Source organism: Chelonia mydas, chromosome 1, assembly GCF_015237465.2.
Source record: "Chelonia mydas isolate rCheMyd1 chromosome 1, rCheMyd1.pri.v2, whole genome shotgun sequence".
Taxonomy (NCBI): Eukaryota; Metazoa; Chordata; order Testudines; family Cheloniidae; genus Chelonia; species Chelonia mydas.
The window spans coordinates 207432703-207504234 of NC_057849.1; the positions used below are offsets into that span (position 1 = coordinate 207432703).

General features: G+C 46.7%; 1 protein-coding gene across 4 annotated transcripts; it reads left to right on the forward strand.

Moving 5' to 3' along the window:
• The first annotated feature begins 17802 nt into the window (after positions 1-17802).
• On the forward strand, positions 17803-44090 carry CASP2 (caspase 2). Of its 4 annotated transcripts, none has more exons than XM_043543706.1 (11): positions 17803-18134; positions 18706-18856; positions 21641-21808; positions 22757-22838; positions 28263-28357; positions 29051-29227; positions 31509-31637; positions 31887-31977; positions 40701-40850; positions 41038-41147; positions 41812-44090. In XM_043543706.1, the coding sequence occupies exons 2-11, from the start codon at positions 18707-18709 to the stop codon at positions 41944-41946; spliced, it is 1287 nt and encodes a 428-aa protein (XP_043399641.1). In that variant the 5' UTR covers positions 17803-18134; position 18706; the 3' UTR covers positions 41947-44090. The 4 variants fall into 4 exon arrangements, with proteins under 4 accessions (XP_043399641.1, XP_027684583.1, XP_043399686.1 ...); XM_027828782.3 differs by having other exon boundaries at positions 17804-18045; XM_037911345.2 differs by lacking the exon at positions 17803-18134 and adding an exon at positions 18188-18594.
• Positions 44091-71532: the final 27442 nt, after the last annotated feature.

Consider the following 71532-nt stretch of genomic DNA (forward strand, 5'->3'; position numbering starts at 1 on the left):
CAATATGGTCTTCGGGAGAGGGAGGAAGGCGGGCATGGGAGGTGGGCTTACCTCAGGGGGCCTGCACTGCAGTTGTAGGTTGGTTTGATGGAATTGGGAGGACCCTTGTAGTGTGACGGTGCCCACAATGAGGGGCCAGGGAAATGATCTCCTCCTGGCCAGTGTCAGATTCTTCAGTGGGTAAGGGTAGTGTTGACTGGGGTATTGGCAGCATACAGCCCAGTACTAAGCGATTCTGGATGCTGGAATGTGCTCGATGCCGGGGTCCTGGTACCAGTAATGGGGATTGCGGTTCTTCCCCAACCATCAGGTCTCCAGGGTACTAGAGCTCATGCAATACCATGGGCTCATTTGGTACCACAGAGGAGTGTCCGTGGTACATTGTCAGTACCAATAGTTGGGCAGAGCACTCCCTAAATGAGAGTTTTGTTCTGCCCAGTACAGAAAGTTTGTTGGTACCACTATTTTAGAGATGGTACGGTAATTGTCTTTCCCTGGGTATTGAGGCCACAGGTCTCCAGAGTACCAGAGCACGTGTGTTACCATGGGCTCACATGGTACCACAGAGCAGTGCCCGTAGTATGTTGTCAGTATCAATGGTTGGGAAGGTGAAAAATGCTTCCTAGATGGGAGTTTTGTTGCATTTGGTACCAAAGGGTTTCTCTGTGCTGCTCTTTCAGAGATGGTACGGTAATTGTCCCCTCTCCTTAGTGGGCGGTACTGTTGCCTCAGAGCCTGACTGCGGAAGGCTTCTCGGTCAGTGCTGGGGAGGCAGAGCTCACAGCAGGGGGTGCCGGTGGTGCAGAGCTTGGAGGCCCCTTCTCGGTGCCGTACTTCAGAGCTGCTGGTGTTGTCCGACCGAGGTGGCTGCTCTGGGGAGCCCCACTGGCTGGCCAGCTACTCGGAAAAGATAGTTACTCACCTTTGTAACTGTTGTTCTTCGAGATGTGTTGCTCATATCCATTCCTATTAGGTGTGTGCATGCTGCATGCACAGCCATTGGAGAATTTTTACCTGAGCAACACCCAGTGGGTTGGCTGTGGAGCCCCCTGGAGTGGGGCCTTCATGGCGCTGGATATATACCCCAGCCAACCCAGCGCCCCCTTAGTTCCTTCTTGCCGGCTACTCCGACAGAGGGGAAGGAGGGCGGGTTTGAAATGGATATGAGCAACACATCTCGAAGAATAACTGTTACAAAGGTGAGTAACCGCCTTTTCTTCATATCGATTCCAATTAGGTGACTCCCAAGCCTTACGTAGGCGGTGGGGTTGGAGTGAAGTACCATAGATTGTAGGACTGCTCTACCTAATGCCGCATATTCTCTGGCTTGCTGGACGATGGCATAGTGAGACGCAAAAGTATGTACTGAAGACCAAGTAGCAGCTCTACAGATCTCCTGGATTGGAACCTGGGCCAGGAAAGCTGCCGAGGAGGCCTGAGCCCTTGTAGAGTGAGCGGTGAGGGGCGGGGTTGGAACACCGGCCAGATCATAGTAAGCACGGATACAGGACGTGATCCAAGAGGAGATCCGCTGGGAGGAGACTGGGAGGCCCTTCATCCGGTCCGCCACCGCGATGAAGAGCTGGGTCGTTTTCCTGAATGGCTTCGTATGCTCAATGTAGATGGCAAGGGCCCTACAAACATCGAGGGAGTGTAGCCGCTGTTCCTGACGAGTAGCATGCGGTTTTAGATAAAAAATCGTGAGGAAATTGTCCTGGTTGATATGAAAGGTTGATACCACCTTGGAAAGAAAGGCTGGGTGGGGTTGTAGCTGCATCTTGTCCTTATGGAAGATCGTGTATGGTGGTTCCGAGGTAAGAGCTTTGACCTCGGATACACGCCTCACCGACATGATAGTGACGAAGAACGCTGTTTTCCAAGAGAGGTATAAGAGGGAACAGGTGGCCAACAGCTCGAACAGGGCCCCCATAAGCCTGGAGAGGACCAGGTTAAGGTCCCACCTGGGGACTGGCTGCCGTACCTGCGGGTAGAGACAGTCCAGGCCCTTAAGGAACCTACCGATCATAGGGTTGGCGAAGACAGATCGGCCATTTGCTCCCGGGTGGAAAGCTGAAATGGCCACTAGGTGGACCCTGATGGATGATATCGTTAGGCCCTGCTGTTTCAGGCTCAGGAGATAGTCCAAAATGAGAGGCATGGACGCTTGGATGGGGGGGCATGCCATGATGAGTGTACCAGCATGAGAATCGCTTCCATTTAGCCATTTATGTGGCCCAAGTGGAAGCTTTCCTGCTACCCAACAAAACCTGCTGCACCAAATGAGAACAGAGGAGCTCTGAGTGGCTCAGCCGTGCAGCATCCATGCTGTGAAGTGGCGGGATTGTAGGTCGGGATGACAGAGGCGACTGTGATCCTGAGTGATCAGGTCCGGAAAAAGAGGCCGTGGAACTGGGGCGTCCACCAAGATCTCCAACAGTGTGGTGTACCAATGTTGCCTGGGCCAGGCCGGGGCGACCAGAATCAGCCGTGTTCTATCCCTGTGCACCTTGAGCAGGACCTTGTGTACAAGGGGAAACGGTGGGAAGGCATAAAACAATCGGCTCGTCCATGGGAGTAGGAAGGTGTCTGTGAGAGCCCGGAGAGCGGCCTCGAAGGGAGCAAAACGCCGGGCACTTCTGACTGCTGCATGAGGCAAACAGGTCAACCTGAGGAACCCCCCCACTTTAGGAAGATGGAGTGGATGACATCGGGACGGAGCGACCACTCATGGGATTGGAAGGACCTTCTGAGGTGGTCCGCCAATGTGTTCTGGACCCCTGGGAGAAAAGACGCTACCAGGTGAATGGAGTAGGCTATGCAGAACTCCCACAGTCGAGTGGCCTCCTGACAGAGGAGGGAGGAACGGGCCCCCCTTGCTTGTTGATGTAGAACATGGCCGTGCTGTTGTCTGTGAGGACCGCCACACAACGACCATGCAACCATTCCCGAAAGGCCTGAAACACAAGATGCATCGCCATCAGCTCCGGCACACTGATATGAAGAGAGCTCGGACGGGGCCCACAGACCCTGCATCTGGATGTTCCCAAGATGTGTGCCCCATCCCAGGGCTGACACGTCCGTGACGAGGGACAAGGAGGGCTGAGGGGTGTGGAAGGGGACCCCTTCACATACTGCCCTGGGGTCTAGCCACCAGTGGAGAGAGACCAGGACCTTTTCCGGGACTGTGACCACCAGGTTCAGGCTGTCTCTACCTGCACGAAAGACTGATGCCAGCCAGGCTTGAAGCGGACGGAGCTGTAATCTGGCATGCCTGGTCACGTATGTGCAGGAAGCCATGTGCCCTACAAGACTCAAGCACATTCTTGCCGTCGAGGTTGGGAAGCTTTGAAGGCTCTGGTTGAGGCCCGACAAAGCTTGGAAACTAGTGTCTGGCGGGAGGCTCCATGAAGATGCCACTCCAGCGGGCTCCACAGCCGACCCACCTGGTGTTCCTAGGGTAAAAATTCTCTGACTGCTGTGCACGCAGCGCGTGCACACCTAATTGGAATCGATATGAGCAAGCACTCGAAGAAGAACCCATGTGTTTGGATGGCCACACTGGGGAACCCCTCTGGCTAGCCAGCTGCTTGGAGGAGCCTCGGGGGGGAGTCTGCTGATGGTTTGTTTGTTTTTCTTCTTCTCCTCTCCTCTTCACAACTCGACCCCTTTTGAAGTGAAGGCTCTGGGGATGATCCAGGGTCAGCACCCACCAGAGTCCCCTGCAGACTGAAGTGTTTTTTTCCATAGGGAGGAGTTTTAACTTCAGCTCCCAGCTTCTGTGAGGCTGCGGTTTTAGCTGTGGCAGGTAAAGCACTTCTGTGAGGTTCTCCCAGGCACAGTGAGAGTGTCTAGCCAATTCACAGGAATTGACTCCTGGCAGGAGAGGCACCGCTTGGAGCAGAGGGAGCCAGGCATGCCCCTAGGCAGCAGGTTGTCATCCTCTAGCAGTGAGGAACGCAGAAGAAGGTCGTCTTTACTTTTTTTTTTTTTGTTAAAAAAAAAAAAGAGTCTACTAGATATCTGAGAATGCCCCCAGACAGGGCAGGAAAATTGAAGTTCTGTTCCTTTCTCTCTCTCTCCTTTTTTTTTTAACCCCAAGGAATAGACTAGACTAGAATAGAATAAAATAAAATAAAGAAGCACTAGCCTAACTACTTTTAAGGAGAACAAAGGTAACAAAACAAACACTAATTATACTAATGCAGGGCTGGCCCACAACATTTTGGCACCTGAGGCGGGGAGCTCAAATGGCGCCCCCATGCACCCTCATTTGGGCCAAAATTTGGAAAGGCTCAATTCTGCCTTATTCCTGTTCTACTCCTCTCATGGTACTGCTCTGCTACCTACCCCAATAAAATGCCTTGTTCACAAATTTTAAGTACCACTTAACTTTCAAACGCCTGAACAGCAAATGTAACTTTTCTTGTCTGTGCAGTAAACACTGGCATTTTTATCTGTTTGAATAATCAAAGTGGTGCTTTCCGTGCCTTCTTGGTTGCAAAGAGCTGAACAGCTTCCTGCTGAAGGTCCACAGTCTGGGCCAGCTCATGCTCTATTGAGATGGTTGCAAGGCCGACCAGCCTCTCCTGTGTCATTGTGGAGTGTAGATGTGTTTTTATTAACTTCAGCTTGGAGAAGCTGCGTTCTCCACTGGCAACTGTTACAGGAAGTGTTAGAAGTATGCGCAGAGCAACAAAAGCATTGGAAAGGGGGTGGTCATCTTATTTGTGCACATATATTCCAGAACAGCCTTTGGAGTTGATCCTGCTGAATTGTATATTGAAAGGGCTTTCAAGTTCATCACCTAAATCACTCACATCAATATTGTGCATGTCATCATGAGCCAACACTGTCACTAGTGCCCTGCATTGCTGGTGTAGGTCTTCTTCAGCTATAGTGAGGAGTTTTGGAATATCATACAACATCCCAAATATACTGCTGTGTTCCTTGGGCTGCATGAAACGTTCAGCTGACTGTATTGCACAATCTAGCACCTGATTAAAGAATTCAACTTAGAATTATTGTTTGGGGTCTCTTATGGGATTATCCCGTGCCTCACAATCAAAATGTCTTCTTCTTCGGTGACTCCTGTATTCTTGAATGGATGGGAAAACAGCTTCAGTGTGAAGTTCCTCTGCCAACTTCTGTGTACTCTTCAGAACATATTGAAATCCCTCATCTGACCGGTAAGACTGTACACATGACTTCGCTTTGCCCAGTTGTTCCATTGCTACAGATATATCAAGGTCAACACCTTGGAGTCTCTTGCTTACAACATTTATTTCAAACAGTATGTCATGCCACAACACTAAGCCACACAGAAATTTGAAGTTATGTATGTTTCTGGTGATTCCATTTCCCTCTGCCACTGTTCTCCCATGAACAGTTCCTGTCATAGCATTATCTTCCATAATGGCAACTATGGCATCATCTATCTTACCAATCTGGTGTTTGATAGGCTTTATTGCCTCCACTCAACATTCCCATCGTGTGGCACTCAGTGGTTTCAGTGTCAGAGAGGATGTTCCCAGATGTTGCTTCAAAATTTGCCATTGATGAGTTGATGCAAAGAAAAATACATAGATGCTTTGAATTACATTGAAAAAATTCAGCAGCCTCACGAGAAGCTGATGCTGCATCACTGACCACCAAGTTCAATGAATGAGAACTGCATGAATGGGACAAAAAAAGAAACACATTTATCATACCAGCTCCCGTAGTATCATCAATGTTAATAAATTCTAGAAAATGCTCTCTGACAGTCACCATTGCAGGGACATTTTCACTAAGTTCTGTTACAGAACACACCGTTAAAGTCATTTGTTCCGTATGGCTGTTGTCAGGTATGCAGTCCAGATTAACAGAGTAATATCTTGCTGACTTCAGATTTGCCACAATCTTCTGTTTGACTTTTGTTGCCAGTAACTGTATGATCTCATTTTGAATTGTTTTCCCAAGGCAGTAGTGTGTGTACATTTCTTGGGTGGTGATGCTTCTTAGATGCTCCTGGAGTACAGCATCAGACTCAGCCATCAGCTCCACAATTTTAAGGAAGTTCCCATTGTTTGGCACATACAGCTGATCTGAAGTGCCATGCAGTGCTAGGTTTTATGTAGCAAGCATTCTCACAATGGCAATGAGCCTTTTCAGAACCCTTTTGCCAGTAAAGAGACACTGATGCAATCTTCTCTTGATGCTGATCATCTACGGTGGCCTTTAACCTTAGTCTCATCTCAAGCTCTTTCCACCTATGGAATGCTCTCTGGTGATTTGCTGCCTTCTCATAGCATGCCAGATTTCTCGCCAGATTTTTCCAGTCCTTTGTTCCTGTAGAATCCAACGTGGCTGGAACATTAGACTGGAAGAGTTTGCAACAAAAACAGTATGCAGCATTCTGGGTTTTTGAGTACATAAGCCATGGCCTCTCCATTTTGTCACCATTGGGGATTTCACGCCAGTAACGTGTTGGAGGGAAACTTCTATTTTCATTGTCTTTGGGGAACATGAAGTTTTTCACTTGCTGTGGTGCATGCAGTACAAGGAAGTCCCTCAGGCTACTGCTCAAGTGGGTCCACAGTCCTGGATCATCTAGACTTAAGGAACTAAACTCAGCAGCAGCTGTTTCTTGTGCCTCCACCACACTCTCCTCCGATCTACACTTTTCAGGAATGTGCATGGTTACATCCATTTGAGATGGAGATATGGATGCTGCGGTAACTGCCAGGTCACCTGCACTCTGACTAACTGGAAGATCAGGCACCTCCTCACCACTCACATCCTCAGTGGGGCCGGAAGGCTCAGCATGAACATTTGTTTCTATGTATCTCAGGAGAGCTCCTTCCTGCTTAGCTAGAAAAGCTTCCCTTTGCTTTCTTTCTTTTTCTGAATGCTGTCCCAGAGGGGCATTTTCTTCTTTCACTCACGACTGCTGTTCTGTGCCAGTTATAGTGGCTCTCAACACTCAGCTGAAGGGGACAAATAAGCAGGCTGGTAGAAGGGCCTGAGTGAGGGAAGATATCAGCGTCTTAAGGGCCTAACTGGCTCCTACTTCAGTTGTCTGCCTGTTCTCCCCAAGTGGGTTCAGGGAAGCAACAGGAAGCTCCCTGAGAAGCTGGTGTTAATCAGTCCAGGCTCCTGGGGGTGCTAGAGAGGTACACTCCTCCTCCTTTATCTCCCTGCAGCTCCTGCTGCTTTCTGTTATTCCCTCTCACCTTTTCTCCTGCCTGCCTGTTACGTTTCTTGTGCCCGCCTTCCTCCAGCACAGCACTCCACCATCTCTGTGCATCTAGAGCAGAGAGAATACATATGCACCAGCAGCAGACACATTTTCTACACTCTGGGTCCTAGTGGCGCCCCCCACAGTCTGGCACCTGAGGCAGCCGCCTGAGTTCACCTCACGGTAAGGCCAGCCCTGTGCTAATGACACAGATAAGGAAGGGATGACTGCACAAGGCGGTACAGAAGGAAGTGAGGGGGGTTCGCCCGTACAATGCTAAATAGCCTGGAGGCAGACCATGAGGGAGAGAGGGCACATGCGCGGGCTCAACGGCTACTGCTAGCAAAAATCTCTGATTAGGGGTACACATACACCTACAGTGGAGCACCCATAGGGATACTACTTGAAGAACATGGAATTCATAAGATGGCAAAATGAAAAACCAGACTGACTACATATGATGGGGTTCCTGGGGTGCAACCTGGACTGTGGGACCACTGAGCCCTCTGTCCCACCAATCTAGGGTATCCCTCTTGCACTGTGATGTTGTTTTTAAGCCACAAGCCTTGGGCAGGTACTGCACTTACAGACATCCACAGGCAGGGACACACCCAACTGAGTTATATGAATGGTTGGCCAGCCACTCATGAACCAACAATAGGGAGGCTCCAGCCAATTCCCCAGCCTTGCACCCCACAACTGTACTGTCTTGCCCTGATTAGAAGCCTGAACAACACTAGACTTTAGGAACAAAGTGCATTCTATGCTGCACAGGTTTACTGTTGTAACAGGAAGGTCTCACATTACCTAGTGAATAAGCAACACCTCCCACAGCACCTAACTTTTTCTGAGAGGCTTCCCACCCAATTACTAAATGTAAACCTGCTTCACTTACAAGGGCTGAAAATATCAGGTAGTATGGTCACAAAAGCAAGGCACTTCTGAATTCAGTAGGAATTTTGCATGTGCACAGAACACAGACAGGACTGGTTCCTGCATGGTTACAGAACTGCAGTAAAGTGGAACAATTTTCAGCTTGTGTGACTGGAGGATATTTGGATCCATATTATAATACTGTCCTACATAAATGAGGAAAAGTTGAGTTGCCTTTATTATTCTTTTGTTCCACTCTTCGTTTCTATGGGGAATTTGCCAATACAATATTACCGTCTTCCTTTTAAACAAACAAAACTAAAGAAAAAATGGTAATGGTTGTTGAAAATAGCAATTCCAGTCCTAGTTAGTGCTGGGGAGATGCCAGCATTTGTTGCTCAATTTTATCCTACTTTTTCTAGAGCAAGTTACACTGGATCAGCATATTTGATTTGGGAGAAATGAAGTAACAGCAGCCACAATTGAGCTTCAGCACTCCTGAATTTTGGGAGTGTTCAAATCTGGAAGGCAGGTGCTAAGATTCCCTTTCTGAATACTAGATAAATCTGGAAAGGAAAAGCCAATTTCTGCTTCCATGGCTCAGATGTGGAAATCCTCCTACGTGCCTGGTACTGTATCTAAAGCTGCCCAGGTCCTCTAGTAGAGCTTTCCCCCCCTTACTTATCATTTTAACTTCTGGTGGGATCCACATACCTCCCTTGCTAGGCTTCAGATAGAGAGGTGCACTGTCCATTTAGTCCACCCAATTCCTTCTTTGGGGGCTGCCAGGTGAGGTCACACCAGCATCCCTAATCCAGTCTGGGGAACTCTTCTGAGGGTGATATCTGGGTCAAAGCCTTCTACTCCTTGTTTATACTTGTTCCCCCTTCTAACAGCCAGCTCTCCATTCACAGCAAGCTGCAGTGCCACGGAATGCTGGGAAATGTAGTTCCTTCCCTGCTCCAGGGACTCTATAGGCAGGGAGCTGGCCAAAGCCCCTTGGGTTCTCAGCTCCCATACTGGATCCCTGCTGCTCTGAGGTTCACGCTCAGGGCCTCCGCACCTGCCGTGCTGCGAGAGGGGAGGAAGTGAGTGTTATGGGGCCCCTTCTGAACTTGGGCCTGGCGCTATGGAGCCATTGGTGAAATGGTATATCCGGTACTGTGTGTAGGCTGTCAAATGCCTTTTGAACATCAATTAAATTGATGAGAGAGCCTGCCATTCTGTACATTCTTCTATAATGGTCCTTAATACGACTATCTGATCTACACAGGATCTCTTGGGCTTGAATCCAGCCTGTTCTTGTGTAAACTTTGCATCCACTGCCTAGATTCATAGATTTCAAGACCAGAAGGGATCCTGTGATCATCTAATCTAATCTGACCTCCTGTATAACACAGGCCATAGAACTTTACTCCTGCGGGAATTCTGCGCCAAAAAATTGAAGTCTACACACAATATTTTAAAATTCTGCAAATTTTATTTGACAAAATAACACAAAATAACACCCAGTTTCAATTATTTTGGTAATTTATTTCAAAATACCTGTCAGCAAGTATGTCTGTCACAATATAGACATATACAAAAATTCCCCCAGGAGTAGAGAGTTAAACCCCTATGACAACCCAGTTCCTGTATCTCTGCCTCCTACGCACACACCCCAGGGCTCAGCCGGGGGGCCAGACACTCATACTCACTACCCCCCCAGAGGCACGCTGCAACTCCCCGCAGCCCAAACACTCACCCCCACCCCCGAGGTCAGCCTTGAGGCACCCCGGCCCAGACAATCACATCCCCTACCTCCAAAAGGCTAGCTGCGGAGCCCGCCTGGCCCAGACACTTACACCCCGTCTCTCCCAGAGCCCAGCCACACCCTCCCAGCCCAGACACTCACACCCTCTACTCCCCAGAGCCCAAGGATCTGGAGGGAGAAATAGCCTGATGCTGGTTCCCAGGGTTGCAGAGTTTTCTGTGCACCGCAGCCTCCTTCCCAGTGGCGTAGCCAGGTGGAAAAAACAGGGGGAGCGGAGATTAAAAAAAAGGCGCCACCCCCTGGTATTCACCTGGCGGCGCTCCAGTCTTCGGCACTGAAGGACCCCCCCGCCCCCCCAATGCCGCCGAAGACGAGAGCGAGTGAAGGACCCGACACAGAAGCGCTTCTGAAGACTCGGAGCGCCACCGGGTGAGTACCAGGGGGTGGCGCCTTTTTTTATCTCCACTCCCCCTGACCTGCCGCCAAAGACCCAGAGTGCCACTGGGTGAGTAAAAATTTAAAAGGCGCCAAGTAATTAAAAAGGCGCCACTTCTGCACAGTGCGGGAGCAGCCGCTGCCCCGCTCCCCCCATAGCTACGCTACTGCTCCTTCCTTCAGGGCATGCTGGGAACTTCAGCTGCTGGGAACCCTCCAGTTCCTTTCCCCTCCCCCTGGCCTTGTCTTCTATTTGTGAGCTGGGCTCTGCTGGGTCCAGCGGCCTCTAGTGGTGGCCAATATTTCTGCAGTCCATTTCAGGGTGGGAGAGGGGAGGAGGAAAGGAAGTTCTGCACACACATTAATTTCTGCAAAATTCTGCATTGCACAGTGATGCAGAATTCCCGCAGGAGTAGAACTTGCTCAAAATAATTCCTAGAGCATATTTTTTAGAAAAACATTTGATCTTCATGTAAAAATTTCAGCTGGAGAATGCGCCATGACCCTGGTAAATTGTGCCAATGGTTAATTACCTTCACTGTTAAAAATATACACCTTATTTTCAGTCTGAATTTATCTAGCTTCAACTTTCAGCCATTGGATCATGTTATACCTTTCTGTGCTAGACTGAACAGTCCATTATTAAATATATGTTCATCATGGAGGTACTTACAGACTGTAATCAAGTCACCTCTTAACCTTCTGTTTATTAAACTAAATAGACAGAGTCAAGGAACACTATAAGACATGTTTACCAATCCTGCCTCTTTTATCCTGTGTAGTACCAGACTGCAGAAGGCTTTCCCCATAACAAAGTGGAGTTAACTCCTCTCCAGTCAATAAGATCACTCATTTGTAGTCTCACAATCATTCCATGTTACTACTGGTCAGGGGTGTCTCCTTTTCTCAGACTTTAGGGTTGTGGTAAGTGATTTCAGCATTTCTGTTGTGATTTGATCACCTCCTGCCATTTTGTTGTTTTTCAGCTTCTTAATTACAGCCTGTACTCCTGACATCTCTATTGGACCAATGCTAATGTCAAGTTGATCAAGTTTGCTTGTTTCATTGAAATCTGCTGCTGAGGTGGGGCTGGCTCTGTTGAGGACTTCTTTGAAATGCTCTGCCAATCTGGTTCTCTGTTCTACCTCAGTTGATGTGGAGGCACATAATGTGTTTGGTGTCCTCTATGCTGCCAGACAGCTTGAGAACTAACTCAGTTGTAAACTTTTTCCATCTTTGCTTTTTAAATTTTTGAAATTTCCACACTGGATTTTAGTTACTCGGTAAATGGCTGTGTGTACTCCTTTGTTTCCAGTTCTGTATTATTGATTTCTTTACAACTTTCTGTTTAAAGCTGATCTTTTTCTATTTTAATTTCAGTTTAGCAATGCAAAGATTGTGGTGACTGCCGACATCTCGTGCTTGATAGGCCTTTGCCTATCGAACAGATGACCTGAAGCTTGAGCTGACGTAGATGTGGTGTGACACTCCACCATCCCTGCCCAGCACCCCCCCCCACACAGCCACACCACTGCTGCCCAATGCACTTCCCCACAGCCCACCACCACAACTACACATCACCTCACTCAGACCCGCCACTGCCCAGCATCCCAACACACAGACCTCCCCCACCGCCCCCCAACAGACCCCCCACTGGCCAGCAGCCCCCCCCCACACCTCCAGAGACCCTCCCCCTCTCACACCCTGCCCCCTGGCCACACTCACTGGCCCTGCTGGAAGGTGACGGCGTCTGCCAGGCTGAGGTGGCAGCGCGGCTGGGGCCGGCCCAGTGCCAGGGCGGGGAATCACTCCAGCCTTTCGGGAGTGGCGCGATTAGCCAGGCCAGGGTCTGCTCCTGCCCTGGCCGGACTCCCTCAGGACCCACTTGCCTGGAGATAGGATGACCATACGTCCCCGTTTGGCCAGGACAGTTCCCTTTTTAAGCTTTGTCCTGGCCATCCTGACTTTTTTTGACAAAAATGGGCATTTATCCTGTTTGCTCTTGCCAACTGATCAATTTGTTCTTACAAATGCCCAGTTTACAAAAAAAGTCCGGTGTGTCCCCCAGCAGGGCGTGGAGGAATGTGTGTGTTGGGGGTGGGGCGACGTGAGGTGTCAGGCAGCAGGGCTTGGGGGGTCAGCCCCAGGTAGAATGGAACTGGGTGGGGGGGTGGTTAGGAGCCAGCCCCAGCCTCTGGCAGCGGTGTGGGAAAGGTGTTAGCCTCAGTTCCTAGCAGTGGTGTGGGGAACTGGGGCGAGGGAGGGATCAGCCCCTGTCCTGCAAGCGGCATGTGGAGCTTGGCGGGGGGGTGGGGGTGGTCAGCCCCTGGCTGTGGCATGGGAAGCTGTGGCGGATTTAGAGTTAGTGGGGTCCTGTGCTCAGCTTCATTTTTGGGGCCCCCTCCTTAGGACTGAGCCAAGAAAAAGAACATTCTCTCTTATCTCCCTCCCGTCCCCGTTTTTCATTCTTTTTTTCTTCTTCCTCCTCCTATAAGTAATAGCAAGTAAATGAAAATAAAGTGAGGTACCTTGATTATTTTTGTAGTCTAACTTATTTTTCCACAGACCACTTGAAAATCGCTGGGAGTCTCGGCGGACCACTTAATGATCTTTTCAAATATTGTTTGTACCATTAGCTAACTATTGTAAAGCGCTTTGGATAAGAGTGCTTTATAAAAAAAATGTAAAAAAAACGTTGAGGTGCAGGGTCTGGCCAGGACTTAGGGTGTGGGAGGGGGCTCGGGGTGCAGGGTCTGGGCGGGAGTTAGGGTGCAGGAGCAAGCTGGGGGTTGGGGTGCAGGGTCTGGCCAGGAGTTATGTTAGGAGTTAGGATTCAGAAGGGAGCTCAGGCTTGGGGCAGGAGGTTTGGGTGTGGAGCACTTACCTGGGGCAGCTCCTGTTTGGTGCGAGGGGTGCAGGTGGGAATGTGGGGGGGTGCAGGAGCTCCCGTTTGGTGCTCAGGGTGGGGATGTGGAGGGGGCGGTGCAGCTGTCAGGGCATGGGGGGGCTGGGTATGTGTGGGAGGTGCAGGAGTCAGGGCTGGAGTCGTGACAGTGTGCGATGGGGGGATGCAGAAGTCAGGGCAGGGTGCTGGGGTCGTGGGGGGGCTCTGTGCTCCCAGCCCCTCCCCTGAGAGGCTCAGGGCGGGGGGGGGTATGTGTAGGGGGAATGCGGGGGCCCTACCCTGATTCCACCCCCTTCCCCAAGGCCCCGCCCCTTCTTCGCCTCCTTCTCCGAGTGCACTGTAGCCCTGCTCCTCCCGCTCCCTCCAGGGGTGCCAGCAAACAGCTGTTCAGCAGCGGGGGAAGCGTTGGGAGCGAGGAGAGGGAACATGGCATACTAGGGGAGGAGGCAGAGGTGGAAACTTGGCTGCCGGTGGGTATGGGACAGAGGCGGGGGGCGGAGAAGAGCTGACGGGGCTGCAGCCCAAGCAGAGCAGGCTGGGGCCCCTTTGGACTGTGTCTCAGAGATTTAGTACTGGGTATACTACGGCACCAATGGCACTGCCACATCAGGCCCACACTCGGAGCCCACAAATATGTTTGGTGCTGGGGCCCACAAAAGGTTAATCAGGCCCTGCCTACACAGACAAACATTACGGAATATTCTCATCTTATGGAACCGCAGCTAAAGCTGACATCATCATCAAGGCCAGGCATAAAGATGCACTCTGCTCTGTAAGAGTGAACAACCAGACAACACAGTGATTCAATATGGACACTGGCGTAAAACAAGGCTGCACTTTATAGAATCATAGAACTGGAAGGGACCTTGAGAGGTCATCTAGTCCAATCCCTTGCACTCATGACAGGACTAAGTATCTAGACCATCCCTGACAGGTGTTTGTCTAACCTGCTCTTAAAAATCTCCAATGATGGAGATTCCACAACCTCCCTGGGCAATTTATTTCAGTGCTTAACCACCCTGACAGCTAGGAATTTTTTCCTAATGTCCAACCTAAACCTCCCTTGCTGCAATTTAAGCCCATTGCTTCTTGTCCTATCCTCAGAGGTTAATAAGAACAATTTTTCTCCCTTCTTCTTGTAACAACCTTTTATGTACTTGAAAAGTATTATCATGTCCCCTCCCAGTCTTCTCTTTTCCAGACTAAACAAACCCAATTTTTTCAATCTTCCTTCATAAGGCATGTTTTCTAGACCAGTGGTTCTCAAACTTTTTTTTTCGCGGACCACTTGAAAACTGCTGAGGGTCTTTCCAAATGTTGTTTGTACCGTTAGCTAACTATTGTAAAGCGTTTTGGATAGAAGCGCTATATAATAAAAACTTAATAATAATAAACTTTTTTTGTTCTACAAATAAGAACACACAACTCACATTTTAATATCAGTAGTCTTACCTTTCTAATGCAATGGATGTGCCCTCTCTCCCCCGCCGGGGCTGGGAAGGAAGGGGGTCTCCCCTGCCACGGCAGCCACTGAGCTGGGCTGGGAAGGAGGGGGGTTTCTCCCCTGCTACAGCAGCCACAGAGCTGAGACTGGGAAGGAGGGCCGTCTCTCCCGGCAGCCGCAGACCCGGAGCTGGGGAAAGTCACCTCTTTCTCTGGCCGCTGCAACCCTGCACATCCCAAATTCCTCCCACCCCCTCTTCTCACCCCACTTCCCCTCCCACCTATCCCTTATTCCCCCAAGACCACCACCTCACCTTACATGTGGGTCTTCTCCAGGGTCCAGGCACTTAATTAGTGGAGCCATGCCTGCACGGTTCCACTAATTAGGTGGATGGTCCTTCATTCTGTTGTGTGCGGCCGCCCAGGCATGCACCTTAGAGGGAACTAACCTCTGTTCTAGACCTTTAATAATTTTTGTTGCTCTTCTCCGGACTTTCTCCAATTTGTCCACATCTTTCCTGAAATGTGGTGCCCAGAACTGGACACAATACTCCAATTGAGGCCTAATCAGCATGAAGTACAGCGGAAGAATTACTTCTCATGTCTTGCTTACAATACTCTTGCTAATACATCCCAGACTGATGTTAGCTTTTTTTCAACAGTATTACACTGTGGACTCATATTTAACTTGTGGTCCACTATGACCCCCCCAGATCTCTCCCCGCAGTGCTCCTTCCTGGGCATTCATTTCCCATTTTGTACGTGTGCAACTCATTGTTCCTTCCTAAGTGAAGTACTTTGCATTTATCCTTATTGAATTTCATCCTATTTACTTCAGTCCATTTCTCCAGTTTGTCCAGATCATTTTGAATTATAATCCTATCCTCCAAAGCACTTGCAACCCCTCCAAGCTTGGCATCATCCACAAACTTTATAAGTGTACTCTCTATGCCATTATCTAAATAACTGATATATCTGCTGTTGTTTGGCATTGCCATAGACTGGAGAGTGAAGAAGTGTACGAGCAACACAAACTCTGGTATAGCATGGACAGATGACAAATGCCTAGAACTTTGCTGACAATATTGTGCTACTGAGTGATACCTTCCAAAAAGCTACAAATTAAGACAACTTGGTAAAAACAGGAGGCCAAATAGGGCTCAGAATCAGTCATGCTAAAAGAAACTCCTTGAAACCCTGACATCAGGCAACATCATCATATTAGAAGGCAAAAATATCAAGAAAGTATAACAGTTCACATACCCTATAAGTCAATGGCCACCTCAAGAAGAAAGGGACACCAAAGATAGAAGGCATCCACAGCATTTGCTAAGCTTGACAAAGCATGGAAATCAAAAAGATACACAATACCAGAACAAAACTGAGAATTGTCAACTTGAACATTAACTCAGTGGTAACCTATGGCTATGAGAGCTGGAGATTCACCAAAACAACAGACAGAAAACTAGACATGTTAAAAAATAAGTGCCTGTGAAAGATTTTGGGCATTGGCTGGAGAGACTTTCACCAACAAACAGATTTGGAAAATCTTCACCAGGATCAGAAGAAAGTGCTGGACACATTTAGAGCAAGTACACAGGGACTCCCACATGAAGCCATCAAGTGCGAACCAACTGGTGTGAGGAAATGAGGATGTCCAAGATAAACCTTAAGAAAAACCCGTAGCAGGGAGGACAGAACAGTTGATGTCAGCACCACAGAGCAAACAGAAGCAGCAGTAAATTTCAGAGTGGAGCAGAAGAGATTACTTTCCATCCTAAGCACCAACACTGGCATAAGAGTAATATATATATATTAAAAAAATTGCCAACCACTAGCATCAAAAATTATGAGTCAAGCTCCAAAAAAAATAAAATAAAATAAAATAAAAAAAACATGATTGACTTAAAAATGAGCTATTTTTAAAATGACTTTGGGTTCTTTCTAATTTGTCTTCTGGTGTCAGAGTCTTTGTGGGACACAATTTCAAGTTTTTCTTTGCAATCAGGAAGGCTGAAACCTTCTTTTCCCCCACATAATCCCAGGACTCCAGGAACTGAGGCTTTCAGAAAAGCAACAACTATCCCAAGACTGCTGATAAAATCATGCAAATTGGCAGCCCTACCCCAACTATGGGAGCAAAGCAGAGTGGAGGGAGTGGCAGGGTGGGGATCCTGTCTGCCTGGGTGCATTTTAGGGTTGCTAGGTGCCTTGTTTTCAACTGGAAAGCCTGGACAAAATGGGACTGGTACCATGTCGGGTTACCATGAATGGGAGAGGAGGGAGAGGGTGTCAGCATCTCATGGGCCGACAGGCTCCGCATCAGAGGCTGTAGCTCACATCCCAGCCCCAGAACAGAGGGCCCCCAGCTGGTGGTGGAGCGGGGGGAGATGGAGAAGATCCAGTAACCTGGAAAGGGGAAGGACAGAAGTGCAGTGAGCAAGGAGCCACAGGGGATGGGGAGAGAGAGAGAGAGAGAGGAGCAAACAGGGGGAGAGACCTTGAGAGAAGAGATAGGGTGCGAAGCTGGGCTCCAGGGGAGAGGCGGGGCAGGGGATCCAATTAGAAATTTGGCAAGCGTAGTCCCAGACCGCCCCCCCCCCAAGTAGCAGCCCGAGAGCAGGGGTCAACAACGTGTCCATAGATGGACACAAGTGTCCATGGTAAAAATGCTGAGGTCTGTGGTAATTTTTCAAAAAATTGAATGACTGAATGACATATCCTCTTCCCCCCACAATGTCCGTCACTAAGTACGGTAATTTTGTCAGGCACCCATCGGGCAACATGGTGGTACCGACCCCTGCCCGAGAGGAGCGACCGGGGGCGGGGAGCGGCGGGGGAGCGTGGTCAAGGGGTGGAGAGAAGCCAGCGGCGCAGGGCCCGCAGCGGCGGCGCAAGTCGAGCGGGCCCGGCCCCATGGCGCCGCTGTCAGCCCGGTACTGCCCGGAATAGGGGTCGGGCTGCCCTGCCACGTGGGCAGTAAACACCAAGGGGGCTCGCGGGGCGCCTCCGCCGCCGCCACGGCAAAGCTGTCCCCGCAGACCCGTCACGGAGACCCCCGCTCTGCCCCCACCTCTCCCGAGACCGGCACACGCGCACAGCTGCCTTGCCCGCCCAGACCACGCCCCTCTCCTTTCCATGAAGGAACCTAAGCGCATGCGCGTAACCTCCACAAGGCTGAAAATCCCTCGGCTGCAGGCCCCATGCACATCCACGGGAGGGGGAGGGAGATGAGAGGACTACGCATGCGCATATGGACAGTGCCCAATTTTGTGTAGGTCCTAGGGGCCGTTGAGGCTATCCCGGAGGGAGGGGTTTCCATTACAGGAGCCTGGCTCACGTGATCCAGAGGAGCGGGTGCCTTGTTTGAATCCGCAGCGCAGAGAAGCGGGTGCGCGCTGTAGCGCGCGGGAAGAGCAGGTGAGTGATCCGTGCAACGGACCCAGCACGAGGGGACGGAAGTGGAGCAGCCTCAGCGCCTCTCACGTGGGGAGGGGAGAGAACGGTCAGTAAGTCACCCCCGGCGGGAACAGCCTAGGAGCACGGGGGACAGGGCCTGGGCCACCCGTGCAGCAGGTCTGGGCGGGGGAGCAGAGGCAGCCCGGCTAGTAGCGGGTGCGTCAGGGCCAATGTGCCCTGGGAGAGCATTGGCAATGCCCCGCCCTGGCGGGCAATGCCCCGCCTAGGGAGAGGGATGCCAGCCACGTAGGGGAGCAGAGCCCTCTGGGGATGGGCAGGGGACGCGAGTGGCAGCCTGTAGTGCCCCATGGGGCAGGGAGGAGACATCCTGGGGACATTGAGGCAGATTACTAAGAGTTAGCTGGGCTATACCAGCACCTCGGCAGAAACGCTCAGGAGGTGAAATCGCACTCAGCTAGTTGCCCCTGCCCAGTGATGGCATATGGTGGGGTGGGACTGCTGGCTGGGCTGTCTCGGTGCCAGCTGGATGAACGAGGGTGTTCTTTCTAGGTTTGTTATTAATGCTGTCTCCCCCCCCCCCCCCCCCCCGCTGTGTGCGGGGAACTGTTGACCCTCATGCTGGGGCTTGTGTGTTTTCTTTCCCCTTTTCTCCTCTGACAGGATGCTGGGTACATGTGGCATGCAACGGTGTCACCAAGAGGTGCTAAAGAAGAACCGGGTGTCACTGGCAAAGCAGCTGGTGTTGAAGGAGTTGCTGGAGCATCTGATAGAGAAGGACGTTATCACCATAGAAATGATGGAAACTATACAGGTATTCCTCACACTCCTGTTTGGCCTAAGCAGTTTGTATAATTTTGTCTTCTGTGAAATAGTGACATCAACAAACCTGTGTTCATATTAATTTCAGGTTTGCAGTCTGACCTGGTCTGTGCCCTCCCCTCCCCTGCCCCCAGTACTTTGAAAACTCTGGCTATGTTTTCTCTGTTAAGGAAAAGCATTGTGTCCTAAAATAGTTTAACTAATATGTTAAACTTGAGTTAGCATGTAGCATAGGCAAGAACAAGTCCATATTTAAATAGGTGTTAGTTGGTTGAGGTCACCTGTCGGACACCCTGTCAGTGATGAGAGGCAGCTGTGTAGAAGCTTAACCAAACAAAAGAAGAGAGAGAACGGAATGCTATTTGCATCCACTTGCCATGTAAATAGCACTAATGTCAGCAGTGGGTGGAGCATAAGTCCTCTCAGGTTTTTCTGTGAGGGCATGGGGTCAGAGCCTCTATTTTTAATAGGTCCTGATGAAAGCAGTGGTTTTGACAAAAATAAGTAAAACAAAAGTGGATCTTCATGGAGCATGAATCTCATAAATTGAAAAGGTGAACAAACTCAAGAAAGGTTTGCAGGTTATTTTTAAAACACAGGTCTGATAGTCATTGGTGTGATATCATTGTAATCATATCTCTGTTATAGATGTACAGTGTTATCTTTGCAAGTGACTTCACCTCAACTCAGTTTCCCTAGGATAACATCTGCCTTCAAAAGGGTGCTATAATGCTGAAATACATTCATGTCTTTAATTATACGTTACGTGCTTGTACAGTGGGGCCAATCCTGATTGTGACCATTAATTGCTTCTCCAATAAAATTATTAAAAAAAACAATGTTGTGTAAACTGCTTTAAGAAGGTTGGATAGCAAGTGGTCTAATGATTGCAGATAGGTACTAAGAAGAGCAAGGTGCTATTATTATCCTAGCTAGAGCAGTAGGGACTGATCAGTTGGGACATTCATCTCTTATAAGTAGGGCTGTCAAGCGATTAAAAATAATCGTAATTAATCACACTGGTAAACAGTAACAGAATACCATTTAAATATTGTTGGATGTTTTCTAAATTTTCAAATATATTTTAATCATAACACAATACAAATTATACAGTGCTCCCTTTATTTTTGATTACAAATATTTGCACTGTAAAAAACCAAAAGAAATAGTATTTTTCAATTCACCTAATACAAATACTGTAGTGCAATCTCTTTATCATGAAAGTGGAACTTGCAAATGTAGAATAATGTACAAAAAAATAACTGCATTCAAAAATAAAACAATGTAAAACTTTAGAGCGTACAAGTCCAATTAGTCCTATTTCTTGTTCAGCCAGTCGCTCAGACAAACAAGATCATTTACATTTGCAGGAGATAATGCTGCCCGCTTCTTGTTTACAGTGTCACCTGAAAGTGAGAAAAGGCGTTCTCATGTCACTATTGTAGCCAGCGTTGCAAGATATTTACATGCCAGGTGTGCTAAAGATTCATATGTCCCTTAATGCTTCAACCACCATTCAAGAGGATATGCTTCCATGCTGATGATAGGTTCTACTTGATATCAATCCAAAGCATTGCGGACTGATGCATGTTCGTTTTCATCATCTGAGTCAGGTGCCACCAGCAGACGATTGATTTTCTGTTTTGGTGGTTCGGGTTCTGTAGTTTCTGCATCAGAGTGTTGCTCTTTTAAGACTTGTGAAACCATGCTCCGCACCTCATCTCTCTCAGATTTTGGAAGATACTTCAGATTCTTAAACCTTTGGTCAAGTACTGTTGCTATCTTTAGAAATCTCACATTCGTACCGTCTTTGCATTTTGTCAAGTCTGCAGTGAAAGTGTTCTTAAAATGAACATGTGCTGAGTCATCATCTGAGACTACTGTAACATGAAATGTGGCAGAATGCAGGTAAAATAGAGCCGGAGACATACGATTTTCCCCAAAGGAGGTCAGTCACAAATTTAATTAATGCATTATTTTTTTTAACGAGCATCTTCAGCATGTTCTCTGGAATGGTGGCTGAAGCATGAAGGGGCATATGAATGTTGAGGCTGAGGTGCACGTATGTGTGTAGCTAATTTACCTGAACAGTGTAAAAAATGTAGTGAAGTGCACAGAGTCCTTTTGGGCATCATTCATAAGGTATGTGGCATAGACCATTCTGATGAACTCCAGCTATAAATTTCCATGACATGGAAGTTTTTTCTTTTTTAAACCCTAAGAAATTTCATCCAAAAAACTGTTAATGCTCATACAAATTTTTAATGTTCCTTATTACATTTGTCTTTAATTATGCAATCTTATATTATTTCTCAAATACTATGTCATAGTTCTTTTTTCCTACCAGTTTAGATACTTGTAACATTTTTCATATTTAATAAGGAAACATTATGCTTATACTAACACATTTTCTGATGGATTTGTATATAAATATATGGGACCTGGAACTGAGTGGTTGGGATATGATGGAAATTGTGTTTAAAATGCAGAGTGTGGAATAAAGGAAGAACAGGATAGATACTGTACAGGGAAGTGGGGGTAAGAATCATGTAGAGGAAAAATATGAAAGATACACAGCCTAGAGGGCATGATGATGGAGCATGTGAGCAGGGGGTTGGACTAGATGACCTCCTGAGGTCCCTTCCAACCCTGATATTCTATGATTCTGTGATCTCAGATGAGGGAAGAGGATTTGAAACTCACTTTGAGGTGTAATTAAAATTAATTCTGGAGGGGTTTTTTGTTCTGGTTTTAATTTTCTTATCTGTGGATCCAGGCTAAGGCTGGGAGCTTCAGCCAAAATGTAGAGTTACTCAATCTGCTGCCCAAGAGGGGCCCCACAGCCTTCTCAGCCTTCTGTGAAGCTCTGCGAGAAACCAAACAGCAGCACCTAGAGGAAATGCTCTTGAACGCCATACCCAGCCTGAGCAATGGGATTTCAAGGGTAAGAGAGGGCTACAAAATTGGAAGAATGGAACTTATTTGGGAATAGATGTCATCATGAAGGGCGAGTGTACCTTGAATGTAAACAAAAGAAATTTTTGGCTTTTGGGGGTGAGAAGAGATTGGGGGAGAACCTGAGTGTAATAAGTGATAAGCAAAGGGTTGTGGGGATAATGTACTGTGAATTGGGCTCATATACTGTGAAGAAGCATAAAGGCCTGAAAAGGTTTGTGGTGCTTTTTTACATTAAAGTTTGGGTATTGTCTAAGGGTGGAAGATTCTCTGACTAGAGAGCTGGTGAAAGTGAGTTGTTAAGAGGGGAAGGGATTTTGTTCTTGCTTTTTTATTTACAGTGGCTAATGTTTGAATAAAGGAAGCCTTTGTTAAAGATTCAGTACCATTACCATATTAACTATGGTGATAAGATCTCTCAATAAGCACTTTATACCTGGAAAAGACCAGATTTTACAATCCTGATTGTTAAAAACAATCAGAAAAATCCTTTTGGTAAAAATACAACTCTTCCCAGGCATTTTTTATACCTCATAAAGAGGCAAGGGCAGGGGGAAGCACCAGCACAATTTAAAAAAAACCCTTTGAAAGTAGCCTAAAAGAGGGGAATGGTGGGGGAGGAGGAGGTTGAGTGGGGCATCTAGCTGAGAATAAAGATGAATCCAGAGAGGGTACCCTGAATGTGAGGAGGGGGAACTCTACAGGGGGATTCAGATGGGATTAGGTGAGCATGGAGAGGAAGAGATCTTGAGTTTAAAGAAAACATAGCCTAATCCTCTTGAGCCACGCATTCCTTGTGACTGAGATCTGGATCAGAGTTGGTGATCTAAAGGTTTAAAGTTTTATATTCAATTCCTCAATCCCTACAGTTCTGTACTGGACAGATTAACAGGAATCTTCGACTGGTGACTTCATGGATTTCTATAATCTCTTGCAGCTGGGCCAAGGTTACGAGTCAAGTGTTCCGTTCCCAGTTCGTGAATCCTGCTTCTCACCAAAGAGACCACGCCGGATTCGTGGTGAGTAATCCAAGGCATGGTGAAGGTTGAATTGGCCATTTCTTCAAGGGGCAAAATGGACTACTACTTGCTCTCCTTCCCTGAAATACTGCACACCATTTTGCTTAGCCCAGAAATCTGGAAGTTCCAATGGTAACACACACTTTTCACCAAGAATGTCTTGAGACGTGGGATATTAGAAATATACTTTCAGTTAGATTAGCTTTTTTGAGTTTGTTGCTGGAGGAAGAACTTTGTTGAGAAACGACTGTGAGCCTAGTGGAAGAGATAGCAAATCAGTTTCTAATTAGCTTTCATCATGGTTCATACGATCATAGAAGTAACTCCATTATGTAAGCAAAATGTGTGAACTGTAAAATTCTGAGTTTTAAAATTCTTCTTTTTAAGTTTAAGATGTATGAGAAGAGAGGGACAGAATATAGAGAATGAGAGCCTGAGTTATTTAGTTAGCACTAGAGATTATGAGAGGATTATATTGTTATCTTAACAGCACCCACAAGTATGGTGAGTGCTTTTACAAAACAAAAGAGAGGCACAGCCACACAGACCCAATGAGTTTACAATCTAATTTTAGATGTGATTTGACATCTGGGGTTAGCAAACAGTAGGGGGAGGAAGGAAGGATTACGTCAGTAAAGTAAAAGTTACAAATCTATGGCACGTGCATGTTTTACTGATTCGGTTCTGTGGATCATGTAATAATGAGTTTTATGTTCTAATAAAAAAAGACAAGGCAGCAAATGAAAATTTTAAATAATTACTAAGACAAACAGAGTTAAATCACCAAAAAAACTTGTGATACTAACAAGAAATGTGATCCCTTTAGTCCCCTTGCTCTAGTCCCCACCCTCTCTCTTTCTTTATTATCTACATATGCCCCATCCCGACTGGATCTCTGTTACTCTTCCATTCTGGGACTTCTCATCCAACCTAAGTGTTCTTGGCTCCACTGGATCTTTGTCCCAGCCAGCATAGGAGAGAGAGACAGAAAAGGGACAATGATGGGAGTAAAAGTTGGGGAAACAAGTCACACGTCCACCCAAATTAGGCCTAATCAATTTTTTGCCTTTATTCAACAATTTCAGACAGAATTATTGTCACTTATAATGTCTGGATATTACCTTTTATGCCAAACAAATAATAACAGACAAGACAGAATTAGTAAATGGCCCAAATTACCACATTTTGGGGCACTGGGAAGGTCTTCCACCTTCCATGATAGACATTGCTTTCTCTGATCCCTTGCTACCATTCTTCAGTTTCTGGTCCAGTGTTTTTCCACTTTAGGTCCATGTTCACTATACATTTCTACATTACAGATTAACCTTTATCCAGTCGGCTTTTAGCACTGCTCCTCTTTGGATTTTAAGTAACCCAGGCATTACTCATGTGTAAGCTTCAATTACCCAACTTCTACGTTTTTCCTGCTGGTTTTGCAGTTTTTGGATCATGTCCTGGGCCTCTTCAGAAAAAGGGGGGGTTTATTTATCATTACATGTTTGTGTATCTCTTACTTACATCTTTCAACACACACATAATGTGATATTGCTTATAGGAAAAAAAGGTAAAGAAGATTAGCAATCCTATGTAAAGGAAGAATTGGCAAAATCACACTTATGCTAGCAAGGACTTGGTCTAATCATTTACCTCATCTGTGTTCATTCACTATATAGAATTACAAACTATTAAAAATATAGGTATCAATACTCTTAATCTTATCATTAACAATTCTTCATTTTGTATTTCATTGTTACGCATCAGTATGTGATTCTGTGCTCCCCTTAATCTATTGGGAAGGGGGAGTTATGAAAAACATGATGATTCTTTATTGTCAACATTTCTTAACTTAACACTTTTTTTTTTTTAATTTAAAGTCCAGTTTTGTTTGTGAATCATTGCAAAGAAACTTCATTAGAATTTTTTCTGTGAGTGCAGTTTTAGTGCCTGGATATGTAGTTGCTTTTAATGGTACCCCAACAGACAGGTTCCCTGCTTTCACTTCTGGTGCCCAGCTCCACCTTAGCATGGACCAGTGGCAGGTCCAGGCTACCCCTCCCCTGGCCACGCAGTGTGACAGGTTGGACCCCTTAGGATGCCACTTGATGTGCTGGGATACCACTGAGCCCGCCTGTTATGCCAGCCTGAGGCCCTTTTTACCTGGCCTGCTGAGCCAGGCCATTAAGCCTCCTCCAGCAAACAGACAGGCAGGGCCACACCCCACTGCAGAACAAAACAGACACTGAGATCAGATCTGGGAAGGCTCAGCTTAAGGGACTTGCCCAAGCACTCAGGTGTCTACCTCCCTTCGAGTGCAGACCCAAAGGTATATTAGGAAATCCGCCGCCTCTCTCAATGTGGAGGAAAGTATGCACGTCTCTTCTCTTCTCTTCTCCCCCCCCACCCCGCCCCATTAGAAATTACAGAAACTGGGTTTAATAAGAAACAAAATAAATTTTATTAACTATAAAAGGCAGGTTTTGAGTGGTTAAAGCGATAGCAAACAGAACAAAGTAGATTATTAAGGAAATAAAACCAAACACTTAAACTAAGTTTGTTTCACTAAAGAAATTGGTTACAAATAGTAATTTCTCACCCTAGATATTGTTGCAGGCAGATTACAGAAAGTTTTGAAAGGCAGATGCTCTGGTCTCCATCTTGAAACCTCGGTTAGTATTACTCACAAGCTAGATACCCTTCCAACTTGGGCTCGATATTTCTCCCTCCAGTTCAGTTCTTGCTTTCAGGTCTTTTGCAGTGTTTCTTAGGCTGGGGAGGTAGAGGAGACGCCTAATGATGTCACTCCCTGCCTTATATAGCTCTTGTGTAAGGCGGGAACTCTGTCTTCTAGTGGAAAACCACTGGCATCCCAAAAGGGGAGGAGTATCCAGTACCAGGTGATTCAGACCCATGACTCTGCATGGCTGTGGCAGGCATTGCCTGTAGGCCGTCTCCAGCATCCACAAGAAGACTAATCTCTTTCACAGTCCATTGTCTCTGCTAATGGCCCATTAGCCCTGTCTGGCTTTTCCATTGTTATACTGGCTGGCTGGGGGTGACACCCAAAGTCACACATTTGAAATACAGATACATAGTTAATATTCCTAACTTCAGATGCAGAAATGATACAGGCATACAAATTGGATAATCACATTCAGTAAATCATAACCTTTCCAGTGATATGTCACATGAGCCATCTTGCATAGAGTATATATCAGTTTATGTCCTATTAAGATCATAAACATATCTTCATAAAGAATATGGAGTGAAACATCATGGGCAGGTCTGGGGCTGAGTGGGTGCCCCCATAGACTGACTGTGTGGATGTTCCAGGGCTGGAGCACCCACAGAGAAAAATTAGCAGGTGCTGCTCAGCAGCACCCACTGGCAGCCAAGCTTCCCCCTCCCCCAGCTCCTCTCACCTGCCGGCAGCCCCATTGACCAACTCCTCCCCCTCCCTCCCAGCGCCTCCCACCTGCCACAAACAGCTGTTTTGCGGCGTGTCGGAAGGTCTGGGAGGGAGAAGTGGGGATGGGGCGTGTTCTGGGGAAGAGGTGGGGCAGGGAAGGCAGAGTGTGGGCAGGGACTTGGGGAAGGGGTCGGGGGGGTCAAGCACTCCCTGGCGAGTGGCAAGTCCCGGCTGGGCGGGTTCCCCAAGTGCCTGCGTGGTGCTAAATAGGCTGCTGTATAGCCGCACAGCTTACAGGGAATTTAGCACATCATCTCTTTTTTTTTGTTCCCTGGCTTAAATGTAAGAATTAAGAACTTTTAATTAAAAAAAAAATAAAAAAATAAAAACTTCCTTTACATGTCTGAAATTCTAATTGACACACTGCCATCCTGTGTATATCATACGGAATGTCAAAACAAACTACCACAGTTTTGCCTTAAAAGGTGCAGATTTTTTCAATGATTATAAAAAGTAAGTTTAAAAAAACCCCCAAACTGGAATTGTTTAAATTGCTTAAGTGCCGTTTTTAGAACTTAGATACCTAAATAACTTGAATGGTATGTATCAGGATTACTGTTGCTTTTTGAAAAAAATTTAACAGAAAAACTGCTCACAGAACTGACAGCAAGCTGGTACAACAGTGACGGCATAGGCGCCAAGCACCCATGGAGAAAAATTTGTTGGTGCTTAGCACCCACCAGCAGTCAAGCTCCCCTCCCTCCACCCCACTCCTGCCCACCGCAGGTCCCTGCTCATTAGCTCCTCCCTCTCTCTCCTGCATGCAGCAGAACAGCTGTTCAGGGGCATGAGGTGCTGGGAGGGAACAGAAAGAGGCGGGGTGGGGTGGAGCGGGGGCAGGAAGAGGTGGGGCCGTGGGGGTGGGGCCTGGGGCTGAGTGGAGATTGAGCACCTTTGGGGAAAATTAGAAGCTGGCGCCTGTGAGTGACAGTATGTGACATCACAGAACAACAAAACCTGTGAGTGTGATTCTCTGACCAGACTTGAGCCGGTGTACTACACCGGATTCAGGGCAAGGGAGATAAACATATATAGGAGAGAGAGGCTCAGACAAAATATTTAGCAATTTCCTGAATAGGCGACTTTTGGTAAACTGATGAGAGATTTAGTGTTTTCCTGCAAACTACCACAGTCTGTGTGGTGGGTTTTTTTTCTTTTCTTTTGCCCACCCAACCCCGCTTGCAACAAAATACATTTTACCTGTTCCTGCTATTATGGCAGCTGGTTCTGCCATATTATGGGATCCCAGTCCCATTGCAAGTGACTGAAAAGTGACTAAAAATTATCTTTTAGAAGACTGCTTCCTATGTGTATTATTCAGTCGTGTATACTCCTTTTAATAACTACAAAGATTCTACTGCTTTTTTTTTCTTCTGCTGCAGAAACAGCATAGCTCAGAAGGAGTGAGCTAGGTTCCCTTTCCTGTTATGCAGTTCAAATTAATTGCAGTGATACAAAAGCCAATAAAAACACTGGGATTGCATGAGTGTCACTGAAGGAATAATTGGTGGTGATGAATGCGGAGGAGAAAGCCCAGTTTGATAAATCAAACTGTGTCACTTGTCCCCAGTCCAGTTTCCTTTAATGGGTTTGAATGGATGTAACTGATTTGGGACTTGGTAAACAATTCTGTTGATGCACAAGAAGCAATAGGCACCAGTTCCTTTCTCTGAGAAGTATTGTTTGTGCAGGGCAAACAGCAGTAAAAGCAGTAATAACTTCTCATTCACGTCACAGAGCTGACCCCAAATACCGACAAGGGGATGACCTACTGGATGAAAGATGAGTGAAAACGTCTTACAGTAGAACCACACTTTAACATTAGCTAGTTAACATTTGTGCAGTGCTTTCAGTATGTGAAGCACTGTATACTATGTCTAAGTAACTGTTTCATATTAAATATGTTTTGCAGCCAGATCTTTCGTTTGTTCACTGCTGATTTTTTTTGTATCAAACAGAGCTGATGGAGCATTCCTTGGATAATGGAGATGGTCCTCCTTACGTTCTGGTGAAGCCATGCACCCCAGAATTCTATTATGCTCACCAGCGCTTGGTGAGTGCTTGGTGGGGCAGGAACTGAGGTGGGATGGTTGGATGAGCTGAAGAAAGAGCACTCCACAAGCAGGCTGGGTGAAGAAAAATGCATTTTTGGGCTGTAAATATATATATGTAGACACACATGTAACTCAAAGGTGTTACCTGCCATAGTCCACCTCATGTGACTCCCACTAGCAAGAGTCGGAGAAAACCCAGGATCAGTGTCATAATCCTGTGCTACAGACCCATGCCTTCTTGAGACAGCTATTCCAGTCTGTCACTCTTTGTGCCAACATTCACAACTACATGTGCCTGTCAGTCTGTGCACACATCTGTTTCAACTGTGTTGGGACTGACAAACTTTGCTGCTTTCGTTTTGTCTCAGCTGGAAAGGGAGGAGTTGCTCCCTAGACTCACAGGAACTGGATGAGTATTCTGTACAAATCCTATGGGAGAAGCACCTAATCCTCCACGGTGGTCTGTATGTCTCAGTACCTGTCACAAATGATGGAGCCTTCACCCCATGTGGGAAGCAAAATAGAGTGTTTCTAGCCCAAGATGGTTTCTCTATCTGTATCTTTGCATCTCTTGTGCCCCAAAGGTCTTGCACACCTCATCACAATAATGGAGTGGATGTGTAGTACCCTGTAACTTTATTTCTTTTCCCGCATAGCTGGATTTATCTATTTCTGCCCTTCTCTGTTAACAGTCATATAAGTTGATATCACAGCCCCGGGGCCTGGCACTTGTGCTCAGCAACATGCATTTCAGCAGTGAGAAGGACCTGGAGTTCCGTTCGGGTGGAGATGTGGATTACACTGCTCTGGAGATGCTCTTCAAGCACCTTGGCTACAGGGTGACTGTCCTGCATGATCAAACTGTGCCGGTGAGGAGGTTCCTTTGCTGCCTAGAGTTTGGGGTTGGGGATTTGTAGCTATTGCATTGGTCTCTTGGGGACAAGCTGAGAGTAAATGGAAGGGAAGGATGGGGCAAAGTAATGGTAAGGGGCGGTGTCCATGAGACACTCTCTCTATTAGGATATGGTCGACAATATGAAAGTGTTTGAGAGCCCCTGTATGGAAGGTCTCAGATTAATGTTTCCACATAAATATTTGTGTTAGAGAATATATGGTCTGTGAAGGATTGAGATCTTTAGGGATGTTACCTTATTACTGTCCTACTCTTCAGTAGTAAAGCTGGGGGTTTAACAGCAGCTGTAGTATTTTTTCCTAACATTTGTTACACCAACAAGCTTAATTTAATGTTAACAAAGGGCGGGGTTGGTTTTTTGTTCTGGTTAAATAATCAGCATTTCTCTATTTCATTCTGAGGATCTTGTAGAACCTCACAAATATTCACTGATTAAGCCTCACGGTGAGAGTGTAAAGTATTAACCCATTTTGTAGATGGTGAAACTGAAGTGACTTGCACAAAGTCTTGTGCAAATTAAGGTTAGAGGTTCTCTTAAAACCCAGGTCTTTTGACTTCCAGGCCTATGGTCTTGCCAGTAGACATCAGTCTCCTCAGCAAACTTGTTCTTCATTTGCTAGTTCAGTAGGAGTGTTCTTCCCTCTGAGTTGGTACTAAACCAAGTGATGCACACTAAGGGGTGCTGTGCTGCTCCAGAAGCCATTTTCTGGGTAACAGATCAAACCCAAGGACCTGTCTATTCATTAAAGATCCATCCATTGTAAACTGTTCTACCATAACAACAATGAGGAGACCGGTGGCACCTTAAAGCCTAACAGACTTATTTGGGCATAAGCTTTCATGGGTAAAAAACCCCCACTTCTTCAGATGCATGGAGTGAAAATTACAGATATGTGCCAATATATTTATGACTGTATCTGTAATTTTCACTCCATGCATCTGAAGAAGTGGGTTTTTTTACCCATGAAAGCTTATGCCCAAATAAATCTGTTAGTCTGTAAGGTGCCACCGGACTTCTCGTTGTTTTGGTGGATACAGACTAACACGGCTACCTCTCTGATACTTGGCAGTTCTACCATGTTCATCACTATTAGTATCTAAGTACCTGAGTTACCATGGGCATTTATCCCAAAAGCTGCCCCAGTATCCTTACCAGGCTCTGGCAAATAATATTCTGTCAGCCTAAGCTCCCTGTGCTGTAGTAATTGTCTATGGAATTTATTATCTCTTAAATGGCTCTTAAGGTAGCTGAATTTCAGAAGTGGTTGAGTGACTCCTATGTAGAGCCTACAAAACATTTTGGGATCCTTAGGAATGAAAGATACTAAAGAAATAAGGGCATTTTGCTGCTGTTTAAAAGCATTAGAATATTCCTTCCTCCCTATCCTCCCCCTTTAAATTAGGTTTATGGTTCACTTTACTCCTGGGGGAATTCTACATCAAAAAATTAAAAATTCTCTGCAAATAATTTTAAAATTCTGCATATTTTATTTGTGAAAACAACACTATATAATCATGCCAGTTTCAATTATTTTGGTAATTTATTTCAAAATACCTATCAGCAGCTATGTCTGTAACAGTACACAAAAAGATTCCTTTAGGAATAGTGTGTTGAGGAAACCCCTATGACACCCCAGTTCCTGTTTCTTTGCTCCCTCCCCCCAGAGCCCAGTAGGGGAGTTAGACACCCACACTCCATCGCCCCACCAGAGCCTAGCTGTGGGGTGTGTTCCCCAGGCCAGACATTCATTTGCACCCCCTAACCCTCAGAGCCCAGCTATGGTGCACCCCTAGACCAGACACCCACACCCACTTCCCCCGAGACCCTAGCTGCGAGCCGCCCCCCCAGCCCAGACACTTGCACCCCCTCCCCCTCAGAGCCCAGGGATCGAGAGGGAGAAAAAGCCTGATGCTGGATTCTGAGTGGAGTTCTTGTGTGGAGTTTCCTGCATGTCACATGCTTCTTTCAGGGTGTACTGAGAACTGCAGCTGCCGGGAACCCTCCAGCTCTCTCCCTCTTCCCCTGACAGTGTCTTTTACTTTCAAGCTGTGCTCTGCTGGGTCCAGCGGCCCCTAGTGGCAGCCAGCAGTTCATTTCTGTGGAGGGCAAGAAAACATTGATTTATGTGTAAATTCTGCATGCGCAGTGGCACAGAATTGCCCCAGGAGTATCACTTGACTCCTTCTACTCGTTTCCCTTTCTGAAGGGACCACTGAGTGTGTTTCTCTCCCTCCAGGAGATGCAGGAGGCATTGCAGATGTTCTCTCAGCTGCCAGCTCACCGAGATGTGGATTCCTGCATTGTGGCCCTACTCTCGCATGGCATCGAGGGTGGGATCTATGGAGTTGATGGCAAGTTACTGCAGGTACCTTCCGACATACTAATCCCTTCCATGGCTTTACAAAGCGGTACTGGGGAGGAGGGATATTGGGGAGGCTGGAAGCACATGTGGAGTGGATGGGAACTGGTGGGGAACTCAATGTAATACTGAGAAGATTGCATGTAAGAAGCATAAAGGGAAATTATGGGAAATGGGAAGTTATGGGGAGGCACATATGGAAAGAAGGGGGAAGTACCATGGGGATGTGCTTAGCTCTCTTCTTTCTTCTCACAGTTGCAGGAGATTTTCAGGCTCTTTGATAATGCAAACTGCCCAAATCTCCAGAACAAGCCCAAAATGTTCTTTATTCAGGCCTGTCGTGGAGGTGAGTGATGCCAGGGATCATGAGGGCCAGGTACTTGGTACAGCATTAAAGCTGGAATCTGGATTACACACACGCACACTTCCTCCCACCCAATTTGCTGTCAACTCTCCTCTTTGCTTCTCTCAGGTGTAAGCAGAACCCACATTCACCTCCCTGCTGCCACAGCCTCTGTTGTTCTGTAAGTGCCTTTCACTCTGCATGGGGTGTGTGCATTGAATCACAGACCCCACAGCACCCTGGGAATGACAAGTTTCATCATGGCATTTCCACTTGGGGCTTTCTCTTGCTGTGCCTGCATGGGGGAGTAGGGGCATATAATATTATAATCCTTGTGCAGTACTGAGTGATGCATCTATACTGTCGAGTCTTGTTTGAAATCCTTCTCTCTCTCTCGCTCCCTTTCTTCCCCCCGCCCCCGCAATGTCCTGGAGCTGTTGTCTCCTCTTTCCCTATCCAGAGCTCCCAGAACTGGGCTCTCCTAATGTCAGAGCCCTTTCCTCTTATCCACCTTCTGGTCCCCAAACCAGTGTTCTCTCTAATTTTTTTTACATCCATGTGCGGAATGAATTTGTTGTGTGCAACAATACGGAGGCGATGTGGGGTGGGGCTGAGGGATTTGGAGTGTGGGAGGGGGCAGAGGCTTGGGGTGCAGGGGGATGAGGATTCTGGCTGGGGGTGTGGGATCTGGGGGGGTAGGGATGAGGGGCTTGGGGTGCGGGAGGGGGCTCAGGCTGAAGCAGAGGGTTGGGGTGCAGGCTCTGGGGTGGGGCTGGGGATGAGGGGTTTAGGGTGTAGGCTGCCCTGGGGCTGTGGCGGGGAGAGAGGACCCTCCCTCCCCCACCCTTTCTTGCCGCAGCAGCTCGGGTCCAGGGGAGGGGCACCTCTCTGTGGCAGCTCTGGCGGGCCTGGGCTGGGCCGGGCCGGGGAGGGGCTCCTGTCTCCGGCTGCGGCAGTTCTGGCGTGGCGTGGCTGGGCTGGGCCGGGCCGGGCCGGGGAAGGGGCTCCTCTGCCCGGCAGCTCTGGGCATTTTACAGGAACTTAGCTCCAAACCCTTGTCCATGCCTCTTCCCACCTCTGTCTCCTTCTGTTCCTGAAGTTCTTTCCCTTCTCCATCCATGCACTATGTCTACTCTTACGGCAGTATGTAGAGTGTATATACACTGCGCACACCCGTAGCACGCTTGTAAATAGAGTAGTTGATATGGCACTGCTTAGGTGAGTAGATACCTGCCTGAACCTTAAGATGTATACCCTGTGTGGCTCTCTAAGCACCCAAGCAATGCCTCCCAGTTTTAGGAGTGTAGTGTCCCACTGCTGTGAAAGGCTGAAGCAGCAGGGAAAGGCTTATGCAGTGGGGAGGCAGCTGGGAAAGGCTCTGGCAGGTGGAGCTGCTGGAGCCTTTCCCTGCTGCCTTTCATTGCCAGATGTAGCTACACACCACAGCCTGCTTTTCACAGCTGCATGTCATCACTCCCAGAGGAATTCATGCATTGCACAGAATTCATGTTACATGCAGAATTTTTTTCTGCAGGAAATACGTTCTGCCCCCGAAGTGCTGCAGTTCCGCCTTTCACCCACCAGAGGCCGCTGTGGCACCAGAACAGCCAGCAGCATGAATGCATCTGGCTGTTCTGGGACCACAGTGGCCTCTGGTGGGGGAAAAATGCAGTACTGCAGCACTTCTGGGGCAGAACATAAGTTTTTTGGTGGGGGGGGGGGGGGGGGGGGGGGGGGGGGGGGGGGGAGGAATTATGTATATGCACATTGGCACAGAATTACCCCAGGAGTAGAAGTTCATCACAGCACTCTGCCCATGGAGCCAGGTTAGGACAGAGTGGGGCACATGGAGCTGCTGGGGGTGTGTGGGTGTGTGTGAGAGAGACAGACTGGGGTTCAGAATGGCTAGTATGGCGGGGTGGGGGACAGACTGGGGCATAGATTCAGGAGCTAGTAGGGTGACAGCCTTGAACGAGGGGCTGAATGGGAGTGCGGGTGCAAGGCCATATGGGGAGGGGGCTGCAGGGACACATGGGGATGTGGGGAGGTGCCAGGACGGGGCAGATATGCCTGACTGAATGGGAGAGGCTTGGGATCAGCTGGGTCTGCATGGGGGAGGCTCCCCAACTTCCTAACAATCCTTATTTTCCCCCCCTCCCGCAGCCCAAAAAACTGTTCTGTACTTATGCCACCCACACCCAACAACCCTCCAGGTTCACTCCAGGCTCCTACTCTCTCCCTTAGCTCCTCCATTACCTCTGACTCCCCCAAGCCTTTTCACTGCTTCTGACAGGTGAAGGAAATACAGTTCTGTATTGTAATTTAAATGAATTACTCAAAGTTCTGTATTAATATGCCTAGTAAGGAATCTATTTGTGTGATTTTAAAAAAAAAAAAAAAAAAAAAAATTTACCAGAATCTCTTTTTTGGTCTGTTTTGTTACAGACATGCTTGCTGACAGATATTTTGAAATAAATTACCAAAATAATTGAAACTGGCATGATTATATTGTGTTTTTGACAAAATATACAGAATTTAAAAATATTGTGTGTAGAATTTTTAATTTTTTGGCTTGGAAATTTCCCAGGAATAATATTATATGTACCCCATATGCTGCCACCAGTGTCAACAAGGCCATAGTCTCCTACTGGCCTCATTGCCCCTTTTCCAATCTCCTCTTAATCTTCTACCTGTCTCCTTTTTCTCTACTGTGCTGTCCCCATCACACTTCATGCTTCTCACTTCTTGGTTCCTTCGTAACTCTAACGTGGCCCTACAGCATGCAGACGCTTCCCAAGTGATATCCTCCTTTTGGCCCTGCTGCTATGATACAATCCAACACAGCCTCTCTTTAGAGCATCTGTTGTACAAGCTGTCTTTCTGTCTGTGTCGGTGGCAGTGAAGTCTGAAGATGACTGTTGAAGTCTCTACCCCTCTTCATAGTTGCTTGCAACTGCCTTACAAATTTTCCTTTTGGGCTGAAAGTTCATATCTGGAGGTGGGGGTGTTTAAGCAAAATTAAGTCCACCATTTGAGTTTGGTGAATTTTATTTCAGACTTGGAAATCTCCCAAATCTCAGAAATAAAAATTTCTAACTGGACCTCAATAGGAACGTTTGGGCAAAAAGATGTTCAGCTGATCTTTTTTTAAAATATCATAATAACTTGAAGTTATGCTGTAGTACATGTAGGAACTACATACAGTAAGATTTTAGTGTGATTATAACATTTTCCTGTGTTGTGCCGGCAGATGCTCTCTTGTACAGAAGTGAAAATGCATCTGAGTTACCTGCAAATGTGTCTTTGTTTTTTTTTTTTATTTTAAAGGAGCTTGTACCCCCTTTTTTTATTTAATTCTTTCCGATGTATAGGTTTTCCCTTCTAGTGAGAGAATGGTATGGTAGATCTCAAATCAATGAAGGCTACGCTCAGAAAGACCTCAAGATTTCTGGAATATGCTGCTCAAAGAGTTTCACTTTTGTTTCTACTGCCTGTCCCTCCCTTCTCACATTTATCTCCAAGCTTCTTCTTGTTCAGATTTATTCTACCCCCAACAATCTTCTATTAATTGAACTTTTTGAAACTTTGCACTTTTAGAGAGAGGTAAGGGATTGACTCTGTGTACACAAATTTGCAGAGGGACAGTAGGATTGAGATCTGTTTGTTTTATTTATTTATTTATTAACATTTTTGCTGTTAACAAGCATGTTGTCTCTGGAGACACACATCCACAGTTTGAGAACTGCAAAACTAAGCATCTTTGATGGTATCCTCTAGAGCAGGGGTCTCAAACATGCGGCATGCGGCCCCCGCTGTTATTTCCTGCGGCCCGCCATAGGCACCAACTCCGTGGGCGCTCTGGAGCACCCATGGGGGAAAAATTAGTGGGTGTTCTGCACCCACAGCGGCCAAGCTCCCCTTCTCCCCCCAGCGCGCCCCATCCCCACTCCTTTGCCTACCTCCCAGTGCTTCCCACTGCCAAACAGCTATTCTCCAGTTATTCTCCACTCTAGAGGCCATTTCAGATTGTCCCAAAAATGCAGGGCAGGATTTTCCCTACCTCAATCCAGATGAAGAAACAGGCTGCGAGAGTCCTCTGCCTCTCTTAACCCTAATGCAAGAGGTTAAGAAGAACAATTTTTCTCTTTCCTCCTTGTAACAATCTTTTATGTACTTGAAAACTGTTATCATGTCCCCTCTCAGTCCTCTCTTATCCAGACTAAACAAACCCAATTTTTTCAGCCTTCCCTCATAGGTCATGTTTTCTAGACCTTCAGTCATCTTTGTTGCTCTTCTCTGGACTTTCTCCAGTGTGTCCACATCTTTCCTGAAATGTGGCCCCCAGAACTGGACACAATATTCCAGTTGAGGCCTAATCAGTGCGGAGTAGAGCGGCTGAATTACTTTTCCTGTCTTGCTTACAATACTGCTGCTAATACATCCCAGAATGATGTTTGCTTTGTTTTTGCAACAGTGTTACACTGTTGATCCATATTTAGCTTGTGATCCACTCTGATCCCTTTCTGTAGTACTCCTTCCTAGGCAGTCATTTCCCATTTTGTATGTATGCAACTAATTGTTCCTTCCTAAGTGGAGTACTTTGCATTTGTCCTTTTTGAATTTCATCCTATTTACTTCAGACCATTTCTCGTTTGTTCAGATCATTTTGAATTTTAATCCTATCGTCCAAAGCACTTGCAGCCCCTCCCAGGTTGGTATCATCCACAAACTTGACAAGTGTACTCTCTAGGCCATTATCTAAATAATTGATGAGGATATTGAACAGAACCGGACCCAGAACCTATCCCTGCGGGACCCCACTCGTTATGCCCTTTCAGCATGACTTTGAACCACTGATGATTACTCTCTGGGAACGATTTTCCAACCAGTTATGTACCTACCTTATAGCAGCTCCATCTAGGTTGTATTTCCCTAGTTTGTGTATGAGAAGGTCATGAGAGTATCAAAAGCCTTACTAAAGTCAAGATATACCACATCTACCGCTCCTCCCCCCCCCCCCCCCCCCCCCCCCCCCCCCCCCAAGGTTTGTTACCCTGTCAAAGAAAGCTATCAGGTTGGTTTGACATGAGTTGTTCTTGACAAATCCATGTTGACTGTTATTTGTCACCTTATTATCTTCTAGGTGTTTGCAAATTGATTGCTTAATTATTTGCTCCATTATCTTTCCGGGTACAGAAGTTAAACTGACTGGTCTGTAATTCCCCGAGTTGTCCTTATTTCCCTTTTTATAGATGGGCACTATATTTGCCCTTTTCCAGTCTTTTGGAATGTCTCCTGTCTTCCATGACTTTTCAAAGATAATTGCTAATGGCTCAGATATCTCCTCAGTCAGCTCCTTGAGTATTCTAGGATGCATTTCATCAGGCTCTGGTGATTTCGTGACATCTAACTCGTCTAAGTAATTTTTGACTTGTTCTTTCCCTATTTTAGATTTTGATCCTACCTCATTTTCACTGGCATTCACTATGTTAGACATCCAATCGCCACCAACCTTCTTAGTGAAAAACGAAACAAAGAAGTCCTTAAGCACCTCTGCCATTTCCACATTTTCTGTTATTGTCTTCCCCCCTCATTGAGTAACGGGTCTACTCTGTCCTTGGTCTTCCTCTTGCTTCTAATGTATTTGTAGAATGTTTTCTTGTTTCCTTTTATGTCCCTACTAGCCCCTTGTTTTGTGCCTTGGCTTTTCTAATTTTGTCCCTACATACTTGTTGTTTGTTTATATTCACCCTTCGTAATTTGACCAAGTTTCCACTTTTTGTAGGACTCTTTTTTGAGTTTTAGATCATTGAAGATCTCCTGGTCAAGCCAGGATGGTCTCTTGCCATACTTCCTGTCTTTCCTATGCAGTGAGATAGTTTGCTCTTGTGCCCTTAATAATGTCTCTTTGAAAAACTGCCAACTGTCTTCAATTCTTTTTCCCCTTAGACTTGCTTCCCATGGGATTTTACCTACCAACTCCCTGAGTTTGCTACAGTCTGCCTTCTTGAAATCCATTGTCTTTATTGTGCTGTTCTTCCTCCTACCATTCCTTAGAATCATGAACTCTACCATTTCATGATTATCCATAAAAATAGCATTAGTTGAGAACTCTGAACAACAAATTCTGGAAGCGATATTAAGCATACTTAAGCAAGTTAAAGACCTGCACGAGACCTAATGTATGGGGGACTTTATCTCCTATCAGCCTACTGTGATGTTTTTACACCTTCCTTTTTGAAGTAGCTGGAGTTGGCTACTGTCAGAGACAGGACATTGGACTAAATGTAGACTTGAAATTTAGATGAAGGTTTCTAACCATCAGAAGAATGAAGTTCTGGAACAGCATTCCAAGGGAAGCAGTGGGGGCAAAAGACGTATCTGGTTTCAAGACTAAGCTTGATAAGTTTCTGGAGGGGATGATATGATGGGATAGCCTAATTCTGGCAATTAATTGATCTTCAACTATTAGTGGTAGATATGCCCAATGGCCTGTGATGGGATGTTAGACGGGGTGGGATCTGAGTTACTACAGAGAATTCTTTCCTGGGTGGCTGGCTGGTGAGTCTTGCCCACATGCTCAGGGTTTAGCTGATCGCCATATTTGGGGTCGGGAAGGAATTTTCCTCCAGGGCAGATTGGCAGAGGCCCTGGAGGTTTTTCGCCTTCCTCTGCAGCATGGGGCACGGATCATTTGCTGGAGGATTCTCTGCACCTTGAAGTCTTTAAATCATGATTTGAGGACTTCAGTAGCTCAGACATAGGTTACAGGTTTGTTACAGGAGTGGGTGGGTGAGATTCTGTGGCCTGCGTTGTGCAGGAGATCAGATTAGACCAGGAGCGGGCAAACTTTTTGGCCTGAGGGCCACATTGGGTTTCCGAAATTGTATGGAGGGCCAGTTAGGGAAGGCTGTTTCACCCTAAAACAGCCAGGCGTGACCTGGCCCCCTATCTGATCCCTCCTGCTTCTTGCCCCCTGACGGCCCCCCGGGACCCCTCCCCCATCCCCCCCCCACCGCTGACTCCCCCCTGCCCCCCATCCAACCCCTCCTCTTATTCCTGACTGCCCCCCGGGACCCCTGCTGCATACAACCACCCCTTCTCCCTGTCCCCTGACTGCCCCCCCGCTGCCCCATTCAGCCCCCCTGTTCCCCGCTCTTGGACCCCCCCAACCCCAATCCACACCCCTGCCCACTGACCACCATCCCAAACTCCCCTGCCCTCTATTCAACACCCCCCCCGCCCCCGCCGCTCCCTTACCATGCTGCCTGGAGCACTGGTGGCTGGCGGTGCTACAGCCGCCCCACCCAGAGCACTAGGACAGGCAGCGACGCTGCCCGGCTGGAGCCAGCCACGCCACCGCAGAGCACCGGGTCAGGCCGGGCTCTGCAGCTTTGCTGCCCCAGGAGCTCACAGCCCTGCTGCCCAGAGCATTGCGCCAGTGGTGCAGTGAGCTGAGGCTGCGGGGAAGGAGAGGACGGGACGGGGGCTAGCCTCCCAGGCCAGGAGCTCAGGGGCTGGGCAGGAGGGTCCCATAGGCTGGATGTGGCCCATGGGCCATAGTTTGCCCACCTCTGGACTAGAGGATCATAATGGTCCCTTCTGACCTTAAAGTCTATGATTCTATGAAATGGATCTTGAGTTTGATTCACTATGGCAATCTCTGTTCCCATGCTCCCCTTCAGGCCTTTTCATTTAAGGACTGAGAGAACTTGTAGTTCAGAACTGAGTGTTCCAAAGAGCACTTAGCAAAAAGCACTGAAGACACAAGGCTTTATATCCTTGAAATGTCTAAGGTAGAAAACATGCAGGAGGGGAAAAAACATTAAAAAGAGAACCAAAATCCCTTCAGTCTTCATATGTTATAAAGAACTAAAAAAAGAACCACTATTTTTTCTTTGCAGGTCCCCTTTAGATGTGTAGGGGGTAGAGGGAAATGCAGAACTCAGATCATCCCTGGTCTGGTCAGACTGAGTCAGTTCATTGCAGCAAGCTGAACGCTAGCACTTTTTGGTATCCCCAGCCATGCATGCAGTATCAAGGCTCTAATTTTTAAATAGTGTTTCTAGTCTTCATGGCTCTATAGAGAATCTGTCCAAAAGTGCAACCAGTGCAGGGATTCCTGATTTCATCTACAGATCGAGAAAACTAATAGGTTTAAATGGGTTCTGTTGGAACTGTTGACATTGTGAACTGCTATTTTAGCAGACACATCCTGCTATCCTGGGATTGAGGGGAAGATTTGGGATTTGGAGTTGTGTCCAGGGTTTAAAGAGTGCTGCAACTTCCCAACACACCCAAATTCTTGGTGATTATAGAGCTATGCTACTGTAATATATAGACATTGAATAAGAGCTAGTGATACTGCAGCAGTGATACTAAATTAACTACAATAGTAGTGTGGGCTTAGTCAGCACAATATTAACAGAGTTACTATTGCTGCCAGTAATCACAGAAGACCAAATGTAGAAGGAAAGAGGAGTTTAAATGTTATAGGCAAGGGAAAAGAGATTTTCTGTTGAAATTTGAGAAGACAGAGATACAGAAATGCAGGAGTTGTAGAGAAGGTTCTTGTGCTAACAGCTGTGGCGTTGGGTCCTGGACAAAGGAAGCCAGCACTATGCAAGCAGATAGGGCTCAGTGACTGGGGGAATATGAGGAGACTGCACAACAGGTTTGGGAGTAACTTGTTTCCCTGTTGCTGTTTTTTTTCCCCAACCCCTCAGATGAGACAGACCGGGGAGTGGATCAGAGGGATGGGAAAGAGCGCTCTGACTCTCCAGGCTGCGAGGAGAGTGATGCCAACAAAGAGGAGAATCCCAGGCTGCGTTTGCCCACACGTTCTGATATGATCTGTGGCTATGCCTGTCTGAAAGGTATCAGGGAGGGTCCCAGGGAGGTGTCTGTCTCCCTGTCTTTGAGGGTGTTAAAGGTGGTAGCCCTCCTCTGAGCTTCAGCAGTTCCCCTGTGTGTGTCCCTTAGAGACTTCCTTCTCTGGATCTCCCTGTGTTTGTCTCTCTCTCTTTTTTTCACCGTGGGCTGATGCACTTTTTATGTTTTCAGGCACAGCTGCCATGAGAAATACCAAGCGTGGATCCTGGTATATTGAGGCTCTCACCTCTGTGTTTGCTGAGGATTCTCAAAACATGCATGTGGCTGACATGTTGGTGAAGGTAAGCTGAGACACCCCTCTCCTACATTTGCCTGGTTCTTGCAGTGTCTTATGCTTCAAGTTGTTAGGCCTGAGCTGCCCACAGAAGAGTGCTCCTGCCCCACACTCTACAGCAGAGGTTCTCAAACTGGGGGGTCTCAAACTGCAGAATGTATTCTGAGGGGACATGAGAAGCTTTAGGAGAGCAGAGGCTGCTGGCCGGGCACCCAGCTCTGAAGGCATCGCCAGCAGCAGCGGAGGGTGGCAATGCCTGGCCAGAAGCTGCCGTTCTCCACTCTGCCTTCAGAGCTGGGCAGCGGTATATACTTCTGTGGTGGTGGTGTGGGGGGGCATAAACAACTACAAACACACAGAAGGGGGGCTGCAATCAAATAAGTTGGAGGAAAAACTGCTCTGTGGTACCTCCTGCTGTGAATGGCCATGGCAGAGCCTCCTACATCCATTGCTCCTACACCATTATCTATAGAGCCTCCTGCTAGGAGGAACTGAGACAGTTCCCTAGAACTAATTCTCTGTGATGCCTCTACCTGAGAGCTTTAGACTGGAGTAACTTAACTGGCTGATCTGTTTGTTGGGGCTTGTTTCACTTATACCCCAGGAATGAAGTTTTCCTTAGCTCTGTTTGTTTTGTTTCTCAAACCACTCCTGTTTCTTTCCTCTTTCAGGTGAATAGACTGATCAAGCAGCGAGAAGGCTATGCCCCTGGCACAGAGTTCCACCGATGTAAGGAGATGTCAGAGTACTGTAGCACACTCTGCCAAGACCTTTATCTGTTCCCTGGCTATGTTCCTAGGAACTAACCCTGCTGTTCTTGCTCTGACGGATGTTCTGACAAAGCTTTAATGTGGACAGCCACACCTTTACTGCTGTCAGTCTGGACATCTGACAGTGCAGCCCACAACAGGAAGTGTCCCTTCAAGATTGGGTGTTCTTCCTGCTTGTGTGACTCTCGCTAACTCCTCTCTGTCTTGGAGAATCTCGCAACTGTTGGTGACCCCCAACTCAGTTCAAGGTTTAAAATCTTAATGTTCCACTGGATTGTCTCACTTTTAGCTGCTGGGCCAAGGGGAATCAATGGGGGAATCAGGGCAGTGGTGGCAGCACCTTTTGAATGAAAGGAGACCTGTGGGCATTGGTAGCCGGGAATGTGAAATCAGAATCAGCCTTTCCTTTTTAAATTTTGGAAAACTTGGGTCTGTTTCTGTCAGGGTTCCCTCCCCACGCTGAATGTGGAACTCCAAGTGGTCCTTTCCCTGATTCTTTGCCACCACCAAGTGATTTAACAGTGTACCCTCCAAGGGCAAAAAATCTGTGCCTTGGGGAAGTTTTAACCTAAACTGGTAGAAATAACCTTAGGGGGTCTCTTATTTCTAAAATAATTTTTTTTTTTATACTGCTTAACTTGTTATGACTTTTTAAAAAATTCTCTGCCTGGTTTCCCAAGCAGCAGGGTCTACAACTGTGAAGGACAGGAAGGGATGCCCCTCCCTGAAGTCAGGAGAGACCTTCCTCCCAGTAAAACAGAATCTCTCACCACTGAAAGTCCATGGTGAAGGTTTTCTCTTCATTTTCCAGTATATACCCAAGTCTGACATACTCATCTGCTTTGGTTTGGTTTTTGTGTTTTTGTTTTATGTGTTTTTTTTTTTAAAGTCGTCATATTTTGCCTGTGTTTTCTGTAGCCATAGGAGAATTTCAGATTAGCTGGAAAAGACATTGTGTTGAGATCTAGCTCTGAAAGCAAAGGTATGTTTTTATTTTAGAAGTCTGATTCTGTCTTGGAAATATTTTGAATCTGGGAACTCCAGGCTTGGTTCCCTCATGAGTTCCAAATGTGAGTTAGTGCACAGTTTTTGTAACATCCACATCTAGTTGCTGTGGTTTTCTGACCATTTAAATACTTCAGCAGGCTTCTTATGAGTCTATATACTATACCAGGCTTATGGATTCCTTGTCTTTTTTGTTTAAGAAATGTATAAATCTTTTTCCTTGCCAAGAGCCTGTCACTGTTTCTTCATCACAGTGATTTTCTTTCCTTCTAAAGTTTCTTTAAAAAAAGGGGGGGGGGGGGGGAGTTTGCAGAATTCAGCTTCACTCCCCCCCACCCCCCACAACTTTTGCTCCCCCCAACTATGGGCAGATAGAGATCTTTGCTTGTCCACTGTTCAGTGCCACCACACAGGGCCAGTCAGAGAGAAGAGATGGAGTAGGACACTCCATCTGTTGGAATCTACCTATGCATTCTCTTTTCCAGTACTGTAATTGTCTCCCACTTCAGGACCTGCCCTGGGGTGTGATCAGGGAGATAGAGGGTCATTCTGCACCCTCCCTTTGTTGTCCTCTTGTGTGTTTCATGGCAGCCAAAGCCCAGGAGTGCTGGATTAAGGTCTGAATTCCTGAGCCTACTTTTTCCCTACTCCATGGCAGTGTGTTAGCAGCTCTCTCACTTGGATTACTCTGTGTGTCTCCTTCTGCCAGGATCTTTCTTATTTTAAAAAATATTGTAGGGTTTTTTTATATTTCTGGAGGAAGGCCAGAAGGCTAGGTGTCTGCTTCCTTCTTGCCTTGCCCAGCAGATATGAAGGTCATATTCTTCCAGTTAAGAGGTGTGCTGCACGGTTATATGTCCTACATACAGCAACTGAGGAGCAGAATACCAGTGACCATGTCTGCCAGCTGGCACCTTACCCTGGAGCTCAAGATAGCAACTCAGGGGGTATTTCCTCTCTAGATGAGAAGTTTTTCTCTGAGTGCTCCTTCCTCTGCAGTAATGCAGTGTTGTGCAATGAATGCATATCAGTGCGGCATCTCCTCTCTATTTGGTGAAGGGAACTCCAGTAGAGCTACACGAGGTCTCAATGTCACTGCCACTTTCATATATACTTTTTTATATGCCTGTATGTACTGCCTCTGGATGCCAAAATACAGAGTTCATGTTTGGTTATATCTGTGCCTTGTTTCCTGTCTAGAACACTGCACCTTTTTTTTTTTTTTTTTTTTAAACCTCCCTAATGGAACTTTGTGTATGGAGAGAATTTTGAATGAGCTTTTGTGCAGCAGTGCCCAGGGACTCTGCTTGGGGGGGTTGTGTTCTTGTGCTATTGCCCAGGCATTCTGGAGTAGGGAGTGTGGCCAACTGAGAAATAGTTGGGCTGTGGTATGAGGCAGACTTCCTTACAGCAGTGATCAGCCTGAGTGTGAGTGTGCCTGGTAGGTTGCGAATGGAATCAGGTCCTAGAAAATCTCCCACAAGGGTGAGGGTTTGTTCAGAGCACCTGCCATTAAAGCTGTGAGTCTGTTTATAAGAATTAGCCACACTGAGGAAAGAATATAGCAGAGGGTTTTTTAATAATCTCTTCCCCTGTGGCCACCTACTCCATCCAATTTCACAGAAACGGGCATCATAAAGGTTCCCCTGAATGACATCTCCCTGTCTCTTACTTTTAGTGTTTTTGCAACCCACATATGAGTGCAAAAGTGCAGTACCAATGGGAAGCCACATGGTGGCTGCAGAGATGCAGGCATAGAAGGCTGAAGGGGATAAAACCCAGTCCCATTACTAATGAAAGAGAATACAATCTTCTATAGAGAGTCATTTCTGTGACTAAGCCCTAAAGAGTTTATAAACAAACTGTAGATAAGTCAAGGAGCCATTTCCTCCCATCTCCCACAAAAACACCCATCACTGTCTCCTCTGCTGTCTGTGCCCCTCATTGTACTTCCCTGCCTCATTTTCCAGAATTTGCAAAGAAATCTGTGAGTGAAGTACAGTACAATGAAAGGAAGAATTATTAAAATCCAGCAGTGTAGAAAGTAACTGGAGAATTGTAGAAGATGCAGCAGTAAGCACCCATTGCTATATTCCTCTGGCTGTTCCTGTTGCTTTTTCAAAGTGCCTTAATAAGCAACTGTTAAGATTTGATTTAAAAACAAACAAAAACAACCCTAAAAGAATCAGTTAAAGCTTTCAGGGAGAAGAAGACACACAAGAAAAAGTTAATGCTAGCCAAAGGGGTTCCTATAAATAAGCCTTTTATAAATCTATCAGTTGAAAAGAATTGTAGAGTGAAAGTAATTGTTAGTGAGTGAATTTGGAGTTTAACTTAATAAAGACATGAAAATTGTGACGATACTAAACTTTTTTCCATCTCTGTAAGGATTAATAGAGATTCTGGTGATTGGGAAGAAAGGGAGCTTTTGTAAAAAAATAGTTACTGATGGCAGAAGAAAAAAAGGGGGAAACACTGAGTCTGTACTAAATCCTAATGATGGACTATGTTTTATGGAGTGTAGGAGGAATTAGTTAATGAGCTTTCCAAACTACTTATTTAAAAAAACAAAATCATAGAGAAGCAAGCACTCATCCAGGCTGCAATGTGTTGCTATAACTGAGGCATTTATCTGCAGGACCTGAGGAGGATTTTTGACCACATTACTAACAATTCCCCAGGCCAGCATGGAGTCAGAGGAAAACTTCAGAAGAAAACTGAGTAGCAGTGCTATCAGCAACACATCACCCATACAGTGGATTATCTTGTGTGTCCTATGGTACATAGTCTGAGCTCATCCCTACAGAACACATTTCTTCAAGTAAAGGAAAAAAATGGGAGCAGAACCCCCAGCATACATAGCTGCTGCTGTAGTATCAGGCTTCTGGATTTCACCAGGCACAAGCAGTAGGGTTCATGGGTCACCTTTGCTACTCAGCCTATCATCTTGTGTGCTGCTGCTATCTCCTCTCTGTTGTGCACTGTCAGTGTTGTCTTGTTCTTGGGTAGTTTCTGTCCATCTGTACATGTTCCATTGTCCATCTGTGCTGCTGCCTGTCCTTTAAAGCAACCTCGAGCTGCACTTTTTCACAAACTACTGCTGGTGCCTGAATGCACAGGACTTTAGGGGGACACTGCAATGTATGCAGTTCATTATCATCTGCCCAGGGGTCAAAGTATATATTGCATGCTTACTTCTCCATTGCAGCACAACAAGTAGTGAATGGGATAATGGGGGCTACTGTTAAGGAAAATATTTACCCTTTTCTTCTGTTTCTCCCAGAAACTCTGATCTTAATTTGGAAAATGAATTAAATTCAGCTTGGATAGCAACATTTGCTTGGGTTGAAATCTGGCAGAAGAACAAAGGACATGCTGCACTGGGAAAGTATCTAGGGGTGGGTCTCTATTCTTATTTATGATCTTTGGTAATAATCTGGAAGAGAAGACCAGTATGTTAATGATATTCACAGATGAGGCTAAAGTGGAAGGAGTTACAATCAGCACTGAGGACATGGAAATAATTAGCTACCCATAGAGATTAGAAAAATAAGCAGGATAAAAATATTTTAACTTGGAAAAATTCAGTCCAGGCAATAATACAATTATTTAACAGTAGGGAGAAACCTGGGAAGCACTGAGCCTGTGGAGCATTTGGTGTGATAGGGAACAGTAACTTGATTAGACATCTTCAAAATGGGAAATGATAGGACAAAAAGGCCTCTGTGGTTTGGGGCCATATATGAAGAGCTATCAAATCACATAGCAGGGAGATAGTTTTTCAAAAGATAGCAGGGGTGAGATCAGATCTAGAGCATACATTCCATTCTGGGCTCCTACTTACCAAAGTGCAGGGTTTTCAGAACCACAAAACTGATTGGGGAGCTGGAGGATATGACTATTCATTATTATTTCTGTGCACCCAAAACTGTGGGAGGTGCCTCAACAAAACAAGGGACCCAGTGGAGTCTGCAATCTAAATTTGACATGAAACAAGCATGGGGCTCCTAACAGACATGGCAGAGAGGAAGGCACGTGGGTGACAATAGTAAGGTTGCCTAGTAAGGAATTTACATTTCCGGATGGTTTCATTAAATTAGTTTATCTACAATGAGTTATAAAAGTTTCTTCTTGTGGACATCATAAAAGAATTGGTTTTCAGAAGAGAGAAGGAAATGAGAAATACAAGAGCTGTAGTAAACCTAGGTTGACTAAATGATGGGTGTGGAGGTGATAGTGTGGAATGATTACTGGCTACAAGAGTGTAAACATCAAGGAGGGAGAACAAATGCGGCGGGGGAGGGGGGTGGAGGGATAGAACCAGGAGTAATAGGACATAATTTAAAAAACAAAAAAACCCAACCAAACAAAAACCTACATTGAATGTGAGGGCATCTATGTGCGCAGTGAGATTTGAATGTAGAATACTCTCCCACAGGTTGCTGTAGAAGTCTTGTCATCTGGGACATTTAAAAAGCACAAAGCTGTACTATAGTATTCTTGTCAGTAAGTTAAAGTAGTATGGGCTGGATGAATGGACTATAAGGTGGATAGAAAGCTGGCTAGATTGTTGGGCTCAACGGGTACAGACTAGGGACTGAATGGCTAGGCAGCAGTTCTGCAGAAAAGGACCTAGGGGTTACAGTGGATGAGAAGCTGGGTATGAGTCAACAGTGTGCCCTTGTTGCCAAGAAGGCCAATGGCATTTTGGGATGTATAAGTAGGGGCATTGCCAGCAGATCGAGAGATGTGATTGTTCCCGTCTATTCGACATTGGTGAGGCCTCATTTGGAGTACTGTGTCCAGTTTTGGGCCCCACACTACAAGAAGGATGTGGAAAAATTGGAAAACGTCCAGCGGAGGGCAACAAAAACGATTAGGGGACTGGAACACATGACTTATGAGGAAAGGCTGAGGGAACTGGGATTGTTTAGTCTGTGGAAGAGAAGAATGAGGAGGGATTTGATAGCTGCTTTCAACTACCTGAAAGGGGGTTCCAAAGAGGATGGATCTAGACTGTTCTCAGTGGTGGTAGATGACAGAACGAGGAGTAATGGTCTCAAGTTGCAGTGGGTGAGGTTTAGGTTGGATATTAGGAAAAACTTTTTAACTAGGAGGGTGGTGAAGCACTAGAATGCGTTACCTAGGGAGGTGGTGGAATCTCCTTCCTTTGAGGTTTTTAGGGTCAGGCTTGACAAAGCCCTGGCTGGGCTGATTTAGTTGAGGATTGGTCTTGCTTTGAGCAGGGGGTTGGACTAGATGACCTCCTGAGGTCCCTTCCAACCCTGATATTCTATGACTAGGAAATGCTGTAGGGAATAATCCTGCACAGGCCCCATAGACAAGTGTTCAGATCCTCACAGGTATATAGGTGCCTAACTTCCATTTATATCATTGGGAGTTAGGTGCATAAATACCTTCAAGCATCTGGGCCTAGATGACTCAAGAGAGTTTCCCCTATGTGTAGTTTGGGTGATTCTTAACTTCCAACCCCTCCAATTTTAATCTTCCTCTTCACCAGCTTCCAAGTGCCACCAAGCCCCATTCTGCCCCAAGAACCTGCCATCCACCCCTACCAATCTCTGGCCTTGGATGGAGAAACAACACCGCCTGAGCAGGGAGACAGAAATCTTATCACCTTTTAATTTACTGAGCTGTCACAGTGCCAGTGCAGCAGGGACAGATATTAGAGCAGAGAAGCGGCTGCTGTGTCAGAGTATGGACAGAGTAGGGGGTCTCTGGTTACATTCTCCCCCCCCCACCCCCACCTTCACTCTCAGGTTCTCTCGACTCTTAGCTGGAGCACTCCGACTCCCTCCTCTGTTCTTTCCCATTCTGTAATCCTGCAGCGGGGAGGCAGAAGGGCCTCCCCGCATACCTTCCTCTCCCCAGTATTTTTTCATTCTGGATATGACTGGGGACACCCCTCCGAAAAAGGCATTTCAATACCAGCAGACTCTGGTGAGTATGACACCTGCACAACTCCTCTAGTCTTCCATTTCTCTGCCTCCTCCTACCTGGGCCCCCACATATCCAGCAGAACAGCCCTGCAGGAAGCAATCTCTGGTTCCCTTCTCTCCTGGTTAGCTGGATAACATTTTACAAGGCCATGCATGGGAGCCACAGGAAATCTTCAAACTTGCTGCCTCCAAACACCAGTTCTTCCAGAATTGTTCCTCTAGTTCTTCCCTCTACCCAAATCCCCCTGAAGGAGAGCACTGCCCAAGCTCTTCCTAGGAGGGGAGAGGATTGTTTTTTAGGACAATTGCTCCCTCCTGCATACAAGGGTTAAATCACCCATTTAACCCCAGCCCCCTTTCCTTATTCCCCCAAGGAAGAACTTGGTGGGGGTTTGCCTGGGCCAGTGACCCCAGAAGCATATCCCCTCAGGATCAGGCCACATTCTCTCACAGTGAGGGAGAGGAAAATGGTACTTCCCAATGTGCTGTGAACTGGCACTACTGAAGTTGGAGGAGGATAGGAAGGGAATGCCTGGGAGGTTGGACCAGTGCCTCTAGGGGTGGGTGGCTGCCTGCCAGCCCCCAAACTGAGCTCTTGCTCCCCTGGGAGAGCTACAGACTGCCATAGAGGTCAGTGTCCTGCCCTGACCTGTTATACTCATCCTAAGGAGTTAGTGCCCTTTCCTATTCTGCATAATGGGTGTCCTAGGGGGCAACTGCCCTGCATAGTCCTTTGTTATGGACACCTTAGAGGGTTATACAGGTGCCTTTGAGTCAGTCATTTGAACTACTGTGTGTTGTGGGCACCTTTAGAGGTCAGTGGCCTACATTGCCTAGTGTTATGGGTGCTGCAGGGGTCAGTGTCCTGCAGTGCTATGTATTATGGGGCCTGAGGGATCAATCCCCTGCAGTGCTGTATGTTATGGGGCCCGAGGGGTCCGTGCCTTGCAGTGCTGTGTGTTGTGGGGCCTGAGGGGTCAGTCCCCTGCCGTGCTGTGTGTTAGACTCTAAGCGTCAATGTCTAGTAGGAAAACTGGGGTCCCTTGTGCTCCCTGGTCTCTCACTCCCCAGGGCTGTCAGAAGAAGAGGTATTCATCTGCACCGCAGTGGAGAAACCCTGCCTTTGACTATTGAAGGAAGAGGAGTGTCCTCCCATCAAGACTGGCTAGGGAATAATGCAGATGGAATCCTAGCCCTCCTCTGGATGGTGGTGGCTGAGTGGCACTCAGACCCACTGGGTATGTGTTATACAGTACAGTGATAGAAGAGGTGCTGGGCAGAGGCTGTCAGGCTGAACTACATCAGATCTGATGGGAAAGCAATATTTAATACTTTTCATCTGAGTGCTGCAAGCGAGCACTGCCCTGTCCTGAGGCCCAGTTCCATCCAGGTCAATGAGAAGCTGGGTTAATTCTAGGGTCATCCACACCACTTTATCCTCTGAAAACTTTATTTCAAATGCTGATGTAAGTGACTTAAGTCTTTGGTTCCTGTTTATGCACATTACAAATGTATGAATAAATTCACATCATTCTGCTCAAGCACTCAAGGGCTGGAATTGTGAGAGTGCTACATGTCAGTACTGAGGGCATTGGCAGAGCTGGAGGGAGCCATGATTGCTATAGCAGGTTGTGTGCATTGGTTAAGCTTTCTGAGGGCCAAGTCTAGAAGAACAAGAGGTACTGAGTGGGTCAGGAGGACTGAGTTATTAGCAGAGTTGGGTGGAGAGTGTAGGACTAAAATAGCAGGTCAGAACTGAGGTTTCTTGGTGGAATGGCGGGTAGGAGCCCAGGATTGGAATAGCAGGGGGAGCTGAGCATTAGCATCAAGTTATGGTGATGAAAATCTTTAGGTTTGAGGATGATATCTGGGAGAACTGCAATTCAGATTAAGATTAATAGATTTGTTGATTATAAAACCAGAATGGACTACTGAGATCATCTAGTCAGACCTCCTGTGTAACACAGGACTGAACTAGAGCATATGCCTTAGAAAAACAGCCAATCTAGATTTTAAAATTGCCAGTGATGAAAATTCACTACAACCCTTGTTATGCTGTTCCAATTGTTAATTACCTCACTGTTAAAAATGTACACATTATTTCTGGTCTGAATTTGTTTACCTTCAGCTTCCAACCATTGGACCTTGTTGTACCTTCTCTGCTAGACTGAACAGCCCGTTAACATAATTTTGCTCCCAATGCAGGTACTTATAAACTGTGATCAAGTCATCCCTTAACCTTCTCTTTGTTTAACTAAACAGACTGAGCTCCTTGTGTCTATCACTATGAGGTGTGATTTCCAAACTTTTAATCATTCTCATGGCTCTTCTCTGAACCCTCTCCAATTTATCAACATTCTTCTTGAACTGTGGACACCAGAACAAGACACAGTATTTGAGTAGCAATCACATCAGTGCCAAATACAATATCCTCCGTACTACTACTCAAGATTCTCTTGCTTACCTGTACAAGGATGACATTAATCCTTTTGGTCCTAGCATTGCAGCTGGTTATTCACCATAACCTCCAAATCTTTTTCAGAGTCACTGTTTCCCAGGACAGGGTCCCCCATTCTGTAGGTATGGACTATGTTCTTTCTTCCTACATGTATAACTTTGCATTTGGCTATATTAAAATGCGTATTGTTTTCTTATGCCCAGTTTACTAATTGAACCAGATTGCTCCGTATCAATGATCTGTCCTCTTTAGTTTTTACCACTTACCCATTGTGTCACCTGCAAACTTTTTTCTTCCAGGTCATTGACAAACATGTTGACTAGCACAGGGATAAGAACTAATCCCTGTGGGACCCCACTAGAAACACATCCACTTGATGATGATTCCCCATTTACAATTACATTTTGAGACCTATCAGTTAGACAATTTTTAATCTATTTAATGTGTGCCATGTTAATTTTGTATCATTTTAGTTTTTTAATTAAAATGTCAAGCAATACCAAGTCAAGTTAGTCTCTAAGGTGCCACAAGTACTCCTCGTTCTTTTTGCTGATACAGACTAACACGGCTACCACTCTGAAACCTGTACATCAACACTGTTACCCTTATCAACCAAACTTGTAATCTCATCAAAAACAAGTAAGAAGTTAGTCAAGATTTGTTTTTCATAAATCCATGTTGACTGGCATTAAGTATATTACCCTCCTTTAATTCTTCATTAATCCAGTCCTATATCAGTTTTTTTTGTTTTGCCTGGGATCAATATCAGGCTGACAAGCCTATAATTACCCAGGACATCCATTTACTTGTTTTATATATTGGCACGTTAGCTTTCTTCCAGTCTTCTGGCTGTGCTGGAGGAGCTCAGTGGGTTATAGCAAGTATTGCAGAATTCAGTGGCAATGGCAGAGCTGGAGAAAAATGTACTAACATACCTTATTCTTTTCATGTAGCACAACTGGTGGGTGCAATTGAAATAGCTGGGAGTGTTGCGGGTCACGACTGAAGTGGATCAGCAGTATTGAGTGTATGTATGTGCATCAGGACTTGAACAGCAGTGGGGGCTGCTAATCAAGACTGAAGTGCACTGTTAGAGCTCAGATGAACCCCCAAACTGGAAGTATAAAGGGGCTCCAGATCATGACAGTAGCACTAGCAGAGCTGAGTAAGAGGCCAAGGCTTGAATATAAGGGGGTGCTGCATGTTTCAGTCATGGTATATTGGCAGGAGCTGTATGTAGTCCCAAAACTGGAATTGCAAGGGGTGCTGGAAGTAAGAGATGGAATGACAATTGCCTGTATATGTCAGATGATGCACAACTAGTTAATAGCTATATGAACAAGAATGATGCAATGTTCATATACTTAAACTATGCATGTGATCCAGCTCATCTATGCCAAGAGTGCTGCTGGCACTTAATAAATAACAATAATGAAAGCCCAGACCAATTTTTTCAAAACTATAATCCTGCCTATAAAAGATGTATAAAACAATCACAACCCTACCAAGCATTAACAACTCATTAAAATAGACTCAAATGTAGATTGTAACCAAACAAACCATTCCCCAAAGCTGATCTTTACATTTGAACACAGGTGCTTGTTTTTCCCCCCCACAGTTCAGATTCTAGAACCCTAAGGCTTGGGTTCCTAGGCACAATGGTGGTGGTAATAAATAAAGTATAGCATTCTAGAACTCCATCTCCACTCCCAGAATTGTTTTCTCTGAAATTTCATCATTACTCTTCGTTGTCTGTCACAGTTTGGTCCACTACAGCACTGGAGAGAGATCAGTCTGTGGCAAATGGACCCAATCATTGGGACCCACCTGAATATAAGGCAACTGGGTCTGGGCCAAGAAATAGCTTCCAAGGCCAAAAAAGAACCATTGTGATCATCTAGTCTGACCTCTTATATAGCACAGGCCAAAGAACTTCCCAAAAATAATTCCTAGAGCAGATCTTTTAGGAAAAACATCGAATCGTGATTTAAAAATTGTCAGTGATATAGAATCCACTACAATCCTTGGTAAATTGTTCTAATGATTGATTGCTCTCATTGTTAAAAATGTACACCTTATTTCTAGCTTCTTTAGCTGAGCAAGATAATGGGGTGACTGATATGAGACTCAATTAATAAAGAATTAAAGGAGAGTAATATAATTATTGCCAATCAACATAGTTTATAGAAAATAGATCCTGTGAAACTAACTTGATATCTTTTTTTGGTGAGATTACAAGTTTGGTTGATTACAATGAATTGTTGTCTATTCAGCATATGACACAGAAAGGAGGTTGTAATACAAAATTGAGCTTACAATACAAAATGCAGTTCATAGTTTGATTCAGATATTCCCCATTCTGTCACAGCCGCCACTTGAATTTTAAGTAGAATCATAGAACCATAGGGTTAGAAGGGATTGCAGGGATCATCCAGTCTAACCACCTGCCAAGCTGTAGGATTTGTTGGGTCTAAACCATCCAAGACAGATGGCTATCCAGCCTCCTTTTGAAAGCCTCCAGTGAAGGAGCTTCCACAACCTCCCTAGGCAGTCTGTTCCATTTTCCTACTGTTCCTACAGTTAGGAAGTTTTTTCCTGAGATTTAATCTAAATCTGCCATGCTGTAGTTTGAACCCATTGCCTCTTGTCCTGTCCTCTGTGGCAAGAGAGAACAACTTTTCTTCATCTTTTTAGAGACGCTTGATTTGCTTCTGGATATGCTGAGGGAGCTTTGGGCAATGACATGTAAACTGGACTTTCACCCCTCTAAGCAGGTGAAATTCTGCCAGGAGGTACTGTGTATGTTATCAGAGGAGGCTGTCAATGCCTTTCTATGGAAATGCAAGGACTGAGCATTTCTTAAATAAATGGGTGTTTGGCTCTTGTTCAAGAAAAAAGTTCTTGTAATGGATTTGCTAATTATCACCCAGTCTTCAGTCTTCCTTTCCTGGAGATAGCTTTGGTGACACCTGGAGTCTCCTCATTCTTTTTTGACCATGGTTGCAGGCTGTATGCTGGTTTCAGTGACAAGTGATCTCCTAGGAGTGAAGAACAAATATCCATGGTGAAATGGTTAAATTCAAAGATTTTAAGGCCGGAAGGTCTAGGCCTCTTGCATAATACAGGTCATATAATTTGTTCTGCATCAAGCCCATAATTTCTGATTGCACAAGAGCATACCTTTTTAGAATGACATTTAATCCTGGTTTAAAGGCATCAGGTGGTGGAGAATCCACCACATCCCTTCATAGATCTCAAGACCAAGTTGCTCTTGAGTGACTCTATTCTTTCCTTTCTGAGAGCTCCCAGAGAATAGACTGGGTGATTCCTTACCTGCTCCTAGGGCTTTCTCATGGCTGGTTCAGTTGGGTCTCATTCTTATTCAGCATGTACATGTGCTAGTACAATGGAGGGCCTATTTACATATGAAGTCAAGGGAGGGATGTGAAGTCAGCAGGAGGCAGGGCACTGGAGAATAAGCCACACGGTGGGAGGTGTCATTCTGACTCTGGGGACAAACACTGAACATTGGGGGATGTAAGAAGGAGGCAAGGAAGATACCCTTTGATCCTGCACCTAGGACATAAATAGACAGCATGTTTACATTCATGAAAATGAAATCCCAACCAGACTTGGTTGAAAACACAGCAGAGGACATTTGAGGCGAGATGAAACTGATTTAGACTGGAGGTTAGCCTGTTAAATTATAAAGTGATATAACTTTGTTTTATTTATAACCTGTTGTTTCCATTAGCCTTACTCACTGTCTCTTAAATATTGATATTTGATAAACTTATGAGTGTTTTTCACAATACATATAACTCACTGCTGTGCTGTTAAGCTTGGTGTTGACCCTGAGTACAATCATACAAGGTGGAGTGTACACTGTTTCCTTGGGATAGCAGATCTGGGAAGTCTGTGAGTGTTCAGTGGATAATAGACTGGATGCTACAGGGGATCCCTTCAAAGGGACTCAGGGACTGGGATGTACCTATTTGTTAATCTGCAAGGCACAGTAAGGGCTGGTATGTCCCAGGGAAGATTGTTTGGGTGGCTCACACACTGGAGGTGCCTAGGAGCCAGTTAAGCACAAATAAGTCTCCCTCTGGCTGGAAGCAGGGAGGCAACAAGGTGACTCAAGACATGAATCCGATGAAGTGAGCTGTAGCTCACGAAAGCTTATACTCAAATAAATTTGTTAGTCTCTAAGGTGCCACAAGTACTCCTTTTCTTTTTGCGGATACAGACTAACATGGCTGCTACTCTGAAACAAGGTCCTGGGTATCTCAAAAATTGTCACAGAGCCCTTGGGGAGATATTGAGGCATTGTGAGCTGTGGTGCCTCTGCTATGCAGCTAACACCTGCCTGAACATCTCTGTTTTAGCAGCATCAGCTGGTGCAGTTATTTATTTCTATTGTACTATAAACATGTTAAGTGTTAAGTTTAGAAGTGTGTGCAACAAGAGTGATGTAGTGGTGGGAGTCTGCTATAGACCACCGGACCAGGGGGATGAGGTGGATGAGGCTTTCTTCCGGCAACTCACGGAAGCTACTAGATCGCATGCCCTGATTCTCATGGGTGACTTTAATTTCCCTGATATCTGCTGGGAGAGCAATACAGCGGTGCATAGACAATCCAGGAAGTTTTTGGAAAGCGTAGGGGACAATTTCCTGGTGCAAGTACTAGGGGAGCCAACTAGGGGGGGCGCTTTTCTTGACCTGCTGCTCACAAACCGGGTAGAATTAGTGGGGGAAGCAAAAGTGGATGGGAATCTGGGAGGCAGTGACCATGAGTTGGTTGAGTTCAGGATCCTGACGCAGGGAAGAAAGGTAAGCAGCAGGATACGGACCCTGGACTTCAGGAAAGCAGACTTCGACTCCCTCAGGGAACAGATGGCCAGGATCCCCTGGGGGACTAACATGAAGGGGAAGGGAGTCCAGGAGAGCTGGCTGTATTTCAAGGAATCCCTGTTGAGGTTACAGGGATAAACCATCCCGATGAGTCGAAAGAATAGTAAATATGGCAGGCGACCAGCTTGGCTTAATGGTGAAATCCTAGCGGATCTTAAACATGAAAAAGAAGCTTACAAGAAGTGGAAGGTTGGACATATGACCAGGGAAGAGTATAAAAATATTGCTCGGGCATGTAGGAAAGATATCAGGAGGGCCAAATCGCACCTGGAGCTGCAGCTAGCAAGAGATGTCAAGAGTAACAAGAAGGGTTTCTTCAGGTATGTTGGCAACAAGAAGAAAGCCAAGGAAAGTGTGGGCCCCTTACTGAATGAGGGAGGCAACCTAGTGACAGAGGATGTGGAAAAAGCTAATGTACTCAATGCTTTTTTTGCCTCTGTTTTCACTAACAAGGTCAGCTCCCAGACTGCTGCGCTGGGCATCACAAAATGGGGAAGAGATGGCCAGCCCTCTGTGGAGATAGAGGTGGTTAGGGACTATTTAGAAAAGCTGGACGTGCACAAGTCCATGGGGCCGGACGAGTTGCATCCGAGAGTGCTGAAGGAATTGGCTGCTGTGATTGCAGAGCCCTTGGCCATTATCTTTGAAAACTCGTGGCGAACGGGGGAAGTCCCGGATGACTGGAAAAAGGCTAATGTAGTGCCAATCTTTAAAAAAGGGAAGAAGGAGGATCCTGGGAACTACAGGCCAGTCAGCCTCACCTCAGTCCCTGGAAAAATCATGGAGCAGGTCCTCAAAGAATCAATCCTGAAGCACTTACATGAGAGGAAAGTGATCAGGAACAGTCAGCATGGATTCACCAAGGGAAGGTCATGCCTGACTAATCTAATCGCCTTTTATGATGAGATTACTGGTTCTGTGGATGAAGGGAAAGCAGTGGATGTATTGTTTCTTGACTTTAGCAAAGCTTTTGATACGGTCTCCCACAGTATTCTTGTCAGCAAGTTAAGGAAGTATGGGCTGGATGAATGCACTATAAGGTGGGTAGAAAGCTGGCTAGATTGTCGGGCTCAACGGGTAGTGATCAATGGCTCCATGTCTAGTTGGCAGCCGGTGTCAAGTGGAGTGCCCCAGGGGTCGGTCCTGGGGTCGGTTTTGTTCAATATCTTCATAAATGATCTGGAGGATGGTGTGGATTGCACTCTCAGCAAATTTGCGGATGATACTAAACTGGGAGGAGTGGTAGATATGCTGGAGGGGAGGGATAGGATACAGAAGGACCTAGACAAATTGGAGGTTTGGGCCAAAAGAAATCTGATGAGGTTCAATAAGGATAAGTGCAGGGTCCTGCACTTAGGATGGAAGAATCCAATGCACCGCTACAGACTAGGGACCGAATGGCTAGGCAGCAGTTCTGCGGAAAAGGACCTAGGGGTGACAGTGGACGAGAAGCTGGATATGAGTCAGCAGTGTGCCCTTGTTGCCAAGAAGGCCAATGGCATTTTGGGATGTATAAGTAGGGGCATAGCGAGCAGATCGAGGGACGTGATCGTTCCCCTCTATTCGACACTGGTGAGGCCTCATCTGGAGTACTGTGTCCAGTTTTGGGCCCCACACTACAAGAAGGATGTGGATAAATTGGAGAGAGTCCAGCGAAGGGCAACAAAAATGATTAGGGGTCTAGAGCACATGACTTATGAGGAGAGGCTGAGGGAGCTGGGATTGTTTAGTCTGCAGAAGAGAAGAATGAGGGGGGATTTGATAGCTGCTTTCAACTACCTGAAAGGGGGTTCGAAAGAGGATGGCTCTAGACTGTTCTCAATGGTAGCAGATGACAGAACGAGGAGTAATGGTCTCAAGTTGCAATGGGGGAGGTTTAGATTGGATATTAGGAAAAACTTCTTCACTAAGAGGGTGGTGAAACACTGGAATGCGTTACCTAGGGAGGTGGTAGAATCTCCTTCCTTAGAGGTTTTTAAGGTCAGGCTTGACAAAGCCCTGGCTGGGATGATTTAACTGGGACTTGGTCCTGCTTCGAGCAGGGGGTTGGACTAGATGACCTTCTGGGGTCCCTTCCAACCCTGATATTCTATGATTCTATGATTCTATGTTTACAGACAAATAGAAAATGATGCCACTAGCCCAAGGAGTTTGTAATTTTGACTCAGTACCCAGCAGCTGTCTGTGACTGGGCTTGTTAAATGGAGGAAACCTAACTCAGCTGAGACTGAGGTGATTTTTGTGAGGTGCAAAGGGGAGAAATGGTAGAGATTACATCAATCACCTGGATTTAAGGGAGTTTACTCAGGTTGGCAACCCAGGAGCTCCTCAGCCATTCTGGATGTCCAAAGAAACAAGAGGCAGGAACTTTTTTTTTTTTTTTTTTCTTCATCTGAGCTTGGCTGGAAAGTTTGCTGTCTTTTCTTTTGGATATGCGCCTTACCCCAATGATCCCTGCCTTTGTCGTCTCAAAACATCTTTGTCTATGTCTTAAAACCATTTGAAAACTGTAGCTGATGCAGAATGTGGCTGCCCATGTGTTTAAACTATATTTCTTACAGGGAGCATTTTGCCACCTCTTGTGATTCCAAGCAGTAGCAGTATTAATTTTCTTCAACTGTCAGTGTAATGAATACATACACTATAGACAGCAGACACAGCTATTATATAAATTGCTTAACACACCCATGGAGAGCTAAGACTAGACCTAGAGCTCCAAAGTCTAACCTCTGCCACTTGAGCTAAGGCAGAACTCCTTTAGCTGTAAATAGCAAATGGTTAGAAATACTCAGGCAGCTATTTGAGGGAGACACTAAGACAATGTATTACATACTCCCCATTAGACAAGTTTATCCCAATGTTTGAACTCTATGGGAGGTTCTGTCCCATCTGGGTTATATTATCATTTTGTAACAAATGATGGTTACACACACCTACAAACACTGAGGGATTTAGCACCAAAAACATAAGATCATGCCACTTGTAATAAAGGAATAAGGGACAGATTTTCAGAGGTACGTAGCCACCTGAAGATGCAAACAGGTGCCTGCTGGGATTGTCACAAGAACCAAAGCAGGTTAGCTACCTAACTCCCATTGAAATCAATGGGCATACACTGTCTACACTGGCAAGCTTCTGTGCAGTAAAGCAGCTTTCTGCACAGTAATTCCTGAGGTGTACACACTGCCAAGCCACGTAGTGCACAGAAACTGCACAGTTGCCGCACGGTTAAAAAAAACCCCCACCCCGATGAGAGGCATACAGCTTTCTGCACCAGGGGTACAGCGCTGCGGTGCCCGTGTAGATACCGTGGTCGATTACAGCACTGCAATTGGCCTCCAGGAGGTGTCCCACAATGCCTGTCTCGCCTCTCTGGTCATCAGTTTGAACTCTACTGCCCTGCCCTCAGGTGACCAACCGTCATCCCCACCCCGTAAATTCCTTTGGAATTTTGAAAGTCCCCTTCCTGTTTGCTCGGTGATGCGTGCAGTGATCTCAGCGCATCTTTCCAGGTGGCCATGCCTACTCCACACACCAGGCGACCCCCTGCTTGGAGCAATGCCGAGCTGCTGGCCCTCATCAGCATTTGGGGAGAGGAAGCCATCCAGTCCGAGCTGCGCTCTAGCCATAGGAATTATGATACCTACGGACAGGTTTCACAATGCATGACAGAAAGGGTCCATGACCGGGACACATTGCAGTGCAGGGTCAAAGTGAAGGAGTTGTGGAACACCTACCACAAGGTGCTGCGCCCACGAGCTGCTGGTTCTACAAATAGCCGGACACGATACTCGGTGGTTACCCCACCTCTACTGCGAAGGCCACTGTGGATACTTCAGTGGCTCGCGTGCCAGTCGTGAGTGGACCAAGCCAGGAGGAGGAAATCTTGGATGAGGATGTGGAGCAGGAGGGGGACTCAGAGGCAGAGGATGACTCAGAGGTGTATGCAGCCAGGAGCTCTTTTCTACCCTGGAGGAGGCTAGCCAGTCACAGCTGTTGGATGTTGGCAAAGCACAAGCAGGGGAGGAGGCCCCTGGTAAGTGGATTTGATTTTGGGAATCGCTGAAGCAAGTTGTTGGGGGCAGGAGGGTTGCAGAAAGCAGGCTTGTGTCTGTTTTATGCACGTACCACCACATGCCTAGTCTGAGTGGTAGAACAGGCTGTTGATTGACTCCCTCACTTCACGGGAATCTGCCTCAGAGATCTCCAGGAAACTCTCGTGGAGATACTAGGCAATCCGTTGCTGCAGGTTCTTCGGCAGAGCTGCTTTGTTTCTTGCCCCATTAATGGTAACTTTCCCATGCCACTCTGCCCTCACTGGGGGGGACCATTGCTGCACCCAGGCAAGCCACATAAGGGCCAGGGCGGAAGCTGCAGTCTCGGAGAAGACCCTCCCTTGATTCCCTGCTCACCTTCAGCAGAAAGTTATCTTCCATAATGAACACAGCCTGTGGAAAATGTGGGGACAGGAATGATTATGAGGCCCCCCACTTACAGTGCTGGCTGTCCCCAAGAGCCACATGCCCAGTGTACAGCAGGGTTCGGGAAGACTTATTTACCCTGCCCCTGTGGCTACTCACCATTTTGGGGGTCTTGTGGCTCATATGTGCTTGCCTGGGGTCAGCCAGTTAGTGGCAGGTATGTGAATAGTGGCTGTGTTTTAAATCACTGAAGCAGTGTACTGTGTATTGCAAACAATACTGCTTCTGTAAAATGTTGCGTTTTGGCTTCACAGAGATGACCTTGGGAGCCCAGCCTCCCTCTTTGTAATCGGCAGCTGAATGGCTGCGCAGAATTAGAAAGCGACCATGAAGAACTAAGGAGGACTTTCTGCATGAGGCCGAAAAACAGGAATTGAAGGAGTGGTGGGACAGTGAGAAGAGGGACCAAAAGGAGAATGAAGCCACAGAGTGGTTCTTAAACGTTATGGAGCGCTAAGCGGACACACTCCAGGCGATTCTACTTCTTCAAACTGAACAGCTCTGCGCCTGCCCTCCCTTGCGCCACTGTCACAAAACTCTTTCCCATATGGCCCCCAGACACCGCCAACACACTCTTATTAACCTCCTGGCTCCAGCCTATACCCGCGGTATTCCACTTCTCCCCCCTTACAGTCCAGTACTGCGGACTCCCAGTACCCACTGCACTCAACACCCATCCCTCTGCAGTTTAACCCTGTAGAAGTACAGTACCCGCTGCACTGTCCTCCAAAGGAGAAGGTTAGATATGATCCCTGGACATACACAAATCTTTAACCATCCTGGGACCCCACCTCCTCCTGGGATCTTCTCTTCCCCCCGTCCTCCTCACTACTGATGTTTTTTTTTTGTTTGTCTGTCTCCTCCAGTTGTTTTTTAATAAAAGAGTTGTGTTGGTTTGAAAGCAATCTTTATTCTATTAATTAAAAGCAAACAGAGCCCTGCAAAGCAACAGACAATTATCTTAAACCTTCATATTTCTTCCTCTCCACCAATCATAATCACCTCCGAGCATTACAAGCACTGAACTCCTGAGCATAGCAACAAATATTATAGAATCATAGAAGATAAGGTTGGAAGAGACCTCAGGAGGTCATCTAGTCCAATCCCCTGCTCAAAGCAGGACCAACACCAACTAAACCATCCCAGCCAGGGCTTTGTCAAGCCGTGCCTTAAAAACCTCTTAAGGATGGAGATTCCACCACCTCTCTAGGTAACTCATTCCAGTGCTTCATCACCCTCCTAATGAAATAGTGTTTCCTAATATCCAACCTAGACCTCCCCCACTGCAACTTGAGACCATTGCTCCTTGTTCTGTCATCTGCCACCACTGAGAAGAGCCGAGCTCCATCCTCTTTGGAACCCCCTTTCAGGTAGTTGAAGGCTGCGATCAAATCCCCCCTCACTCCTCTCTTCTGCAGACTAAACAATCCCAGTTCCCTCAGCCTCTCCTTGTAAGTCATGTGCCCCAGCCCCCTTATAATTTTTGTTGCCCTCTGCTGGACTCTCTCCAGTTTGTCGACATTCATTCTGTAGTGGGGGGCCCAAAACTGGACACAGTACTCCAGATGTGGCCTCACCAACGCTGAATAGAGGGGAATAATCACTTCCCTTGATCTTCTGGCAATGTGCCTACTAATGCAGCCCAATATGCCGTTAGCCTTCTTGGCAACAAGGGCACATTGCTGACTCATATCCAGCTTCTCATCCACTGTAATCCCCAGGTCCTTTTCTGCAGAACTGCTGCTTAGCCAGTTGGTCCCCAGCCTGTAGCAGTGCATGGGATTCTTCTGTCCTAAGTGCAGGACTGTGCACTTGTTCTTGTTGAACCTCATCAGATTTCTTTTGGCCCAATTCTCCAATTTGTCTAGGTCACTCTGGACCCTATCCCTGTCCTCCAGCATATCTACCTTTCCCTGCCGCTTAATGTCATCCGCGAACTAGCTGAGGGTGCTATCTACCCCATCATCATTAGTTTGGGATTGGTCGGGGTTGGACTAAATGACCTCCTGAGGTCCCTTCCAACCCTGATATTCTATTATTCTATGTTGAACAAAACTGGCCCCGGGACCAACCCCTTGGGCACTCCGCTTGATACCGGCTGCCAACTAGACATCGAGCCATTGATCACTACCCTTTGAGCCCGACAATGTAGCCAGCTTTTTATCCACCTTATAGTCCATAAATCCATCCATACTTTTTAAACTTGCTGGCAAGAATACTTTGGGAGACCATTCAAAGTTAGTGGCTTTCAACTTAAAATTGCTGCCTCAAGGCATCCCTGATGCTTATGGCCCTGCTCTGTGCCCCTCTAATAGCCCTGGTCTGTGGCTGTTCAAATTCAGCCTTCAGGTGCTGAGCCTCAGCAGTCCAGCCTTGAGTGAAACTTTCACCCTTCCCTTCACAAATATTATGGAGCGTACAGCACGCGGCTATAAGCATAGGAATATTGTCATTGGCCAGGTCCAGCTTCCCATATAGGCAGCACCAGTGGGCCTTTAAACAGCCAAAAGCACACTCAGCAGTCATTCTGCACTTGCTCAGCCTGTTGTTGAATTGCTCCTTGCTGCTGTCAAGGTGCCCCATGTATGCCTTCATAAGCCATGGCATTAAGGGGTAGGTGGGGTCTCCCAGGATCACAGTGGGCGTTTCGACTTCCCCTGTGGTGATCTTCTGGTCCAGGAAGAAAGTCCCTGCTTGCAGCTTCCTGAACAGGCAAGTGTTCCGAAAGATGCATGTGTCATGCACCTTTCCAGACATTAATGTCCGTGAAACGCCCACAGTGATCCACAAGCGCCTGGAGAACCGTTGAGAAATACTCCTTCTGATTAATGTACTCAGGGGCTAGGTGGTCTGGTGCCAGAATTGGAATGTGCATGCCATCTATTGCCCCTCTGCAGTTAGGGAAGCCCATTTGTGCAAAGCCATTCACAGTGTCATGCACGTTGCCCAGAGTCATGGTCTTTCGGAGCAGGATGCGATTAATGGCCCTGCACACTTCCATCAACACGAGTCCAATGGTCGACTTTCCCACACCGAACTGGTTAGTGCCCGAACTGGTTAGTTAGCAGTCTGGAGTTGCCAGCTTCCACAGTGCAATTGCCACGTGCTTCTCCAAAGGCAGGGCAGCTCTCATTCTCATGTCCTTGTGCCGCAGGGCTGAGGCGAGCTCATCACACAGTCCCATGAATGTGGCTTTCCTCATGTGAAAGTTCTGCAGCCACTTCTCATCATCCCAGAAGTGCATGACGATGTGATCCCACCACTCAGTGCTTGTTTCCTCAGCCCAAAAGCGGCGTTCCACTGTGGTCAGCAACTCCGTGAAAGCCACAAGCTGTCTCATGTTGTAGCTATTACGCTTGGTGAGATCAATGTCACGCTCCTCTTGCCTTTTTAGTTTAAGGAATAACTCCACTGCCACTTGTGACATGTTAGTCAGAGTGAGCAGCATTCTGGTCAACAGTTTGGGATCCATTCCTGCAGCCCGAAGAGGCAGGGAGTGCAGTACACAAACCATTGAAAGATGGCGCCAAATGCGGATGGAAGCATAGGGATTGCTGGGATGTGAAGCAATGCATCATGGGGCATTGGGAGAGGACCCAGGATGCCCCACAACCCCCTCCGCCTTCCCACAACCTTTGGCGGCAGAAGAGGAAGAGATGCTCTATGGGATAGCTGCCTAGAGTGCACCGCTCCGAATACCCACTGCAAGTGCCACAAGTGTGAACATGCTATTGCGCAGGCAGCTGACAGTGTGAACACACAACAGCGGTTTTCCTTCAACGCTCTCTGAGCAGCGCTGTAATTACTGGCACTGTAACTCTGCCAGTGTAGACAAACGCTTACACACTTTTGAAATCTCCGCTAGGCACCTATCTGTATATTTAAATGCCTAAGGACAAAAAATCTGGCCCTAAGGACAAAAAATCTGGCCCTAAGGCTATGTCTACACAGCGCACCTTACAGCAGCACAGCTGTGCTGCTACAGCCATGCCATTGTATGGTATGCACTGTAGCCCCTCTTTGTTGGCAGGAGAGAGCTCTCCCACCAACAAAATAAAACTACCCCAACGAGGGGTGGTAGCTTTGTCGGCGGGAGATTGTTTCCCACCGACATAGTGCTGTCCACACCAGTGCTTTTTGTCAGTAAAACTTTTGTTGGTCAGGGTTTTTTTTTTTTTTTTTGACACCCCTGCCCCACAAAAATTTTACCAATGAAAGTGAAGTGTAGACAAAGATGTTAATCACTGAGCTAAAAGAAAAGGAGTACTTGTGGCACCTTAGAGACTAACAAATTTATTTGAGCATAAGCTTTTGTGAGCGAAGTGAGCTGTAGCTCATGAAAGCTTATGCTCAAATAAATTTGTTAGTCTCTAAGGTGCCACAAGTACTCCTTTTCTTTTTGTGAATACAGACTAACACGGCTGCTACTCTGAAACCAATCACTGAGCTGTAAGTTCAAGTCTTTTATCCTAAGAGGGGGACATGATTGCATTTGCTAAGCACCTTTTCTCCTGCACATTGCAGACACACATTCAAATGGCTGTTGCAGCCTATGGCTATGATGGATACATGTCGATTCCAAACTTTGTTGCTGAAGTATCCTCTCATGAGGTCCCAGAGAATGTTAACCATTCAGATTGGGATTCAGTATTCAACAAATATTACACCATTTCTTGGGAAGCGAATACTATACTGAGCAAACCAGTTTCAGTTCTAACTTCTTTTTCAGTTGCATTTCACCAGCTGAAAAATTTTCCTTGTCGCTTAAATTTATCATCAGCTGAAAAGCAGATTTAGAAAAAAATTAAGGAAATCTCATTGTTAATGATATGCATGAGACTGAAAAACAACTCAAACCTGTGTCCGACCCTCCCTCATGCCTTCTCTGCCCCAAAACTCACTTTCCCTTCCCAGCTCTCCCAATTCTCCTCCCTTACCACACCCTTTCTTTTCCCCCTTTCTCAGTGGGTCCTACTTTCTCTCTTCCCTTTTCCAAGTGCCACTGTTACATTCCTCTGCTTCCTCGTTCTCTATCTCCAGCATAATGGGAATACAGGGTTTTCCAGTTATGGCAGATTATGTCCAGGCAGGAGCAATCACAGTGGGGTTTCCCCCAAAAGACTAATCAGGAAAGTGATCTAAAGGAGTGTGTGTCTCTGAAGGGAGAGGAGGAATTCCCCTTCCTACCTCTTTCTGAATACTCTCAAATACGGTGATTCATCCCCCTGCCTCCAGGAGAAACTTGGGAAGAGCAAATATTTTGCCTTTGGGATGCACCAGGTGGGATGGCTTTTTTAAAACAATGTCACTGGGGAGGGGACTGAAAGAGACACCTAAAAGGGCTTTATCTCTGTGGAGGAGGGGTAGCATATGTAGATTCTCACCACCTGCCTATGCCAGGGATAAGCTAAGTGGGAAGAGCCCTGATGAGCCAACTGGCCTTTTCCTGTCCTGCAATTCCTTCGGCCCTTAAAGAGACAGTTTCTGATTATTTACAGAACACACAACATGGTCAATTAAGTTCCACCTCTCTCTCTTCCCCACTTATTCTCTCTCTCCTTTTCAGCTCTTTCTTTCCCATGTCCTATCACTTTTTCTTTCCTCAGTCTCTCTCTCTTTTCCTGACCCTTCACTTTCTTCCCACCACTTCTCTCTCTCTCTCTGCCGCCTCAGTTTCTCAGCCCACCTCCTCCTCCTGTCCCTCTCTCAGTGGCTCCTGCCCTCAGCAGAGAGGAGGCCAGGCATTAGGTTTCACAGCTGCGGTTCTCTCTGCCCCTCCCTGCGTCACTGCCATAGAATTCTGTTCTATAAATATCCCACATGACTTTGCCCCTGAGCTGTCCCAAAAGGGTGCAGGGGAGGGGGTGTCTGTGGGAAACTACTTTATCTCTGCTCCCCCCCATCCCAGGACCTGTAAACCCCAAAAAGTAACATCAGAGGGAAGGCGAGAAACCCAAGGGAAGCGAGGGCATGGGCGAGAGCTCTGGCAGGGGATTCCACAGCTAATTCCAGGGCTGGAGAGAATAGAACAGCCGGGTGGACCTAGGGCCAACATTTCATAAAAGGAAACAAACAAAGGGCCAGGTGGGCTGTTGGCACTGCTGAGAGAAGGGGAGCGGGACCTGCTAGTGCCTCTTCCTGGTGAGATTTGAAAGGGACTCAGGCTTTCTCATAAAAAATGCAGGAGTTAATCCCTCTTGAATGCCAGAGCGTCCCCTACTGATATGAGGGAGACATTTGCAGTTCCTCACACTCGGTCCTGGAGTCTCCTCTTTGGGGCACTGTCTGTACTCTCTGACCTGGGGAGAGCATCCCCTGCAGATGCTAAGGAAAAATATCCCCCCCTTCCCACCCCGTCTAATGGCCTCCTCTCCCTCTGCACTGTTAGCATGTCCCAAGCTACAGTCTCATCCCCAATACACTCATTCCTGGGCTCCATGAGCTGATAGCAGCCCTCACCCTGGGGCAAAGGAAACAATAAGGCCCAGATCCTCAAAGGAGTAGAATTTGGGTACCTAAATGATTTTGAGGATCTGGCCTTCCTTCCCTGCAGACTCAGGCCTGGAGTCTCTTCTCTGAGGCACAGTGCACCGTAAGTGCTCTGTATTGGGAGTGGACCCCCTGCTGGGGCCAGGGAGACACTACTGTTGCTTTCTCACACAGTCCTGGGATCTCTTCTTGCCTGAGCTGTTAATCCCAACTCCCTGACCACTGAGAATGCCTGCCCCACGCTGAGCGCCTCTGGCTCCTCCCAGCCTGGGGGACTGTGTGGCAGGATCACTGAGGGTATAGTATGTTTTGTCACTTCCAAACCCCTTCTGGGAGCAGAATGTGTTTGGTGCTACTGGGTGCCCACAGAGGAGAGTAGGAGAGTGGAGAAGGGGGTACAGGTGACTGGAGTTAGTAGCAGCTGACTCTCCTCTTTCCCTCCACCTCCCAAAATGGATTTCATTTTGATTAATTTTAGGCTAAGCCAGGAAGTGCTTGACATTGCCTGGCTACAAATTGGGGGGCAGGTCAGAAGGTGGCATGGGTATTGAGTTCCTGCCCTGGGCAGCACCAAGCCGTGGAGGGAGACCAGATGGAGTCATTTGTGGTTGCTAAGAGGATGGCTGACAGCAACTGGGATAACAGAACTGCAATGCTTAAAATGATCTTGGGTCTATCCCAATCTAGGAGCAGCAACTTTAGTAAAACAGTGCTTAAAGTGTGTGCCTTAGCAGCCCAGCTCATTGATTTATTTATTGCCGGGTCTGAAACCCTTTGTGACTCCCTTTCTCCCCCACCCCCACCGTTTAAGCACTACCGAGTCACATATGAGCCCCCGGCTATTCCACAAGAGCTTCCCCCTCTGTCTTCTAGGGGCTGCTGCAGGTCCCAGAGCCAGATGGGGATAGGAGATTCCCATAAGCTCACGCCGTCTATCTGTGTCTGTACCTCTTGCCTTAAGCCCCATAACAGTTCTCACCCACTCCTAGAGCTCCCTGGATAGTCTCAGTTTACCTTTTTAGGGGATTGTGGTCTTCCATGACTGAGAAATGCCAGGCCTCATTCCTGCTTCACTGGCAGGACTATATCCATGATAGCAGAACCTCAAGTCCATATTTTCCCTCCCTGAGATAGAGGCTCTGGGAGCTCATAGCTCACCCTTGTCCCTCAGAAGGGCATCAAAGACCCATTTGCACATACCTTTTTCCAAAAAGGTGGCTATAATTCAGGCTGTGACACTCAACAGCTAGTGAAACTTCTGCTTGGGACTGCTTTTGTACTCTAAATCAGGATTTCTCAACACATGGGTTGGACCCAAAATTGGGTCACCAGAATGTTTCAAAGGGTCACATGGCAGCTCCTGTCCCACGGGGCTGGCTGGGCTCACCTCCCTGCTCCAGGCACTGCAATCTCTGGGGTCCCAGTGCCACTCAAGTTTGGCCCAGCCATCATGATGATGGGAGTCTGAGTAGGCCAAATTTGAGTGAGTGGCATTGCAACCCCATGAGCCAGGTCACAACTCCACTCACACAAATTCGGTCCAGTCACAAGGGCGGGGTAAAACCTGAGCAGTGCTGCAACTCTGGAGGCTGCAATGCCTGGAGCAGAGAGCCAAGCCCAGCCAGCCCCACAACACAGGAGCTGCCACTGTCGGATGAGTGCCAGGCAAGACCAAACCCCCAACCCCGGTGCGTGGGACCCAAACAAAACCACCCCAGGGCCTCCACTCCTAGACTATTTACTGGGTAAAGACCTGCCATAAACATTTACAAATGGGTTCTGAGTCCAAAAAAGTTGAGAACCACTTCTCTAAACTCTCCCCAGCTGGGATCTCTGATCCACATGCTGCAGGTGTAAACATTCACCAGCAGAGGGAGATATTCCCATGTGGATGGTTTGCCTGCAGGTGTTTTAGCCTTGCTCCATGGGATTGTTCAGGCTTCAGAGTGTCATGCCCAGCGCTCCTCCTGGGTCCAAGCCACAGAGAAACATGCCGTATTGACCTCTGCCATTACTCCAAAAAGGCGGGTACTTACACTGCTCTCCATCTTCCTGTCTCTGAGAAGGTTAAACAGGGACAAGCTAGAGGGGTTGCCATGCCCTGAGTCAGCTGCAGTCCCCTGTCTGTATCTCTCAGTGATTCCCCACTCTCTCTAAGAGGATGTTAAATAGGGGTCACCCTCATCTGAACTGCCCCAAACCCATGTGTGGTTCCCCTGTCTGCATCATTCAGCCCCCTTCCGTCCCTCTCTCTTGGAAGAACCCCGTTGGAGCTGCCACAAACATCATCATGTCCCCTAAGGATTCCCCGCTCTCTTGTTCTGTCAGTGACCTGAAGAGGGTTATATGGGAAAGTAAAAACCATCAGGCCAGTGCCTGAGCCTCAGATCCACAAAGAGAACTAGCCGTTGCAATACTTATAGGTATCTAGAAAATCACAGGAACAACAATGGGATCCCCAAAGCCTGAGCCAGGTGCCTAGGTTCCTTAGCCAGTGAATGGGGAGAGAGAGGCCCACAAATCTGGGATCAAAAAAAGCCAGAATGTTAGGTGAAGAGGTGTCTAAGATAGCCAGTGGGAAATACCAATGAGAGGGGTGAGCCTAAAACTTGCCCCCTCCCGGGATTAGGCACCCAAACCCAGGCTATAGATAGGGTTAGACCAAGGGTCATCTAGTCTACCCCTCTGTCAAGATGCAGGATTTATTGCATCTAGACCATCCAAGACAGATGACTATCCAGTCTCCTTTTGAAAACCTCCAGTGAAGGAGCTTCCACAACCTCCCTAAGCAGTGTGTTCCATTGTCCTACTGTTCTTACAGTTAGGAAGTCTTTCCAGAGATTTAATCCAAATCTACTATACTGTAGTTTGAACCCATTGCCTCTTGTCTTGCCCTGTATGGCAACTTTTCTCCATCTTATTTATGGCAGCCTTTCAAGTATTTGAAGACCACCATCATGTCCCCCCCTTAATCTCCTCTTTTCCAAACTAAACATACCCAGCTACTTCAGCCTTTGCTTGTGTGGTTTGCATTCCATCCCTTTGATCATCTTTCAGAGTAACAGCCATGTTAGCCTGTATTCGCAAAAAGAAAAGGAATACTTGTGGCACCTTAGAGACTAACCAATTTATTTGAGCATAAGCTTTCGTGAGCTACAGCTCACTTCATCGGATGCATACTGTGGAAAATACATAAGATGTTTTTATACACACAAACCATGAAAAAATGGGTGTTTATCACTACAAAAGGTTTTCTCTCTCCCCACCCCACTCTCCTGTTGGTAATAGCTTATCTAGAGTGATCACTCTCCTTACAATGTGCGTGATAATCAAGGTGGGCCATTTCCAGCACAAATCCAGGGTTTAACAAGAATGTCTGAGGAAGGGGGGGGGGGGCAGTAGGAAAAAACAAGGGGAAATAGGTTACCTTGCATAATGACTTAGCCACTCCCAGTCTCTATTTAAGCCTAAGTTAATTGTATCCGATTTGCAAATGAATTCCAATTCAGCAGTCTCTCGCTGGAGTCTGGTTTTGAAGTTTTTCTGTTGTAATATTGCAACTTTCATGTCTGTAATCGCGTGACCAGAGAGATTGAAGTGTTCTCCGACTGGTTTATGAATGTTATAATTCTTGACATCTGATTTGTGTCCATTTATTCTTTTACGTAGAGACTGTCCAGTTTGACCAATGTACATGGCAGAGGGGCATTGCTGGCACATGATGGCATATATCACATTGGTAGATGTGCAGACGAACGAGCCTCTGATAGTGTGGCTGATGTTATTAGGCCCTGTGATGGTGTCCCCTGAATAGATATATGGGCACAGTTGGCAACGGGCTTTGTTGCAAGGATAGGTTCCTGGGTTAGTGGTTCTGTTGTGTGGTATGTGGTTGCTGGTGAGTATTCACTTCAGGTTGGGGGGCTGTCTGTAGGCAAGGACTGGCCTGTCTCCCAAGATTTGTGAGAGTGTTGGGTCATCCTTCAGGATAGGTTGTAGATCCTTGATAATGCGTTGGAGGGGTTTTAGTTGGGGGCTGAAGGTGACGGCTAGTGGCGTTCTGTTATTTTCTTTGTTAGGCCTGTCCTGTAGTAGGTGACTTCTGGGAACTCTTCTGGCTCTATCAATCTGTTTCTTCACTTCCGCAGGTGGGTATTGTAGTTGTAAGAATGCTTGATAGAGATCTTATAGGTGTTTGTCTCTGTCTGAGGGGTTGGAGCAAATGCAGTTATATCGCAGAGCTTGGCTGTAGACAATGGATCGTGTGGTGTGGTCAGGGTGAAAGCTGGAGGCATGTAGGTAGGAATAGCGGTCAGT

Excerpts from the sequence above, each read along its gene's own strand:
- CASP2 (XM_037911345.2), top strand. The coding sequence starts at position 18,527 with ATGGTGGGGTGGGACTGCTGGCTGGGCTGTCTCGGTGCCAGCTGGATG. Across the intron at positions 22,839-28,262 it reads GAGACCACGCCGGATTCGTG|AGCTGATGGAGCATTCCTTG; the intron begins GTGAGTAATCCA and ends TGTATCAAACAG. Across the intron at positions 29,228-31,508 it reads TGCATGATCAAACTGTGCCG|GAGATGCAGGAGGCATTGCA; the intron begins GTGAGGAGGTTC and ends CTCTCCCTCCAG.